This window comes from Triturus cristatus, chromosome 2_1 (assembly GCF_964204655.1).
Source record: "Triturus cristatus chromosome 2_1, aTriCri1.1, whole genome shotgun sequence".
NCBI lineage: Eukaryota > Metazoa > Chordata > Amphibia > Caudata > Salamandridae > Triturus > Triturus cristatus.
The window spans coordinates 535442094-535514182 of NC_140581.1; positions in this window are offsets into that span (position 1 = coordinate 535442094).

The following is a 72089-nucleotide window of genomic DNA, read 5'->3' on the forward strand; positions in this document are numbered from 1 at the left end:
AGCTGGGTGTGTGCTAAGAGTCTGCTTCTGCAGAAAAAATAGCTCCCCCTTTCCTACTAATGCAAATGTAAAATTACCAGAGTAATACGCAATAAATCTCTGTCTATAATTCCTCTTTGCACACAGAGTCATGGTTTGATATTAGTCAGAAAACGAAATTTCTTTGCCAATTTGAAAGCACACTTACTACTCTTTTTTTGGCAAGTGATAAGTACTTTTACAGTCTGACACATTTTGAATTCACTTTTCAGATTCTGAAAACAGCACATGTCCAAACAGCTTTTTGAGACCAGCAACATGTGTAACCTGGGTGACTGACTACACTCCAGCAAGGGCAACCAGCCTTAGTGATGCTGAATGTATTTGCATTACTGACTGCAACCTCAAACCCCACTCGGTTGTGAATACTATGCATGATTCTACAGGATAAGCAGCTGGGTGTGTGCTAAGAGTCTGCTTCTGCAGAACAAATAGCTCCCCCTTTCCTACTAATGCAAATGTAAAATTACCAGAGTAATACGCAATAAATCTCTGTCTATAATTCCTCTTTGCACACAGAGTCATGGTTTGATATTAGTCAGACAATGAAATTTCTTTGCCAATTGGAAAGCACACTTACTACTCTTTTTTTGGCAAGTGATAAGTACTTTTACAGTCTGACACATTTTCAATCCACTTTTCAGATTCTGAAAACAGCACATGTCCAAACAGCTTTTTGAGACCAGCAACATGTGTAACCTGGGTGACTGACTACACTCCAGCAAGGGCAACCAGCCTTAGTGATGCTGAATGTATTTGCATTACTGACTGCAACCTCAAACCCCACTCGGTTGTGTATACTATGCATGATTCTACAGGATAAGCAGCTGGGTGTGTGCTAAGAGTCTGTTTCTGCAGAAAAAATAGCTCCCCCTTTCCTACTAATGCAAATGTAAAATTACCAGAGTAATACGCAATAAATCTCTGTCTATAATTCCTCTTTGCACACAGAGTCATGGTTTGATATTAGTCAGAAAATGAAATTTCTTTGCCAATTTGAAAGCACACTTACTACTCTTTTTTTGGCAAGTGATAAGTACTTTTACAGTCTGACACATTTTGAATCCACTTTTCAGTTTCTGAAAACAGCACATGTCCAAACAGCTTTTTGAGACCAGCAACATGTGTAACCTGGGTGACTGACTACACTCCAGCAAGGGCAACCAGCCTTAGTGATGCTGAATGTATTTGCATTACTGACTGCAACCTCAAACCCCACTCGGTTGTGAATACTATGCATGATTCTACAGGATAAGCAGCTGGGTGTGTGCTAAGAGTCTGCTTCTGCAGAAAAAATAGCTCCCCCTTTCCTACTAATGCAAATGTAAAATTACCAGAGTAATACGCAATAAATCTCTGGCTATAATTCCTCTTTGCACACAGAGTCATGGTTTGATATTAGTCAGAAAACGAAATTTCTTTGCCAATTTGAAAGCACACTTACTACTCTTTTTTTGGCAAGTGATAAGTACTTTTACAGTCTGACACATTTTGAATCCACTTTTCAGATTCTGAAAACAGCACATGTCCAAACAGCTTTTTGAGACCAGCAACATGTGTAACCTGGGTGACTGACTACACTCCAGCAAGGGCAACCAGCCTTAGTGATGCTGAATGTATTTGCATTACTGACTGCAACCTCAAACCCCACTCGGTTGTGAATACTATGCATGATTCTACAGGATAAGCAGCTGGGTGTGTGCTAAGAGTCTGCTTCTGCAGAACAAATAGCTCCCCCTTTCCTACTAATGCAAATGTAAAATTACCAGAGTAATACGCAATAAATCTCTGTCTATAATTCCTCTTTGCACACAGAGTCATGGTTTGATATTAGTCAGACAATGAAATTTCTTTGCCAATTGGAAAGCACACTTACTACTCTTTTTTTGGCAAGTGATAAGTACTTTTACAGTCTGACACATTTTCAATCCACTTTTCAGATTCTGAAAACAGCACATGTCCAAACAGCTTTTTGAGACCAGCAACATGTGTAACCTGGGTGACTGACTACACTCCAGCAAGGGCAACCAGCCTTAGTGATGCTGAATGTAATTGCATTACTGACTGCAACCTCAAACCCCACTCGGTTGTGTATACTATGCATGATTCTACAGGATAAGCAGCTGGGTGTGTGCTAAGAGTCTGTTTCTGCAGAAAAAATAGCTCCCCCTTTCCTACTAATGCAAATGTAAAATTACCAGAGTAATACGCAATAAATCTCTGTCTATAATTCCTCTTTGCACACAGAGTCATGGTTCGATATTAGTCAGAAAATGAAATTTCTTTGCCAATTTGAAAGCACACTTACTACTCTTTTTTTGGCAAGTGATAAGTACTTTTACAGTCTGACACATTTTGAATCCACTTTTCAGTTTCTGAAAACAGCACATGTCCAAACAGCTTTTTGAGACCAGCAACATGTGTAACCTGGGTGACTGACTACACTCCAGCAAGGGCAACCAGCCTTAGTGATGCTGAATGTATTTGCATTACTGACTGCAACCTCAAACCCCACTCGGTTGTGAATACTATGCATGATTCTACAGGATAAGCAGCTGGGTGTGTGCTAAGAGTCTGCTTCTGCAGAAAAAATAGCTCCCCCTTTCCTACTAATGCAAATGTAAAATTACCAGAGTAATACGCAATAAATCTCTGTCTATAATTCCTCTTTGCACACAGAGTCATGGTTTGATATTGGTCAGAAAACGAAATTTCTTTGCCAATTTGAAAGCACACTTACTACTCTTTTTTTGGCAAGTGATAAGTACTTTTACAGTCTGACACATTTTGAATCCACTTTTCAGATTCTGAAAACAGCACATGTCCAAACAGCTTTTTGAGACCAGCAACATGTGTAACCTGGGTGACTGACTACACTCCAGCAAGGGCAACCAGCCTTAGTGATGCTGAATGTATTTGCATTACTGACTGCAACCTCAAACCCCACTCGGTTGTGAATACTATGCATGATTCTACAGGATAAGCAGCTGGGTGTGTGCTAAGAGTCTGCTTCTGCAGAAAAAATAGCTCCCCCTTTCCTACTAATGCAAATGTAAAATTACCAGAGTAATACGCAATAAATCTCTGTCTATAATTCCTCTTTGCACACAGAGTCATGGTTTGAAATTAGGCAGAAAACGAAATTTCTTTGCCAATTTGAAAGCACACTTACTACTCTTTTTTGGCAAGTGATAAGTACTTTTACAGTCTGACACATTTTGAATCCACTTTTCAGATTCTGAAAACAGCACATGTCCAAACAGCTTTTTGAGACCAGCAACATGTGTAACCTGGGTGACTGACTACACTCCAGCAAGGGCAACCAGCCTTAGTGATGCTGAATGTATTTGCATTACTGACTGCAACCTCAAACCCCACTCGGTTGTGAATACTATGCATGATTCTACAGGATAAGCAGCTGGGTGTGTGCTAAGAGTCTGCTTCTGCAGAAAAAATAGCTCCCCCTTTCCTACTAATGCAAATGTAAAATTACCAGAGTAATACGCAATAAATCTCTGTCTATAATTCCTCTTTGCACACAGAGTCATGGTTTGAAATTAGGCAGAAAACGAAATTTCGTTACCAATTGGAAAGCACACTTACTACTCTTTTTTTGGCAAGTGATAAGTACTTTTACAGTCTGACACATTTTGAATCCACTTTTCAGATTCTGAAAACAGCACATGTCCAAACAGCTTTTTGAGACCAGCAACATGTGTAACCTGGGTGACTGACTACACTCCAGCAAGGGCAACCAGCCTTAGTGATGCTGAATGTATTTGCATTACTGACTGCAACCTCAAACCCCACTCGGTTGTGAATACTATGCATGATTCTACAGGATAAGCAGCTGGGTGTGTGCTAAGAGTCTGCTTCTGCAGAGCAAATAGCTCCCCCTTTCCTACTAATGCAAATGTAAAATTACCAGAGTAATACGCAATAAATCTCTGTCTATAATTCCTCTTTGCACACAGAGTCATGGTTTGATATTAGTCAGAAAACGAAATTTCTTTGCCAATTTGAAAGCACACTTACTACTCTTTTTTTGGCAAGTGATAAGTACTTTTACAGTCTGACACATTTTGAATCCACTTTTCAGATTCTGAAAACAGCACATGTCCAAACAGCTTTTTGAGACCAGCAACATGTGTAACCTGGGTGACTGACTACACTCCAGCAAGGGCAACCAGCCTTAGTGATGCTGAATGTATTTGCATTACTGACTGCAACCTCAAACCCCACTCGGTTGTGAATACTATGCATGATTCTACAGGATAAGCAGCTGGGTGTGTGCTAAGAGTCTGCTTCTGCAGAAAAAATAGCTCCCCCTTTCCTACTAATGCAAATGTAAAATTACCAGAGTAATACGCAATAAATCTCTGTCTATAATTCCTCTTTGCACACAGAGTCATGGTTTGATATTAGTCAGAAAATGAAATTTCTTTGCCAATTTGAAAGCACACTTACTACTCTTTTTTTGGCAAGTGATAAGTACTTTTACAGTCTGACACATTTTGAATCCACTTTTCAGATTCTGAAAACAGCACATGTCCAAACAGCTTTTTGAGACCAGCAACATGTGTAACCTGGGTGACTGACTACACTCCAGCAAGGGCAACCAGCCTTAGTGATGCTGAATGTATTTGCATTACTGACTGCAACCTCAAACCCCACTCGGTTGTGAATACTATGCATGATTCTACAGGATAAGCAGCTGGGTGTGTGCTAAGAGTCTGCTTCTGCAGAAAAAATCGCTCCCCCTTTCCTACTAATGCAAATGTAAAATTACCAGAGTAATACGCAATAAATCTCTGTCTATAATTCCTCTTTGCACACAGAGTCATGGTTTGATATTAGTCAGAAAACGAAATTTCTTTGCCAATTTGAAAGCACACTTACTACTCTTTTTTTGGCAAGTGATAAGTACTTTTACAGTCTGACACATTTTGAATCCACTTTTCAGATTCTGAAAACAGCACATGTCCAAACAGCTTTTTGAGACCAGCAACATGTGTAACCTGGGTGACTGACTACACTCCAGCAAGGGCAACCAGCCTTAGTGATGCTGAATGTATTTGCATTACTGACTGCAACCTCAAACCCCACTCGGTTGTGAATACTATGCATGATTCTACAGGATAAGCAGCTGGGTGTGTGCTAAGAGTCTGCTTCTGCAGAAAAAATAGCTCCCCCTTTCCTACTAATGCAAATGTAAAATTACCAGAGTAATACGCAATAAATCTCTGTCTATAATTCCTCTTTGCACACAGAGTCATGGTTTGAAATTAGGCAGAAAACGAAATTTCTTTGCCAATTTGAAAGCACACTTACTACTCTTTTTTGGCAAGTGATAAGTACTTTTACAGTCTGACACATTTTGAATCCACTTTTCAGATTCTGAAAACAGCACATGTCCAAACAGCTTTTTGAGACCAGCAACATGTGTAACCTGGGTGACTGACTACACTCCAGCAAGGGCAACCAGCCTTAGTGATGCTGAATGTATTTGCATTACTGACTGCAACCTCAAACCCCACTCGGTTGTGAATACTATGCATTATTCTACAGGATAAGCAGCTGGGTGTGTGCTAAGTGTCTGCTTCTGCAGAAAAAATAGCTCCCCCTTTCCTACTAATGCAAATGTAAAATTACCAGAGTAATACGCAATAAATCTCTGTCTATAATTCCTCTTTGCACACAGAGTCATGGTTTGAAATTAGGCAGAAAACGAAATTTCTTTGCCAATTGGAAAGCACACTTACTACTCTTTTTTTGGCAAGTGATAAGTACTTTTACAGTCTGACACATTTTGAATCCACTTTTCAGATTCTGAAAACAGCACATGTCCAAACAGCTTTTTGAGACCAGCAACATGTTTAACCTGGGTGACTGACTACACTCCAGCAAGGGCAACCAGCCTTAGTGATGCTGAATGTATTTGCATTACTGACTGCAACCTCAAACCCCACTCGGTTGTGAATACTATGCATGATTCTACAGGATAAGCAGCTGGGTGTGTGCTAAGAGTCTGCTTCTGCAAAGCAAATAGCTCCCCCTTTCCTACTAATGCAAATGTAAAATTACCAGAGTAATACGCAATAAATCTCTGTCTATAATTCCTCTTTGCACACAGAGTCATGGTTTGATATTAGTCAGAAAACGAAATTTCTTTGCCAATTTGAAAGCACACTTACTACTCTTTTTTTGGCAAGTGATAAGTACTTTTACAGTCTGACACAGTTTGAATCCACTTTTCAGATTCTGAAAACAGCACATGTCCAAACAGCTTTTTGAGACCAGCAACATGTGTAACCTGGGTGACTGACTACACTCCAGCAAGGGCAACCAGCCTTAGTGATGCTGAATGTATTTGCATTACTGACTGCAACCTCAAACCCCACTCGGTTGTGAATACTATGCATGATTCTACAGGATAAGCAGCTGGGTGTGTGCTAAGAGTCTGCTTCTGCAGAAAAAATAGCTCCCCCTTTCCTACTAATGCAAATGTAAAATTACCAGAGTAATACGCAATAAATCTCTGTCTATAATTCCTCTTTGCACACAGAGTCATGGTTTGATATTAGTCAGAAAACGAAATTTCTTTGCCAATTTGAAAGCACACTTACTACTCTTTTTTTGGCAAGTGATAAGTACTTTTACAGTCTGACACATTTTGAATCCACTTTTCAGATTCTGAAAACAGCACATGTCCAAACAGCTTTTTGAGACCAGCAACATGTGTAACCTGGGTGACTGACTATACTCCAGCAAGGGCAACCAGCCTTAGTGATGCTGAATGTATTTGCATTACTGACTGCAACCTCAAACCCCACTCGGTTGTGAATACTATGCATGATTCTACAGGATAAGCAGCTGGGTGTGTGCTAAGAGTCTGCTTCTGCAGAAAAAATAGCTCCCCCTTTCCTACTAATGCAAATGTAAAATTACCAGAGTAATACGCAATAAATCTCTGTCTATAATTCCTCTTTGCACACAGAGTCATGGTTTGAAATTAGGCAGAAAACGAAATTTCTTTGCCAATTTGAAAGCACACTTACTACCCTTTTTTTGGCAAGTGATAAGTACTTTTACAGTCTGACACATTTTGAATCCACTTTTCAGATTCTGAAAACAGCACATATCCAAACAGCTTTTTGAGACCAGCAACATGTGTAACCTGGGTGACTGACTACACTCCAGCAAGGGCAACCAGCCTTAGTGATGCTGAATGTATTTGCATTACTGACTGCAACCTCAAACCCCACTCAGTTGTGAATACTATGCATGATTCTACAGGATAAGCAGCTGGGTGTGTGCTAAGAGTCTGCTTCTGCAGAAAAAATAGCTCCCCCTTTCCTACTAATGCAAATGTAAAATTACCAGAGTAATACGCAATAAATCTCTGTCTATAATTCCTCTTTGCACACAGAGTCATGGTTTGATATTAGTCAGAAAACGAAATTTCTTTGCCAATTTGAAAGCACACTTACTACTCTTTTTTTGGCAAGTGATAAGTACTTTTACAGTCTGACACATTTTGAATTCACTTTTCAGATTCAGAAAACAGCACATGTCCAAACAGCTTTTTGAGACCAGCAACATGTGTAACCTGGGTGACTGACTACACTCCAGCAAGGGCAACCAGCCTTAGTGATGCTGAATGTATTTGCATTACTGACTGCAACCTCAAACCCCACTCGGTTGTGAATACTATGCATGATTCTACAGGATAAGCAGCTGGGTGTGTGCTAAGAGTCTGCTTCTGCAGAAAAAATAGCTCCCCCTTTCCTACTAATGCAAATGTAAAATTACCTGAGTAATACGCAATAAATCTCTGTCTATAATTCCTCTTTGCACACAGAGTCATGGTTTGATATTAGTCAGACAATGAAATTTCTTTGCCAATTGGAACGCACACTTACTACTCTTTTTTTGGCAAGTGATAAGTACTTTTACAGTCTGACACATTTTCAATCCACTTTTCAGATTCTGAAAACAGCACATGTCCAAACAGCTTTTTGAGACCAGCAACATGTGTAACCTGGGTGACTGACTACACTCCAGCAAGGGCAACCAGCCTTAGTGATGCTGAATGTATTTGCATTACTGACTGCAACCTCAAACCCCACTCGGTTGTGTATACTATGCATGATTCTACAGGATAAGCAGCTGGGTGTGTGCTAAGAGTCTGTTTCTGCAGAAAAAATAGCTCCCCCTTTCCTACTAATGCAAATGTAAAATTATCAGAGTAATACGCAATAAATCTCTGTCTATAATTCCTCTTTGCACACAGAGTCATGGTTTGATATTAGTCAGAAAATGAAATTTCTTTGCCAATTTGAAAGCACACTTACTACTCTTTTTTTGGCAAGTGATAAGTACTTTTACAGTCTGACACATTTTGAATCCACTTTTCAGTTTCTGAAAACAGCACATGTCCAAACAGCTTTTTGAGACCAGCAACATGTGTAACCTGGGTGACTGACTACACTCCAGCAAGGGCAACCAGCCTTAGTGATGCTGAATGTATTTGCATTACTGACTGCAACCTCAAACCCCACTCGGTTGTGAATACTATGCATGATTCTACAGGATAAGCAGCTGGGTGTGTGCTAAGAGTCTGCTTCTGCAGAAAAAATAGCTCCCCCTTTCCTACTAATGCAAATATAAAATTACCAGAGTAATACGCAATAAATCTCTGTCTATAATTCCTCTTTGCACACACAGTCATGGTTTGATATTAGTCAGAAAACGAAATTTCTTTGAAAATTGGAAAGCACACTTACTACTCTTTTTTTGGCAAGTGATAAGTACTTTTACAGTCTGACACATTTTGAATCCACTTTTCAGATTCTGAAAACAGCACATGTCCAAACAGCTTTTTGAGACCAGCAACATGTGTAACCTGGGTGACTGACTACACTCCAGCAAGGGCAACCAGCCTTAGTGATGCTGAATGTATTTGCATTACTGACTGCAACCTCAAACCCCACTCGGTTGTGAATACTATGCATGATTCTACAGGATAAGCAGCCGGGTGTGTGCTAAGAGTCTGCTTCTGCAGAAAAAATAGCTCCCCCTTTCCTACTAATGCAAATGTAAAATTACCAGAGTAATACGCAATAAATCTCTGTCTATAATTCCTCTTTGCACACAGAGTCATGGTTTGAAATTAGGCAGAAAACGAAATTTCTTTGCCAATTTGAAAGCACACTTACTACTCTTTTTTGGCAAGTGATAAGTACTTTTACAGTCTGACACATTTTGAATCCACTTTTCAGATTCTGAAAACAGCACATGTCCAAACAGCTTTTTGAGACCAGCAACATGTGTAACCTGGGTGACTGACTACACTCCAGCAAGGGCAACCAGCCTTAGTGATGCTGAATGTATTTGCATTACTGACTGCAACCTCAAACCCCACTCGGTTGTGAATACTATGCATGATTCTACAGGATAAGCAGCTGGGTGTGTGCTAAGAGTCTGTTTCTGCAGAAAAAATAGCTCCCCCTTTCCTACTAATGCAAATGTAAAATTATCAGAGTAATACGCAATAAATCTCTGTCTATAATTCCTCTTTGCACACAGAGTCATGGTTTGATATTAGTCAGAAAATGAAATTTCTTTGCCAATTTGAAAGCACACTTACTACTCTTTTTTTGGCAAGTGATAAGTACTTTTACAGTCTGACACATTTTGAATCCACTTTTCAGTTTCTGAAAACAGCACATGTCCAAACAGCTTTTTGAGACCAGCAACATGTGTAACCTGGGTGACTGACTACACTCCAGCAAGGGCAACCAGCCTTAGTGATGCTGAATGTATTTGCATTACTGACTGCAACCTCAAACCCCACTCGGTTGTGAATACTATGCATGATTCTACAGGATAAGCAGCTGGGTGTGTGCTAAGAGTCTGCTTCTGCAGAAAAAATAGCTCCCCCTTTCCTACTAATGCAAATGTAAAATTACCAGAGTAATACGCAATAAATCTCTGTCTATAATTCCTCTTTGCACACAGAGTCATGGTTTGAAATTAGGCAGAAAACGAAATTTCTTTGCCAATTTGAAAGCACACTTACTACTCTTTTTTTGGCAAGTGATAAGTACTTTTACAGTCTGACACATTTTGAATCCACTTTTCAGATTCTGAAAACAGCACATGTCCAAACAGCTTTTTGAGACCAGCAACATGTGTAACCTGGGTGACTGACTACACTCCAGCAAGGGCAACCAGCCTTAGTGATGCTGAATGTATTTGCATTACTGACTGCAACCTCAAACCCCACTCGGTTGTGAATACTATGCATGATTCTACAGGATAAGCAGCTGGGTGTGTGCTGAGAGTCTGCTTCTGCAGAGCAAATAGCTCCCCCATTCCTACTAATGCAAATGTAAAATTACCAGAGTAATACGCAATAAATCTCTGTCTATAATTCCTCTTTGCACACAGAGTCATGGTTTGATATTAGTCAGAAAACTAAATTTCTTTGCCGATTTGAAAGCACACTTACTACTCTTTTTTTGGCAAGTGATAAGTACTTTTACAGTCTGACACATTTTGAATCCACTTTTCAGATTCTGAAAACAGCACATGTCCAAACAGCTTTTTGAGACCAGCAACATGTGTAACCTGGGTGACTGACTACACTCCAGCAAGGGCAATCAGCCTTAGTGATGCTGAATGTATTTGCATTACTGACTGCAACCTCAAACCCCACTCGGTTGTGAATACTATGCATGATTCTACAGGATAAGCAGCTGGGTGTGTGCTAAGAGTCTGCTTCTGCAGAAAAAATAGCTCCCCCTTTCCTACTAATGCAAATGTAAAATTACCAGAGTAATACGCAATAAATCTCTGTCTATAATTCCTCTTTGCACACAGAGTCATGGTTTGATATTAGTCAGAAAACGAAATTTCTTTGCCAATTTGAAAGCACACTTACTACTCTTTTTTTGGCAAGTGATAAGTACTTTTACAGTCTGACACATTTTGAATCCACTTTTCAGATTCTGAAAACAGCACATGTCCAAACAGCTTTTTGAGACCAGCAACATGTGTAACCTGGGTGACTGACTACACTCCAGCAAGGGCAACCAGCCTTAGTGATGCTGAATGTATTTGCATTACTGACTGCAACCTCAAACCCCACTCGGTTGTGAATACTATGCATGATTCTACAGGATAAGCAGCTGGGTGTGTGCTAAGAGTCTGTTTCTGCAGAAAAAATAGCTCCCCCTTTCCTACTAATGCAAATGTAAAATTATCAGAGTAATACGCAATAAATCTCTGTCTATAATTCCTCTTTGCACACAGAGTCATGGTTTGATATTAGTCAGACAATGAAATTTCTTTGCCAATTGGAACGCACACTTACTACTCTTTTTTTGGCAAGTGATAAGTACTTTTACAGTCTGACACATTTTCAATCCACTTTTCAGATTCTGAAAACAGCACATGTCCAAACAGCTTTTTGAGACCAGCAACATGTGTAACCTGGGTGACTGACTACACTCCAGCAAGGGCAACCAGCCTTAGTGATGCTGAATGTATTTGCATTACTGACTGCAACCTCAAACCCCACTCGGTTGTGTATACTATGCATGATTCTACAGGATAAGCAGCTGGGTGTGTGCTAAGAGTCTGTTTCTGCAGAAAAAATAGCTCCCCCTTTCCTACTAATGCAAATGTAAAATTATCAGAGTAATACGCAATAAATCTCTGTCTATAATTCCTCTTTGCACACAGAGTCATGGTTTGATATTAGTCAGAAAATGAAATTTCTTTGCCAATTTGAAAGCACACTTACTACTCTTTTTTTGGCAAGTGATAAGTACTTTTACAGTCTGACACATTTTGAATCCACTTTTCAGTTTCTGAAAACAGCACATGTCCAAACAGCTTTTTGAGACCAGCAACATGTGTAACCTGGGTGACTGACTACACTCCAGCAAGGGCAACCAGCCTTAGTGATGCTGAATGTATTTGCATTACTGACTGCAACCTCAAACCCCACTCGGTTGTGAATACTATGCATGATTCTACAGGATAAGCAGCTGGGTGTGTGCTAAGAGTCTGCTTCTGCAGAAAAAATAGCTCCCCCTTTCCTACTAATGCAAATATAAAATTACCAGAGTAATACGCAATAAATCTCTGTCTATAATTCCTCTTTGCACACACAGTCATGGTTTGATATTAGTCAGAAAACGAAATTTCTTTGAAAATTGGAAAGCACACTTACTACTCTTTTTTTGGCAAGTGATAAGTACTTTTACAGTCTGACACATTTTGAATCCACTTTTCAGATTCTGAAAACAGCACATGTCCAAACAGCTTTTTGAGACCAGCAACATGTGTAACCTGGGTGACTGACTACACTCCAGCAAGGGCAACCAGCCTTAGTGATGCTGAATGTATTTGCATTACTGACTGCAACCTCAAACCCCACTCGGTTGTGAATACTATGCATGATTCTACAGGATAAGCAGCCGGGTGTGTGCTAAGAGTCTGCTTCTGCAGAAAAAATAGCTCCCCCTTTCCTACTAATGCAAATGTAAAATTACCAGAGTAATACGCAATAAATCTCTGTCTATAATTCCTCTTTGCACACAGAGTCATGGTTTGAAATTAGGCAGAAAACGAAATTTCTTTGCCAATTTGAAAGCACACTTACTACTCTTTTTTGGCAAGTGATAAGTACTTTTACAGTCTGACACATTTTGAATCCACTTTTCAGATTCTGAAAACAGCACATGTCCAAACAGCTTTTTGAGACCAGCAACATGTGTAACCTGGGTGACTGACTACACTCCAGCAAGGGCAACCAGCCTTAGTGATGCTGAATGTATTTGCATTACTGACTGCAACCTCAAACCCCACTCGGTTGTGAATACTATGCATGATTCTACAGGATAAGCAGCTGGGTGTGTGCTAAGAGTCTGTTTCTGCAGAAAAAATAGCTCCCCCTTTCCTACTAATGCAAATGTAAAATTATCAGAGTAATACGCAATAAATCTCTGTCTATAATTCCTCTTTGCACACAGAGTCATGGTTTGATATTAGTCAGAAAATGAAATTTCTTTGCCAATTTGAAAGCACACTTACTACTCTTTTTTTGGCAAGTGATAAGTACTTTTACAGTCTGACACATTTTGAATCCACTTTTCAGATTCTGAAAACAGCACATGTCCAAACAGCTTTTTGAGACCAGCAACATGTGTAACCTGGGTGACTGACTACACTCCAGCAAGGGCAACCAGCCTTAGTGATGCTGAATGTATTTGCATTACTGACTGCAACCTCAAACCCCACTCGGTTGTGAATACTATGCATGATTCTACAGGATAAGCAGCTGGGTGTGTGCTGAGAGTCTGCTTCTGCAGAGCAAATAGCTCCCCCATTCCTACTAATGCAAATGTAAAATTACCAGAGTAATACGCAATAAATCTCTGTCTATAATTCCTCTTTGCACACAGAGTCATGGTTTGATATTAGTCAGAAAACTAAATTTCTTTGCCGATTTGAAAGCACACTTACTACTCTTTTTTTGGCAAGTGATAAGTACTTTTACAGTCTGACACATTTTGAATCCACTTTTCAGATTCTGAAAACAGCACATGTCCAAACAGCTTTTTGAGACCAGCAACATGTGTAACCTGGGTGACTGACTACACTCCAGCAAGGGCAATCAGCCTTAGTGATGCTGAATGTATTTGCATTACTGACTGCAACCTCAAACCCCACTCGGTTGTGAATACTATGCATGATTCTACAGGATAAGCAGCTGGGTGTGTGCTAAGAGTCTGCTTCTGCAGAAAAAATAGCTCCCCCTTTCCTACTAATGCAAATGTAAAATTACCAGAGTAATACGCAATAAATCTCTGTCTATAATTCCTCTTTGCACACAGAGTCATGGTTTGATATTAGTCAGAAAACGAAATTTCTTTGCCAATTTGAAAGCACACTTACTACTCTTTTTTTGGCAAGTGATAAGTACTTTTACAGTCTGACACATTTTGAATCCACTTTTCAGATTCTGAAAACAGCACATGTCCAAACAGCTTTTTGAGACCAGCAACATGTGTAACCTGGGTGACTGACTACACTCCAGCAAGGGCAACCAGCCTTAGTGATGCTGAATGTATTTGCATTACTGACTGCAACCTCAAACCCCACTCGGTTGTGAATACTATGCATGATTCTACAGGATAAGCAGCTGGGTGTGTGCTAAGAGTCTGTTTCTGCAGAAAAAATAGCTCCCCCTTTCCTACTAATGCAAATGTAAAATTATCAGAGTAATACGCAATAAATCTCTGTCTATAATTCCTCTTTGCACACAGAGTCATGGTTTGATATTAGTCAGAAAATGAAATTTCTTTGCCAATTTGAAAGCACACTTACTACTCTTTTTTTGGCAAGTGATAAGTACTTTTACAGTCTGACACATTTTGAATCCACTTTTCAGTTTCTGAAAACAGCACATGTCCAAACAGCTTTTTGAGACCAGCAACATGTGTAACCTGGGTGACTGACTACACTCCAGCAAGGGCAACCAGCCTTAGTGATGCTGAATGTATTTGCATTACTGACTGCAACCTCAAACCCCACTCGGTTGTGAATACTATGCATGATTCTACAGGATAAGCAGCTGGGTGTGTGCTAAGAGTCTGCTTCTGCAGAAAAAATAGCTCCCCCTTTCCTACTAATGCAAATATAAAATTACCAGAGTAATACGCAATAAATCTCTGTCTATAATTCCTCTTTGCACACACAGTCATGGTTTGATATTAGTCAGAAAACGAAATTTCTTTGAAAATTGGAAAGCACACTTACTACTCTTTTTTTGGCAAGTGATAAGTACTTTTACAGTCTGACACATTTTGAATCCACTTTTCAGATTCTGAAAACAGCACATGTCCAAACAGCTTTTTGAGACCAGCAACATGTGTAACCTGGGTGACTGACTACACTCCAGCAAGGGCAACCAGCCTTAGTGATGCTGAATGTATTTGCATTACTGACTGCAACCTCAAACCCCACTCGGTTGTGAATACTATGCATGATTCTACAGGATAAGCAGCCGGGTGTGTGCTAAGAGTCTGCTTCTGCAGAAAAAATAGCTCCCCCTTTCCTACTAATGCAAATGTAAAATTACCAGAGTAATACGCAATAAATCTCTGTCTATAATTCCTCTTTGCACACAGAGTCATGGTTTGAAATTAGGCAGAAAACGAAATTTCTTTGCCAATTTGAAAGCACACTTACTACTCTTTTTTGGCAAGTGATAAGTACTTTTACAGTCTGACACATTTTGAATCCACTTTTCAGATTCTGAAAACAGCACATGTCCAAACAGCTTTTTGAGACCAGCAACATGTGTAACCTGGGTGACTGACTACACTCCAGCAAGGGCAACCAGCCTTAGTGATGCTGAATGTATTTGCATTACTGACTGCAACCTCAAACCCCACTCGGTTGTGAATACTATGCATGATTCTACAGGATAAGCAGCTGGGTGTGTGCTAAGAGTCTGTTTCTGCAGAAAAAATAGCTCCCCCTTTCCTACTAATGCAAATGTAAAATTATCAGAGTAATACGCAATAAATCTCTGTCTATAATTCCTCTTTGCACACAGAGTCATGGTTTGATATTAGTCAGAAAATGAAATTTCTTTGCCAATTTGAAAGCACACTTACTACTCTTTTTTTGGCAAGTGATAAGTACTTTTACAGTCTGACACATTTTGAATCCACTTTTCAGTTTCTGAAAACAGCACATGTCCAAACAGCTTTTTGAGACCAGCAACATGTGTAACCTGGGTGACTGACTACACTCCAGCAAGGGCAACCAGCCTTAGTGATGCTGAATGTATTTGCATTACTGACTGCAACCTCAAACCCCACTCGGTTGTGAATACTATGCATGATTCTACAGGATAAGCAGCTGGGTGTGTGCTAAGAGTCTGCTTCTGCAGAAAAAATAGCTCCCCCTTTCCTACTAATGCAAATGTAAAATTACCAGAGTAATACGCAATAAATCTCTGTCTATAATTCCTCTTTGCACACAGAGTCATGGTTTGAAATTAGGCAGAAAACGAAATTTCTTTGCCAATTTGAAAGCACACTTACTACTCTTTTTTTGGCAAGTGATAAGTACTTTTACAGTCTGACACATTTTGAATCCACTTTTCAGATTCTGAAAACAGCACATGTCCAAACAGCTTTTTGAGACCAGCAACATGTGTAACCTGGGTGACTGACTACACTCCAGCAAGGGCAACCAGCCTTAGTGATGCTGAATGTATTTGCATTACTGACTGCAACCTCAAACCCCACTCGGTTGTGAATACTATGCATGATTCTACAGGATAAGCAGCTGGGTGTGTGCTGAGAGTCTGCTTCTGCAGAGCAAATAGCTCCCCCATTCCTACTAATGCAAATGTAAAATTACCAGAGTAATACGCAATAAATCTCTGTCTATAATTCCTCTTTGCACACAGAGTCATGGTTTGATATTAGTCAGAAAACTAAATTTCTTTGCCGATTTGAAAGCACACTTACTACTCTTTTTTTGGCAAGTGATAAGTACTTTTACAGTCTGACACATTTTGAATCCACTTTTCAGATTCTGAAAACAGCACATGTCCAAACAGCTTTTTGAGACCAGCAACATGTGTAACCTGGGTGACTGACTACACTCCAGCAAGGGCAATCAGCCTTAGTGATGCTGAATGTATTTGCATTACTGACTGCAACCTCAAACCCCACTCGGTTGTGAATACTATGCATGATTCTACAGGATAAGCAGCTGGGTGTGTGCTAAGAGTCTGCTTCTGCAGAAAAAATAGCTCCCCCTTTCCTACTAATGCAAATGTAAAATTACCAGAGTAATACGCAATAAATCTCTGTCTATAATTCCTCTTTGCACACAGAGTCATGGTTTGATATTAGTCAGAAAACGAAATTTCTTTGCCAATTTGAAAGCACACTTACTACTCTTTTTTTGGCAAGTGATAAGTACTTTTACAGTCTGACACATTTTGAATCCACTTTTCAGATTCTGAAAACAGCACATGTCCAAACAGCTTTTTGAGACCAGCAACATGTGTAACCTGGGTGACTGACTACACTCCAGCAAGGGCAACCAGCCTTAGTGATGCTGAATGTATTTGCATTACTGACTGCAACCTCAAACCCCACTCGGTTGTGAATACTATGCATGATTCTACAGGATAAGCAGCTGGGTGTGTGCTAAGAGTCTGTTTCTGCAGAAAAAATAGCTCCCCCTTTCCTACTAATGCAAATGTAAAATTATCAGAGTAATACGCAATAAATCTCTGTCTATAATTCCTCTTTGCACACAGAGTCATGGTTTGATATTAGTCAGAAAATGAAATTTCTTTGCCAATTTGAAAGCACACTTACTACTCTTTTTTTGGCAAGTGATAAGTACTTTTACAGTCTGACACATTTTGAATCCACTTTTCAGTTTCTGAAAACAGCACATGTCCAAACAGCTTTTTGAGACCAGCAACATGTGTAACCTGGGTGACTGACTACACTCCAGCAAGGGCAACCAGCCTTAGTGATGCTGAATGTATTTGCATTACTGACTGCAACCTCAAACCCCACTTGGTTGTGAATACTATGCATGATTCTACAGGATAAGCAGCTGGGTGTGTGCTAAGTGTCTGCTTCTGCAGAAAAAATAGCTCCCCCTTTCCTACTAATGCAAATGTAAAATTACCAGAGTAATACGCAATAAATCTCTGTCTATAATTCCTCTTTGCACACAGAGTCATGGTTTGAAATTAGGCAGAAAACGAAATTTCTTTGCCAATTTGAAAGCACACTTACTACCCTTTTTTTGGCAAGTGATAAGTACTTTTACAGTCTGACACATTTTGAATCCACTTTTCAGATTCTGAAAACAGCACATGTCCAAACAGCTTTTTGAGACCAGCAACATGTGTAACCTGGGTGACTGACTACACTCCAGCAAGGGCAACCAGCCTTAGTGATGCTGAATGTATTTGCATTACTGACTGCAACCTCAAACCCCACTCGGTTGTGAATACTATGCATGATTCTACAGGATAAGCAACTGGGTGTGTTCTAAGAGTCCACTTCTGCAGAAAAAATAGCTCCCCCTTTCCTACTAATGCAAATGTAAAATTACCTGAGTAATACGCAATAAATCTCTGTCTATAATTCCTCTTTGCACACAGAGTCATGGTTTGATATTAGTCAGACAATGAAATTTCTTTGCCAATTGGAAAGCACACTTACTACTCTTTTTTTGGCAAGTGATAAGTACTTTTACAGTCTGACACATTTTCAATCCACTTTTCAGATTCTGAAAACAGCACATGTCCAAACAGCTTTTTGAGACCAGCAACATGTGTAACCTGGGTGACTGACTACACTCCAGCAAGGGCAACCAGCCTTAGTGATGCTGAATGTATTTGCATTACTGACTGCAACCTCAAACCCCACTCGGTTGTGAATACTATGCATGATTCTACAGGATAAGCAGCTGGGTGTGTGCTAAGAGTCTGCTTCTGCAGAAAAAATCGCTCCCCCTTTCCTACTAATGCAAATGTAAAATTACCAGAGTAATACGCAATAAATCTCTGTCTATAATTCCTCTTTGCACACAGAGTCATGGTTTGATATTAGTCAGAAAACGAAATTTCTTTGCCAATTTGAAAGCACACTTACTACTCTTTTTTTGGCAAGTGATAAGTACTTTTACAGTCTGACACATTTTGAATCCACTTTTCAGATTCTGAAAACAGCACATGTCCAAACAGCTTTTTGAGACCAGCAACATGTGTAACCTGGGTGACTGACTACACTCCAGCAAGGGCAACCAGCCTTAGTGATGCTGAATGTATTTGCATTACTGACTGCAACCTCAAACCCCACTCGGTTGTGAATACTATGCATGATTCTACAGGATAAGCAGCTGGGTGTGTGCTAAGAGTCTGCTTCTGCAGAAAAAATAGCTCCCCCTTTCCTACTAATGCAAATGTAAAATTACCAGAGTAATACGCAATAAATCTCTGTCTATAATTCCTCTTTGCACACAGAGTCATGGTTTGAAATTAGGCAGAAAACGAAATTTCTTTGCCAATTTGAAAGCACACTTACTACTCTTTTTTGGCAAGTGATAAGTACTTTTACAGTCTGACACATTTTGAATCCACTTTTCAGATTCTGAAAACAGCACATGTCCAAACAGCTTTTTGAGACCAGCAACATGTGTAACCTGGGTGACTGACTACACTCCAGCAAGGGCAACCAGCCTTAGTGATGCTGAATGTATTTGCATTACTGACTGCAACCTCAAACCCCACTCGGTTGTGAATACTATGCATTATTCTACAGGATAAGCAGCTGGGTGTGTGCTAAGTGTCTGCTTCTGCAGAAAAAATAGCTCCCCCTTTCCTACTAATGCAAATGTAAAATTACCAGAGTAATACGCAATAAATCTCTGTCTATAATTCCTCTTTGCACACAGAGTCATGGTTTGATATTAGTCAGAAAACGAAATTTCTTTGCCAATTTGAAAGCACACTTACTACTCTTTTTTTGGCAAGTGATAAGTACTTTTACAGTCTGACACAGTTTGAATCCACTTTTCAGATTCTGAAAACAGCACATGTCCAAACAGCTTTTTGAGACCAGCAACATGTGTAACCTGGGTGACTGACTACACTCCAGCAAGGGCAACCAGCCTTAGTGATGCTGAATGTATTTGCATTACTGACTGCAACCTCAAACCCCACTCGGTTGTGAATACTATGCATGATTCTACAGGATAAGCAGCTGGGTGTGTGCTAAGAGTCTGCTTCTGCAGAAAAAATAGCTCCCCCTTTCCTACTAATGCAAATGTAAAATTACCAGAGTAATACGCAATAAATCTCTGTCTATAATTCCTCTTTGCACACAGAGTCATGGTTTGATATTAGTCAGAAAACGACATTTCTTTGCCAATTTGAAAGCACACTTACTACTCTTTTTTTGGCAAGTGATAAGTACTTTTACAGTCTGACACATTTTGAATCCACTTTTCAGATTCTGAAAACAGCACATGTCCAAACAGCTTTTTGAGACCAGCAACATGTGTAACCTGGGTGACTGACTACACTCCAGCAAGGGCAACCAGCCTTAGTGATGCTGAATGTATTTGCATTACTGACTGCAACCTCAAACCCCACTCGGTTGTGAATACTATGCATGATTCTACAGGATAAGCAGCTGGGTGTGTGCTGAGAGTCTGCTTCTGCAGAGCAAATAGCTCCCCCATTCCTACTAATGCAAATGTAAAATTACCAGAGTAATACGCAATAAATCTCTGTCTATAATTCCTCTTTGCACACAGAGTCATGGTTTGATATTAGTCAGAAAACTAAATTTCTTTGCCGATTTGAAAGCACACTTACTACTCTTTTTTTGGCAAGTGATAAGTACTTTTACAGTCTGACACATTTTGAATCCACTTTTCAGATTCTGAAAACAGCACATGTCCAAACAGCTTTTTGAGACCAGCAACATGTGTAACCTGGGTGACTGACTACACTCCAGCAAGGGCAATCAGCCTTAGTGATGCTGAATGTATTTGCATTACTGACTGCAACCTCAAACCCCACTCGGTTGTGAATACTATGCATGATTCTACAGGATAAGCAGCTGGGTGTGTGCTAAGAGTCTGCTTCTGCAGAAAAAATAGCTCCCCCTTTCCTACTAATGCAAATGTAAAATTACCAGAGTAATACGCAATAAATCTCTGTCTATAATTCCTCTTTGCACACAGAGTCATGGTTTGATATTAGTCAGAAAACGAAATTTCTTTGCCAATTTGAAAGCACACTTACTACTCTTTTTTTGGCAAGTGATAAGTACTTTTACAGTCTGACACATTTTGAATCCACTTTTCAGATTCTGAAAACAGCACATGTCCAAACAGCTTTTTGAGACCAGCAACATGTGTAACCTGGGTGACTGACTACACTCCAGCAAGGGCAACCAGCCTTAGTGATGCTGAATGTATTTGCATTACTGACTGCAACCTCAAACCCCACTCGGTTGTGAATACTATGCATGATTCTACAGGATAAGCAGCTGGGTGTGTGCTAAGAGTCTGTTTCTGCAGAAAAAATAGCTCCCCCTTTCCTACTAATGCAAATGTAAAATTATCAGAGTAATACGCAATAAATCTCTGTCTATAATTCCTCTTTGCACACAGAGTCATGGTTTGATATTAGTCAGAAAATGAAATTTCTTTGCCAATTTGAAAGCACACTTACTACTCTTTTTTTGGCAAGTGATAAGTACTTTTACAGTCTGACACATTTTGAATCCACTTTTCAGTTTCTGAAAACAGCACATGTCCAAACAGCTTTTTGAGACCAGCAACATGTGTAACCTGGGTGACTGACTACACTCCAGCAAGGGCAACCAGCCTTAGTGATGCTGAATGTATTTGCATTACTGACTGCAACCTCAAACCCCACTTGGTTGTGAATACTATGCATGATTCTACAGGATAAGCAGCTGGGTGTGTGCTAAGAGTCTGCTTCTGCAGAAAAAATAGCTCCCCCTTTCCTACTAATGCAAATGTAAAATTACCAGAGTAATACGCAATAAATCTCTGTCTATAATTCCTCTTTGCACACAGAGTCATGGTTTGAAATTAGGCAGAAAACGAAATTTCTTTGCCAATTTGAAAGCACACTTACTACCCTTTTTTTGGCAAGTGATAAGTACTTTTACAGTCTGACACATTTTGAATCCACTTTTCAGATTCTGAAAACAGCACATGTCCAAACAGCTTTTTGAGACCAGCAACATGTGTAACCTGGGTGACTGACTACACTCCAGCAAGGGCAACCAGCCTTAGTGATGCTGAATGTATTTGCATTACTGACTGCAACCTCAAACCCCACTCGGTTGTGAATACTATGCATGATTCTACAGGATAAGCAACTGGGTGTGTTCTAAGAGTCCACTTCTGCAGAAAAAATAGCTCCCCCTTTCCTACTAATGCAAATGTAAAATTACCTGAGTAATACGCAATAAATCTCTGTCTATAATTCCTCTTTGCACACAGAGTCATGGTTTGATATTAGTCAGACAATGAAATTTCTTTGCCAATTGGAAAGCACACTTACTACTCTTTTTTTGGCAAGTGATAAGTACTTTTACAGTCTGACACATTTTCAATCCACTTTTCAGATTCTGAAAACAGCACATGTCCAAACAGCTTTTTGAGACCAGCAACATGTGTAACCTGGGTGACTGACTACACTCCAGCAAGGGCAACCAGCCTTAGTGATGCTGAATGTATTTGCATTACTGACTGCAACCTCAAACCCCACTCGGTTGTGAATACTATGCATTATTCTACAGGATAAGCAGCTGGGTGTGTGCTAAGTGTCTGCTTCTGCAGAAAAAATAGCTCCCCCTTTCCTACTAATGCAAATGTAAAATTACCAGAGTAATACGCAATAAATCTCTGTCTATAATTCCTCTTTGCACACAGAGTCATGGTTTGATATTAGTCAGAAAACGAAATTTCTTTGCCAATTTGAAAGCACACTTACTACTCTTTTTTTGGCAAGTGATAAGTACTTTTACAGTCTGACACAGTTTGAATCCACTTTTCAGATTCTGAAAACAGCACATGTCCAAACAGCTTTTTGAGACCAGCAACATGTGTAACCTGGGTGACTGACTACACTCCAGCAAGGGCAACCAGCCTTAGTGATGCTGAATGTATTTGCATTACTGACTGCAACCTCAAACCCCACTCGGTTGTGAATACTATGCATGATTCTACAGGATAAGCAGCTGGGTGTGTGCTAAGAGTCTGCTTCTGCAGAAAAAATAGCTCCCCCTTTCCTACTAATGCAAATGTAAAATTACCAGAGTAATACGCAATAAATCTCTGTCTATAATTCCTCTTTGCACACAGAGTCATGGTTTGATATTAGTCAGAAAACGACATTTCTTTGCCAATTTGAAAGCACACTTACTACTCTTTTTTTGGCAAGTGATAAGTACTTTTACAGTCTGACACATTTTGAATCCACTTTTCAGATTCTGAAAACAGCACATGTCCAAACAGCTTTTTGAGACCAGCAACATGTGTAACCTGGGTGACTGACTATACTCCAGCAAGGGCAACCAGCCTTAGTGATGCTGAATGTATTTGCATTACTGACTGCAACCTCAAACCCCACTCGGTTGTGAATACTATGCATGATTCTACAGGATAAGCAGCTGGGTGTGTGCTAAGAGTCTGCTTCTGCAGAAAAAATAGCTCCCCCTTTCCTACTAATGCAAATGTAAAATTACCAGAGTAATACGCAATAAATCTCTGTCTATAATTCCTCTTTGCACACAGAGTCATGGTTTGAAATTAGGCAGAAAACGAAATTTCTTTGCCAATTTGAAAGCACACTTACTACCCTTTTTTTGGCAAGTGATAAGTACTTTTACAGTCTGACACATTTTGAATCCACTTTTCAGATTCTGAAAACAGCACATATCCAAACAGCTTTTTGAGACCAGCAACATGTGTAACCTGGGTGACTGACTACACTCCAGCAAGGGCAACCAGCCTTAGTGATGCTGAATGTATTTGCATTACTGACTGCAACCTCAAACCCCACTCAGTTGTGAATACTATGCATGATTCTACAGGATAAGCAGCTGGGTGTGTGCTAAGAGTCTGCTTCTGCAGAAAAAATAGCTCCCCCTTTCCTACTAATGCAAATGTAAAATTACCAGAGTAATACGCAATAAATCTCTGTCTATAATTCCTCTTTGCACACAGAGTCATGGTTTGATATTAGTCAGAAAACGAAATTTCTTTGCCAATTTGAAAGCACACTTACTACTCTTTTTTTGGCAAGTGATAAGTACTTTTACAGTCTGACACATTTTGAATTCACTTTTCAGATTCTGAAAACAGCACATGTCCAAACAGCTTTTTGAGACCAGCAACATGTGTAACCTGGGTGACTGACTACACTCCAGCAAGGGCAACCAGCCTTAGTGATGCTGAATGTATTTGCATTACTGACTGCAACCTCAAACCCCACTCGGTTGTGAATACTATGCATGATTCTACAGGATAAGCAGCTGGGTGTGTGCTAAGAGTCTGCTTCTGCAGAAAAAATAGCTCCCCCTTTCCTACTAATGCAAATGTAAAATTACCTGAGTAATACGCAATAAATCTCTGTCTATAATTCCTCTTTGCACACAGAGTCATGGTTTGATATTAGTCAGACAATGAAATTTCTTTGCCAATTGGAACGCACACTTACTACTCTTTTTTTGGCAAGTGATAAGTACTTTTACAGTCTGACACATTTTCAATCCACTTTTCAGATTCTGAAAACAGCACATGTCCAAACAGCTTTTTGAGACCAGCAACATGTGTAACCTGGGTGACTGACTACACTCCAGCAAGGGCAACCAGCCTTAGTGATGCTGAATGTATTTGCATTACTGACTGCAACCTCAAACCCCACTCGGTTGTGTATACTATGCATGATTCTACAGGATAAGCAGCTGGGTGTGTGCTAAGAGTCTGTTTCTGCAGAAAAAATAGCTCCCCCTTTCCTACTAATGCAAATGTAAAATTATCAGAGTAATACGCAATAAATCTCTGTCTATAATTCCTCTTTGCACACAGAGTCATGGTTTGATATTAGTCAGAAAATGAAATTTCTTTGCCAATTTGAAAGCACACTTACTACTCTTTTTTTGGCAAGTGATAAGTACTTTTACAGTCTGACACATTTTGAATCCACTTTTCAGTTTCTGAAAACAGCACATGTCCAAACAGCTTTTTGAGACCAGCAACATGTGTAACCTGGGTGACTGACTACACTCCAGCAAGGGCAACCAGCCTTAGTGATGCTGAATGTATTTGCATTACTGACTGCAACCTCAAACCCCACTCGGTTGTGAATACTATGCATGATTCTACAGGATAAGCAGCTGGGTGTGTGCTAAGAGTCTGCTTCTGCAGAAAAAATAGCTCCCCCTTTCCTACTAATGCAAATGTAAAATTACCAGAGTAATACGCAATAAATCTCTGTCTATAATTCCTCTTTGCACACACAGTCATGGTTTGATATTAGTCAGAAAACGAAATTTCTTTGAAAATTGGAAAGCACACTTACTACTCTTTTTTTGGCAAGTGATAAGTACTTTTACAGTCTGACACATTTTGAATCCACTTTTCAGATTCTGAAAACAGCACATGTCCAAACAGCTTTTTGAGACCAGCAACATGTGTAACCTGGGTGACTGACTACACTCCAGCAAGGGCAACCAGCCTTAGTGATGCTGAATGTATTTGCATTACTGACTGCAACCTCAAACCCCACTCGGTTGTGAATACTATGCATGATTCTACAGGATAAGCAGCCGGGTGTGTGCTAAGAGTCTGCTTCTGCAGAAAAAATAGCTCCCCCTTTTCTACTAATGCAAATGTAAAATTACCAGAGTAATACGCAATAAATCTCTGTCTATAATTCCTCTTTGCACACAGAGTCATGGTTTGAAATTAGGCAGAAAACGAAATTTCTTTGCCAATTTGAAAGCACACTTACTACTCTTTTTTGGCAAGTGATAAGTACTTTTACAGTCTGACACATTTTGAATCCACTTTTTAGATTCTGAAAACAGCACATGTCCAAACAGCTTTTTGAGACCAGCAACATGTGTAACCTGGGTGACTGACTACACTCCAGCAAGGGCAACCAGCCTTAGTGATGCTGAATGTATTTGCATTACTGACTGCAACCTCAAACCCCACTCGGTTGTGAATACTATGCATGATTCTACAGGATAAGCAGCTGGGTGTGTGCTAAGAGTCTGCTTCTGCAGAAAAAATAGCTCCCCCTTTCCTACTAATGCAAATGTAAAATTACCAGAGGAATACGCAATAAATCTCTGTCTATAATTCCTCTTTGCACACAGAGTCATGGTTTGAAATTAGGCAGAAAACGAAATTTCTTTGCCAATTTGAAAGCACACTTACTACTCTTTTTTTGGCAAGTGATAAGTACTTTTACAGTCTGACACATTTTGAATCCACTTTTCAGATTCTGAAAACAGCACATGTCCAAACAGCTTTTTGAGACCAGCAACATGTGTAACCTGGGTGACTGACTACACTCCAGCAAGGGCAACCAGCCTTAGTGATGCTGAATGTATTTGCATTACTGACTGCAACCTCAAACCCCACTCGGTTGTGAATACTATGCATGATTCTACAGGATAAGCAGCTGGGTGTGTGCTGAGAGTCTGCTTCTGCAGAGCAAATAGCTCCCCCATTCCTACTAATGCAAATGTAAAATTACCAGAGTAATACGCAATAAATCTCTGTCTATAATTCCTCTTTGCACACAGAGTCATGGTTTGATATTAGTCAGAAAACTAAATTTCTTTGCCGATTTGAAAGCACACTTACTACTCTTTTTTTGGCAAGTGATAAGTACTTTTACAGTCTGACACATTTTGAATCCACTTTTCAGATTCTGAAAACAGCACATGTCCAAACAGCTTTTTGAGACCAGCAACATGTGTAACCTGGGTGACTGACTACACTCCAGCAAGGGCAACCAGCCTTAGTGATGCTGAATGTATTTGCATTACTGACTGCAACCTCAAACCCCACTCGGTTGTGAATACTATGCATGATTCTACAGGATAAGCAGCTGGGTGTGTGCTAAGAGTCTGCTTCTGCAGAAAAAATAGCTCCCCCTTTCCTACTAATGCAAATGTAAAATTACCAGAGTAATACGCAATAAATCTCTGTCTATAATTCCTCTTTGCACACAGAGTCATGGTTTGATATTAGTCAGAAAACGAAATGTCTTTGCCAATTTGAAAGCACACTTACTACTCTTTTTTTGGCAAGTGATAAGTACTTTTACAGTCTGACACATTTTGAATCCACTTTTCAGATTCTGAAAACAGCACATGTCCAAACAGCTTTTTGAGACCAGCAACATGTGTAACCTGGGTGACTGACTACACTCCAGCAAGGGCAACCAGCCTTAGTGATGCTGAATGTATTTGCATTACTGACTGCAACCTCAAACCCCACTCGGTTGTGAATACTATGCATGATTCTACAGGATAAGCAGCTGGGTGTGTGCTAAGAGTCTGTTTCTGCAGAAAAAATAGCTCCCCCTTTCCTACTAATGCAAATGTAAAATTATCAGAGTAATACGCAATAAATCTCTGTCTATAATTCCTCTTTGCACACAGAGTCATGGTTTGATATTAGTCAGAAAATGAAATTTCTTTGCCAATTTGAAAGCACACTTACTACTCTTTTTTTGGCAAGTGATAAGTACTTTTACAGTCTGACACATTTTGAATCCACTTTTCAGTTTCTGAAAACAGCACATGTCCAAACAGCTTTTTGAGACCAGCAACATGTGTAACCTGGGTGACTGACTACACTCCAGCAAGGGCAACCAGCCTTAGTGATGCTGAATGTATTTGCATTACTGACTGCAACCTCAAACCCCACTTGGTTGTGAATACTATGCATGATTCTACAGGATAAGCAGCTGGGTGTGTGCTAAGAGTCTGCTTCTGCAGAAAAAATAGCTCCCCCTTTCCTACTAATGCAAATGTAAAATTACCAGAGTAATACGCAATAAATCTCTGTCTATAATTCCTCTTTGCACACAGAGTCATGGTTTGAAATTAGGCAGAAAACGAAATTTCTTTGCCAATTTGAAAGCACACTTACTACCCTTTTTTTGGCAAGTGATAAGTACTTTTACAGTCTGACACATTTTGAATCCACTTTTCAGATTCTGAAAACAGCACATGTCCAAACAGCTTTTTGAGACCAGCAACATGTGTAACCTGGGTGACTGACTACACTCCAGCAAGGGCAACCAGCCTTAGTGATGCTGAATGTATTTGCATTACTGACTGCAACCTCAAACCCCACTCGGTTGTGAATACTATGCATGATTCTACAGGATAAGCAACTGGGTGTGTGCTAAGAGTCCACTTCTGCAGAAAAAATAGCTCCCCCTTTCCTACTAATGCAAATGTAAAATTACCTGAGTAATACGCAATAAATCTCTGTCTATAATTCCTCTTTGCACACAGAGTCATGGTTTGATATTAGTCAGACAATGAAATTTCTTTGCCAATTGGAAAGCACACTTACTACTCTTTTTTTGGCAAGTGATAAGTACTTTTACAGTCTGACACATTTTCAATCCACTTTTCAGATTCTGAAAACAGCACATGTCCAAACAGCTTTTTGAGACCAGCAACATGTGTAACCTGGGTGACTGACTACACTCCAGCAAGGGCAACCAGCCTTAGTGATGCTGAATGTATTTGCATTACTGACTGCAACCTCAAACCCCACTCGGTTGTGAATACTATGCATGATTCTACAGGATAAGCAGCTGGGTGTGTGCTAAGAGTCTGCTTCTGCAGAAAAAATCGCTCCCCCTTTCCTACTAATGCAAATGTAAAATTACCAGAGTAATACGCAATAAATCTCTGTCTATAATTCCTCTTTGCACACAGAGTCATGGTTTGATATTAGTCAGAAAACGAAATTTCTTTGCCAATTTGAAAGCACACTTACTACTCTTTTTTTGGCAAGTGATAAGTACTTTTACAGTCTGACACATTTTGAATCCACTTTTCAGATTCTGAAAACAGCACATGTCCAAACAGCTTTTTGAGACCAGCAACATGTGTAACCTGGGTGACTGACTACACTCCAGCAAGGGCAACCAGCCTTAGTGATGCTGAATGTATTTGCATTACTGACTGCAACCTCAAACCCCACTCGGTTGTGAATACTATGCATGATTCTACAGGATAAGCAGCTGGGTGTGTGCTAAGAGTCTGCTTCTGCAGAAAAAATAGCTCCCCCTTTCCTACTAATGCAAATGTAAAATTACCAGAGTAATACGCAATAAATCTCTGTCTATAATTCCTCTTTGCACACAGAGTCATGGTTTGAAATTAGGCAGAAAACGAAATTTCTTTGCCAATTTGAAAGCACACTTACTACTCTTTTTTGGCAAGTGATAAGTACTTTTACAGTCTGACACATTTTGAATCCACTTTTCAGATTCTGAAAACAGCACATGTCCAAACAGCTTTTTGAGACCAGCAACATGTGTAACCTGGGTGACTGACTACACTCCAGCAAGGGCAACCAGCCTTAGTGATGCTGAATGTATTTGCATTACTGACTGCAACCTCAAACCCCACTTGGTTGTGAATACTATGCATTATTCTACAGGATAAGCAGCTGGGTGTGTGCTAAGTGTCTGCTTCTGCAGAAAAAATAGCTCCCCCTTTCCTACTAATGCAAATGTAAAATTACCAGAGTAATACGCAATAAATCTCTGTCTATAATTCCTCTTTGCACACAGAGTCATGGTTTGAAATTAGGCAGAAAACGAAATTTCTTTGCCAATTGGAAAGCACACTTACTACTCTTTTTTTGGCAAGTGATAAGTACTTTTACAGTCTGACACATTTTGAATCCACTTTTCAGATTCTGAAAACAGCACATGTCCAAACAGCTTTTTGAGACCAGCAACATGTTTAACCTGGGTGACTGACTACACTCCAGCAAGGGCAACCAGCCTTAGTGATGCTGAATGTATTTGCATTACTGACTGCAACCTCAAACCCCACTCGGTTGTGAATACTATGCATGATTCTACAGGATAAGCAGCTGGGTGTGTGCTAAGAGTCTGCTTCTGCAAAGCAAATAGCTCCCCCTTTCCTACTAATGCAAATGTAAAATTACCAGAGTAATACGCAATAAATCTCTGTCTATAATTCCTCTTTGCACACAGAGTCATGGTTTGATATTAGTCAGAAAACGAAATTTCTTTTCCAATTTGAAAGCACACTTACTACTCTTTTTTTGGCAAGTGATAAGTACTTTTACAGTCTGACACAGTTTGAATCCACTTTTCAGATTCTGAAAACAGCACATGTCCAAACAGCTTTTTGAGACCAGCAACATGTGTAACCTGGGTGACTGACTACACTCCAGCAAGGGCAACCAGCCTTAGTGATGCTGAATGTATTTGCATTACTGACTGCAACCTCAAACCCCACTCGGTTGTGAATACTATGCATGATTCTACAGGATAAGCAGCTGGGTGTGTGCTGAGAGTCTGCTTCTGCAGAGCAAATAGCTCCCCCATTCCTACTAATGCAAATGTAAAATTACCAGAGTAATACGCAATAAATCTCTGTCTATAATTCCTCTTTGCACACAGAGTCATGGTTTGATATTAGTCAGAAAACTAAATTTCTTTGCCGATTTGAAAGCACACTTACTACTCTTTTTTTGGCAAGTGATAAGTACTTTTACAGTCTGACACATTTTGAATCCACTTTTCAGATTCTGAAAACAGCACATGTCCAAACAGCTTTTTGAGACCAGCAACATGTGTAACCTGGGTGACTGACTACACTCCAGCAAGGGCAACCAGCCTTAGTGATGCTGAATGTATTTGCATTACTGACTGCAACCTCAAACCCCACTCGGTTGTGAATACTATGCATGATTCTACAGGATAAGCAGCTGGGTGTGTGCTAAGAGTCTGCTTCTGCAGAAAAAATAGCTCCCCCTTTCCTACTAATGCAAATGTAAAATTACCAGAGTAATACGCAATAAATCTCTGTCTATAATTCCTCTTTGCACACAGAGTCATGGTTTGATATTAGTCAGAAAACGAAATGTCTTTGCCAATTTGAAAGCACACTTACTACTCTTTTTTTGACAAGTGATAAGTACTTTTACAGTCTGACACATTTTGAATCCACTTTTCAGATTCTGAAAACAGCACATGTCCAAACAGCTTTTTGAGACCAGCAACATGTGTAACCTGGGTGACTGACTACACTCCAGCAAGGGCAACCAGCCTTAGTGATGCTGAATGTATTTGCATTACTGACTGCAACCTCAAACCCCACTCGGTTGTGAATACTATGCATGATTCTACAGGATAAGCAGCTGGGTGTGTGCTAAGAGTCTGTTTCTGCAGAAAAAATAGCTCCCCCTTTCCTACTAATGCAAATGTAAAATTATCAGAGTAATACGCAATAAATCTCTGTCTATAATTCCTCTTTGCACACAGAGTCATGGTTTGATATTAGTCAGAAAATGAAATTTCTTTGCCAATTTGAAAGCACACTTACTACTCTTTTTTTGGCAAGTGATAAGTACTTTTACAGTCTGACACATTTTGAATCCACTTTTCAGTTTCTGAAAACAGCACATGTCCAAACAGCTTTTTGAGACCAGCAACATGTGTAACCTGGGTGACTGACTACACTCCAGCAAGGGCAACCAGCCTTAGTGATGCTGAATGTATTTGCATTACTGACTGCAACCTCAAACCCCACTTGGTTGTGAATACTATGCATGATTCTACAGGATAAGCAGCTGGGTGTGTGCTAAGAGTCTGCTTCTGCAGAAAAAATAGCTCCCCCTTTCCTACTAATGCAAATGTAAAATTACCAGAGTAATACGCAATAAATCTCTGTCTATAATTCCTCTTTGCACACAGAGTCATGGTTTGAAATTAGGCAGAAAACGAAATTTCTTTGCCAATTTGAAAGCACACTTACTACCCTTTTTTTGGCAAGTGATAAGTACTTTTACAGTCTGACACATTTTGAATCCACTTTTCAGATTCTGAAAACAGCACATGTCCAAACAGCTTTTTGAGACCAGCAACATGTGTAACCTGGGTGACTGACTACACTCCAGCAAGGGCAACCAGCCTTAGTGATGCTGAATGTATTTGCATTACTGACTGCAACCTCAAACCCCACTCGGTTGTGAATACTATGCATGATTCTACAGGATAAGCAACTGGGTGTGTGCTAAGAGTCCACTTCTGCAGAAAAAATAGCTCCCCCTTTCCTACTAATGCAAATGTAAAATTACCTGAGTAATACGCAATAAATCTCTGTCTATAATTCCTCTTTGCACACAGAGTCATGGTTTGATATTAGTCAGACAATGAAATTTCTTTGCCAATTGGAAAGCACACTTACTACTCTTTTTTTGGCAAGTGATAAGTACTTTTACAGTCTGACACATTTTCAATCCACTTTTCAGATTCTGAAAACAGCACATGTCCAAACAGCTTTTTGAGACCAGCAACATGTGTAACCTGGGTGACTGACTACACTCCAGCAAGGGCAACCAGCCTTAGTGATGCTGAATGTATTTGCATTACTGACTGCAACCTCAAACCCCACTCGGTTGTGAATACTATGCATGATTCTACAGGATAAGCAGCTGGGTGTGTGCTAAGAGTCTGCTTCTGCAGAAAAAATCGCTCCCCCTTTCCTACTAATGCAAATGTAAAATTACCAGAGTAATACGCAATAAATCTCTGTCTATAATTCCTCTTTGCACACAGAGTCATGGTTTGATATTAGTCAGAAAACGAAATTTCTTTGCCAATTTGAAAGCACACTTACTACTCTTTTTTTGGCAAGTGATAAGTACTTTTACAGTCTGACACATTTTGAATCCACTTTTCAGATTCTGAAAACAGCACATGTCCAAACAGCTTTTTGAGACCAGCAACATGTGTAACCTGGGTGACTGACTACACTCCAGCAAGGGCAACCAGCCTTAGTGATGCTGAATGTATTTGCATTACTGACTGCAACCTCAAACCCCACTCGGTTGTGAATACTATGCATGATTCTACAGGATAAGCAGCTGGGTGTGTGCTAAGAGTCTGCTTCTGCAGAAAAAATAGCTCCCCCTTTCCTACTAATGCAAATGTAAAATTACCAGAGTAATACGCAATAAATCTCTGTCTATAATTCCTCTTTGCACACAGAGTCATGGTTTGAAATTAGGCAGAAAACGAAATTTCTTTGCCAATTTGAAAGCACACTTACTACTCTTTTTTGGCAAGTGATAAGTACTTTTACAGTCTGACACATTTTGAATCCACTTTTCAGATTCTGAAAACAGCACATGTCCAAACAGCTTTTTGAGACCAGCAACATGTGTAACCTGGGTGACTGACTACACTCCAGCAAGGGCAACCAGCCTTAGTGATGCTGAATGTATTTGCATTACTGACTGCAACCTCAAACCCCACTTGGTTGTGAATACTATGCATTATTCTACAGGATAAGCAGCTGGGTGTGTGCTAAGTGTCTGCTTCTGCAGAAAAAATAGCTCCCCCTTTCCTACTAATGCAAATGTAAAATTACCAGAGTAATACGCAATAAATCTCTGTCTATAATTCCTCTTTGCACACAGAGTCATGGTTTGAAATTAGGCAGAAAACGAAATTTCTTTGCCAATTGGAAAGCACACTTACTACTCTTTTTTTGGCAAGTGATAAGTACTTTTACAGTCTGACACATTTTGAATCCACTTTTCAGATTCTGAAAACAGCACATGTCCAAACAGCTTTTTGAGACCAGCAACATGTTTAACCTGGGTGACTGACTACACTCCAGCAAGGGCAACCAGCCTTAGTGATGCTGAATGTATTTGCATTACTGACTGCAACCTCAAACCCCACTCGGTTGTGAATACTATGCATGATTCTACAGGATAAGCAGCTGGGTGTGTGCTAAGAGTCTGCTTCTGCAAAGCAAATAGCTCCCCCTTTCCTACTAATGCAAATGTAAAATTACCAGAGTAATACGCAATAAATCTCTGTCTATAATTCCTCTTTGCACACAGAGTCATGGTTTGATATTAGTCAGAAAACGAAATTTCTTTGCCAATTTGAAAGCACACTTACTACTCTTTTTTTGGCAAGTGATAAGTACTTTTACAGTCTGACACAGTTTGAATCCACTTTTCAGATTCTGAAAACAGCACATGTCCAAACAGCTTTTTGAGACCAGCAACATGTGTAACCTGGGTGACTGACTACACTCCAGCAAGGGCAACCAGCCTTAGTGATGCTGAATGTATTTGCATTACTGACTGCAACCTCAAACCCCACTTGGTTGTGAATACTATGCATTATTCTACAGGATAAGCAGCTGGGTGTGTGCTAAGTGTCTGCTTCTGCAGAAAAAATAGCTCCCCCTTTCCTACTAATGCAAATGTAAAATTACCAGAGTAATACGCAATAAATCTCTGTCTATAATTCCTCTTTGCACACAGAGTCATGGTTTGAAATTAGGCAGAAAACGAAATTTCTTTGCCAATTGGAAAGCACACTTACTACTCTTTTTTTGGCAAGTGATAAGTACTTTTACAGTCTGACACATTTTGAATCCACTTTTCAGATTCTGAAAACAGCACATGTCCAAACAGCTTTTTGAGACCAGCAACATGTTTAACCTGGGTGACTGACTACACTCCAGCAAGGGCAACCAGCCTTAGTGATGCTGAATGTATTTGCATTACTGACTGCAACCTCAAACCCCACTCGGTTGTGAATACTATGCATGATTCTACAGGATAAGCAGCTGGGTGTGTGCTAAGAGTCTGCTTCTGCAAAGCAAATAGCTCCCCCTTTCCTACTAATGCAAATGTAAAATTACCAGAGTAATACGCAATAAATCTCTGTCTATAATTCCTCTTTGCACACAGAGTCATGGTTTGATATTAGTCAGAAAACGAAATTTCTTTTCCAATTTGAAAGCACACTTACTACTCTTTTTTTGGCAAGTGATAAGTACTTTTACAGTCTGACACAGTTTGAATCCACTTTTCAGATTCTGAAAACAGCACATGTCCAAACAGCTTTTTGAGACCAGCAACATGTGTAACCTGGGTGACTGACTACACTCCAGCAAGGGCAACCAGCCTTAGTGATGCTGAATGTATTTGCATTACTGACTGCAACCTCAAACCCCACTCGGTTGTGAATACTATGCATGATTCTACAGGATAAGCAGCTGGGTGTGTGCTGAGAGTCTGCTTCTGCAGAGCAAATAGCTCCCCCATTCCTACTAATGCAAATGTAAAATTACCAGAGTAATACGCAATAAATCTCTGTCTATAATTCCTCTTTGCACACAGAGTCATGGTTTGATATTAGTCAGAAAACTAAATTTCTTTGCCGATTTGAAAGCACACTTACTACTCTTTTTTTGGCAAGTGATAAGTACTTTTACAGTCTGACACATTTTGAATCCACTTTTCAGATTCTGAAAACAGCACATGTCCAAACAGCTTTTTGAGACCAGCAACATGTGTAACCTGGGTGACTGACTACACTCCAGCAAGGGCAACCAGCCTTAGTGATGCTGAATGTATTTGCATTACTGACTGCAACCTCAAACCCCACTCGGTTGTGAATACTATGCATGATTCTACAGGATAAGCAGCTGGGTGTGTGCTAAGAGTCTGCTTCTGCAGAAAAAATAGCTCCCCCTTTCCTACTAATGCAAATGTAAAATTACCAGAGTAATACGCAATAAATCTCTGTCTATAATTCCTCTTTGCACACAGAGTCATGGTTTGATATTAGTCAGAAAACGAAATGTCTTTGCCAATTTGAAAGCACACTTACTACTCTTTTTTTGGCAAGTGATAAGTACTTTTACAGTCTGACACATTTTGAATCCACTTTTCAGATTCTGAAAACAGCACATGTCCAAACAGCTTTTTGAGACCAGCAACATGTGTAACCTGGGTGACTGACTACACTCCAGCAAGGGCAACCAGCCTTAGTGATGCTGAATGTATTTGCATTACTGACTGCAACCTCAAACCCCACTCGGTTGTGAATACTATGCATGATTCTACAGGATAAGCAGCTGGGTGTGTGCTAAGAGTCTGTTTCTGCAGAAAAAATAGCTCCCCCTTTCCTACTAATGCAAATGTAAAATTATCAGAGTAATACGCAATAAATCTCTGTCTATAATTCCTCTTTGCACACAGAGTCATGGTTTGATATTAGTCAGAAAATGAAATTTCTTTGCCAATTTGAAAGCACACTTACTACTCTTTTTTTGGCAAGTGATAAGTACTTTTACAGTCTGACACATTTTGAATCCACTTTTCAGTTTCTGAAAACAGCACATGTCCAAACAGCTTTTTGAGACCAGCAACATGTGTAACCTGGGTGACTGACTACACTCCAGCAAGGGCAACCAGCCTTAGTGATGCTGAATGTATTTGCATTACTGACTGCAACCTCAAACCCCACTTGGTTGTGAATACTATGCATGATTCTACAGGATAAGCAGCTGGGTGTGTGCTAAGAGTCTGCTTCTGCAGAAAAAATAGCTCCCCCTTTCCTACTAATGCAAATGTAAAATTACCAGAGTAATACGCAATAAATCTCTGTCTATAATTCCTCTTTGCACACAGAGTCATGGTTTGAAATTAGGCAGAAAACGAAATTTCTTTGCCAATTTGAAAGCACACTTACTACCCTTTTTTTGGCAAGTGATAAGTACTTTTACAGTCTGACACATTTTGAATCCACTTTTCAGATTCTGAAAACAGCACATGTCCAAACAGCTTTTTGAGACCAGCAACATGTGTAACCTGGGTGACTGACTACACTCCAGCAAGGGCAACCAGCCTTAGTGATGCTGAATGTATTTGCATTACTGACTGCAACCTCAAACCCCACTCGGTTGTGAATACTATGCATGATTCTACAGGATAAGCAACTGGGTGTGTGCTAAGAGTCCACTTCTGCAGAAAAAATAGCTCCCCCTTTCCTACTAATGCAAATGTAAAATTACCTGAGTAATACGCAATAAATCTCTGTCTATAATTCCTCTTTGCACACAGAGTCATGGTTTGATATTAGTCAGACAATGAAATTTCTTTGCCAATTGGAAAGCACACTTACTACTCTTTTTTTGGCAAGTGATAAGTACTTTTACAGTCTGACACATTTTCAATCCACTTTTCAGATTCTGAAAACAGCACATGTCCAAACAGCTTTTTGAGACCAGCAACATGTGTAACCTGGGTGACTGACTACACTCCAGCAAGGGCAACCAGCCTTAGTGATGCTGAATGTATTTGCATTACTGACTGCAACCTCAAACCCCACTCGGTTGTGAATACTATGCATGATTCTACAGGATAAGCAGCTGGGTGTGTGCTAAGAGTCTGCTTCTGCAGAAAAAATCGCTCCCCCTTTCCTACTAATGCAAATGTAAAATTACCAGAGTAATACGCAATAAATCTCTGTCTATAATTCCTCTTTGCACACAGAGTCATGGTTTGATATCAGTCAGAAAACGAAATTTCTTTGCCAATTTGAAAGCACACTTACTACTCTTTTTTTGGCAAGTGATAAGTACTTTTACAGTCTGACACATTTTGAATCCACTTTTCAGATTCTGAAAACAGCACATGTCCAAACAGCTTTTTGAGACCAGCAACATGTGTAACCTGGGTGACTGACTACACTCCAGCAAGGGCAACCAGCCTTAGTGATGCTGAATGTATTTGCATTACTGACTGCAACCTCAAACCCCACTCGGTTGTGAATACTATGCATGATTCTACAGGATAAGCAGCTGGGTGTGTGCTAAGAGTCTGCTTCTGCAGAAAAAATAGCTCCCCCTTTCCTACTAATGCAAATGTAAAATTACCAGAGTAATACGCAATAAATCTCTGTCTATAATTCCTCTTTGCACACAGAGTCATGGTTTGAAATTAGGCAGAAAACGAAATTTCTTTGCCAATTTGAAAGCACACTTACTACTCTTTTTTGGCAAGTGATAAGTACTTTTACAGTCTGACACATTTTGAATCCACTTTTCAGATTCTGAAAACAGCACATGTCCAAACAGCTTTTTGAGACCAGCAACATGTGTAACCTGGGTGACTGACTACACTCCAGCAAGGGCAACCAGCCTTAGTGATGCTGAATGTATTTGCATTACTGACTGCAACCTCAAACCCCACTTGGTTGTGAATACTATGCATTATTCTACAGGATAAGCAGCTGGGTGTGTGCTAAGTGTCTGCTTCTGCAGAAAAAATAGCTCCCCCTTTCCTACTAATGCAAATGTAAAATTACCAGAGTAATACGCAATAAATCTCTGTCTATAATTCCTCTTTGCACACAGAGTCATGGTTTGAAATTAGGCAGAAAACGAAATTTCTTTGCCAATTGGAAAGCACACTTACTACTCTTTTTTTGGCAAGTGATAAGTACTTTTACAGTCTGACACATTTTGAATCCACTTTTCAGATTCTGAAAACAGCACATGTCCAAACAGCTTTTTGAGACCAGCAACATGTTTAACCTGGGTGACTGACTACACTCCAGCAAGGGCAACCAGCCTTAGTGATGCTGAATGTATTTGCATTACTGACTGCAACCTCAAACCCCACTCGGTTGTGAATACTATGCATGATTCTACAGGATAAGCAGCTGGGTGTGTGCTAAGAGTCTGCTTCTGCAAAGCAAATAGCTCCCCCTTTCCTACTAATGCAAATGTAAAATTACCAGAGTAATACGCAATAAATCTCTGTCTATAATTCCTCTTTGCACACAGAGTCATGGTTTGATATTAGTCAGAAAACGAAATTTCTTTGCCAATTTGAAAGCACACTTACTACTCTTTTTTTGGCAAGTGATAAGTACTTTTACAGTCTGACACAGTTTGAATCCACTTTTCAGATTCTGAAAACAGCACATGTCCAAACAGCTTTTTGAGACCAGCAACATGTGTAACCTGGGTGACTGACTACACTCCAGCAAGGGCAACCAGCCTTAGTGATGCTGAATGTATTTGCATTACTGACTGCAACCTCAAACCCCACTCGGTTGTGAATACTATGCATGATTCTACAGGATAAGCAGCTGGGTGTGTGCTAAGAGTCTGCTTCTGCAGAAAAAATAGCTCCCCCTTTCCTACTAATGCAAATGTAAAATTACCAGAGTAATACGCAATAAATCTCTGTCTATAATTCCTCTTTGCACACAGAGTCATGGTTTGATATTAGTCAGAAAACGAAATTTCTTTGCCAATTTGAAAGCACACTTACTACTCTTTTTTTGGCAAGTGATAAGTACTTTTACAGTCTGACACATTTTGAATCCACTTTTCAGATTCTGAAAACAGCACATGTCCAAACAGCTTTTTGAGACCAGCAACATGTGTAACCTGGGTGACTGACTATACTCCAGCAAGGGCAACCAGCCTTAGTGATGCTGAATGTATTTGCATTACTGACTGCAACCTCAAACCCCACTCGGTTGTGAATACTATGCATGATTCTACAGGATAAGCAGCTGGGTGTGTGCTAAGAGTCTGCTTCTGCAGAAAAAATAGCTCCCCCTTTCCTACTAATGCAAATGTAAAATTACCAGAGTAATACGCAATAAATCTCTGTCTATAATTCCTCTTTGCACACAGAGTCATGGTTTGAAATTAGGCAGAAAACGAAATTTCTTTGCCAATTTGAAAGCACACTTACTACCCTTTTTTTGGCAAGTGATAAGTACTTTTACAGTCTGACACATTTTGAATCCACTTTTCAGATTCTGAAAACAGCACATATCCAAACAGCTTTTTGAGACCAGCAACATGTGTAACCTGGGTGACTGACTACACTCCAGCAAGGGCAACCAGCCTTAGTGATGCTGAATGTATTTGCATTACTGACTGCAACCTCAAACCCCACTCAGTTGTGAATACTATGCATGATTCTACAGGATAAGCAGCTGGGTGTGTGCTAAGAGTCTGCTTCTGCAGAAAAAATAGCTCCCCCTTTCCTACTAATGCAAATGTAAAATTACCAGAGTAATACGCAATAAATCTCTGTCTATAATTCCTCTTTGCACACAGAGTCATGGTTTGATATTAGTCAGAAAACGAAATTTCTTTGCCAATTTGAAAGCACACTTACTACTCTTTTTTTGGCAAGTGATAAGTACTTTTACAGTCTGACACATTTTGAATTCACTTTTCAGATTCTGAAAACAGCACATGTCCAAACAGCTTTTTGAGACCAGCAACATGTGTAACCTGGGTGACTGACTACACTCCAGCAAGGGCAACCAGCCTTAGTGATGCTGAATGTATTTGCATTACTGACTGCAACCTCAAACCCCACTCGGTTGTGAATACTATGCATGATTCTACAGGATAAGCAGCTGGGTGTGTGCTAAGAGTCTGCTTCTGCAGAAAAAATAGCTCCCCCTTTCCTACTAATGCAAATGTAAAATTACCTGAGTAATACGCAATAAATCTCTGTCTATAATTCCTCTTTGCACACAGAGTCATGGTTTGATATTAGTCAGACAATGAAATTTCTTTGCCAATTGGAACGCACACTTACTACTCTTTTTTTGGCAAGTGATAAGTACTTTTACAGTCTGACACATTTTCAATCCACTTTTCAGATTCTGAAAACAGCACATGTCCAAACAGCTTTTTGAGACCAGCAACATGTGTAACCTGGGTGACTGACTACACTCCAGCAAGGGCAACCAGCCTTAGTGATGCTGAATGTATTTGCATTACTGACTGCAACCTCAAACCCCACTCGGTTGTGTATACTATGCATGATTCTACAGGATAAGCAGCTGGGCGTGTGCTAAGAGTCTGTTTCTGCAGAAAAAATAGCTCCCCCTTTCCTACTAATGCAAATGTAAAATTATCAGAGTAATACGCAATAAATCTCTGTCTATAATTCCTCTTTGCACACAGAGTCATGGTTTGATATTAGTCAGAAAATGAAATTTCTTTGCCAATTTGAAAGCACACTTACTACTCTTTTTTTGGCAAGTGATCAGTACTTTTACAGTCTGACACATTTTGAATCCACTTTTCAGTTTCTGAAAACAGCACATGTCCAAACAGCTTTTTGAGACCAGCAACATGTGTAACCTGGGTGACTGACTACACTCCAGCAAGGGCAACCAGCCTTAGTGATGCTGAATGTATTTGCATTACTGACTGCAACCTCAAACCCCACTCGGTTGTGAATACTATGCATGATTCTACAGGATAAGCAGCTGGGTGTGTGCTAAGAGTCTGCTTCTGCAGAAAAAATAGCTCCCCCTTTCCTACTAATGCAAATGTAAAATTACCAGAGTAATACGCAATAAATCTCTGTCTATAATTCCTCTTTGCACACACAGTCATGGTTTGATATTAGTCAGAAAACGAAATTTCTTTGAAAATTGGAAAGCACACTTACTACTCTTTTTTTGGCAAGTGATAAGTACTTTTACAGTCTGACACATTTTGAATCCACTTTTCAGATTCTGAAAACAGCACATGTCCAAACAGCTTTTTGAGACCAGCAACATGTGTAACCTGGGTGACTGACTACACTCCAGCAAGGGCAACCAGCCTTAGTGATGCTGAATGTATTTGCATTACTGACTGCAACCTCAAACCCCACTCGGTTGTGAATACTATGCATGATTCTACAGGATAAGCAGCCGGGTGTGTGCTAAGAGTCTGCTTCTGCAGAAAAAATAGCTCCCCCTTTCCTACTAATGCAAATGTAAAATTACCAGAGTAATACGCAATAAATCTCTGTCTATAATTCCTCTTTGCACACAGAGTCATGGTTTGAAATTAGGCAGAAAACGAAATTTCTTTGCCAATTTGAAAGCACACTTACTACTCTTTTTTGGCAAGTGATAAGTACTTTTACAGTCTGACACATTTTGAATCCACTTTTTAGATTCTGAAAACAGCACATGTCCAAACAGCTTTTTGAGACCAGCAACATGTGTAACCTGGGTGACTGACTACACTCCAGCAAGGGCAACCAGCCTTAGTGATGCTGAATGTATTTGCATTACTGACTGCAACCTCAAACCCCACTCGGTTGTGAATACTATGCATGATTCTACAGGATAAGCAGCTGGGTGTGTGCTAAGAGTCTGCTTCTGCAGAAAAAATAGCTCCCCCTTTCCTACTAATGCAAATGTAAAATTACCAGAGTAATACGCAATAAATCTCTGTCTATAATTCCTCTTTGCACACAGAGTCATGGTTTGAAATTAGGCAGAAAACGAAATTTCTTTGCCAATTTGAAAGCACACTTACTACTCTTTTTTTGGCAAGAGATAAGTACTTTTACAGTCTGACACATTTTGAATCCACTTTTCAGATTCTGAAAACAGCACATGTCCAAACAGCTTTTTGAAACCAGCAACATGTGTAACCTGGGTGACTGACTACACTCCAGCAAGGGCAACCAGCCTTAGTGATGCTGAATGTATTTGCATTACTGACTGCAACCTCAAACCCCACTCGGTTGTGAATACTATGCATGATTCTACAGGATAAGCAGCTGGGTGTGTGCTAAGAGTCTGCTTCTGCAGAAAAAATAGCTCCCCCTTTCCTACTAATGCAAATGTAAAATTACCAGAGTAATACGCAATAAATCTCTGTCTATAATTCCTCTTTGCACACAGAGTCATGGTTTGATATTAGTCAGAAAACGAAATTTCTTTGCCAATTTGAAAGCACACTTACTACTCTTTTTTTGGCAAGTGATAAGTACTTTTACAGTCTGACACATTTTGAATCCACTTTTCAGATTCTGAAAACAGCACATGTCCAAACAGCTTTTTGAGACCAGCAACATGTGTAACCTGGGTGACTGACTACACTCCAGCAAGGGCAACCAGCCTTAGTGATGCTGAATGTATTTGCATTACTGACTGCAACCTCAAACCCCACTCGGTTGTGAATACTATGCATGATTCTACAGGATAAGCAGCTGGGTGTGTGCTAAGAGTCTGTTTCTGCAGAAAAAATAGCTCCCCCTTTCCTACTAATGCAAATGTAAAATTATCAGAGTAATACGCAATAAATCTCTGTCTATAATTCCTCTTTGCACACAGAGTCATGGTTTGATATTAGTCAGAAAATGAAATTTCTTTGCCAATTTGAAAGCACACTTACTACTCTTTTTTTGGCAAGTGATAAGTACTTTTACAGTCTGACACATTTTGAATCCACTTTTCAGTTTCTGAAAACAGCACATGTCCAAACAGCTTTTTGAGACCAGCAACATGTGTAACCTGGGTGACTGACTACACTCCAGCAAGGGCAACCAGCCTTAGTGATGCTGAATGTATTTGCATTACTGACTGCAACCTCAAACCCCACTTGGTTGTGAATACTATGCATGATTCTACAGGATAAGCAGCTGGGTGTGTGCTAAGAGTCTGCTTCTGCAGAAAAAATAGCTCCCCCTTTCCTACTAATGCAAATGTAAAATTACCAGAGTAATACGCAATAAATCTCTGTCTATAATTCCTCTTTGCACACAGAGTCATGGTTTGAAATTAGGCAGAAAACGAAATTTCTTTGCCAATTTGAAAGCACACTTACTACCCTTTTTTTGGCAAGTGATAAGTACTTTTACAGTCTGACACATTTTGAATCCACTTTTCAGATTCTGAAAACAGCACATGTCCAAACAGCTTTTTGAGACCAGCAACATGTGTAACCTGGGTGACTGACTACACTCCAGCAAGGGCAACCAGCCTTAGTGATGCTGAATGTATTTGCATTACTGACTGCAACCTCAAACCCCACTCGGTTGTGAATACTATGCATGATTCTACAGGATAAGCAACTGGGTGTGTGCTAAGAGTCCACTTCTGCAGAAAAAATAGCTCCCCCTTTCCTACTAATGCAAATGTAAAATTACCTGAGTAATACGCAATAAATCTCTGTCTATAATTCCTCTTTGCACACAGAGTCATGGTTTGATATTAGTCAGACAATGAAATTTCTTTGCCAATTGGAAAGCACACTTACTACTCTTTTTTTGGCAAGTGATAAGTACTTTTACAGTCTGACACATTTTCAATCCACTTTTCAGATTCTGAAAACAGCACATGTCCAAACAGCTTTTTGAGACCAGCAACATGTGTAACCTGGGTGACTGACTACACTCCAGCAAGGGCAACCAGCCTTAGTGATGCTGAATGTATTTGCATTACTGACTGCAACCTCAAACCCCACTCGGTTGTGTATACTATGCATGATTCTACAGGATAAGCAGCTGGGTGTGTGCTAAGAGTCTGTTTCTGCAGAAAAAATAGCTCCCCCTTTCCTACTAATGCAAATGTAAAATTATCAGAGTAATACACAATAAATCTCTGTCTATAATTCCTCTTTGCACACAGAGTCATGGTTTGATATTAGTCAGAAAATGAAATTTCTTTGCCAATTTGAAAGCACACTTACTACTCTTTTTTTGGCAAGTGATAAGTACTTTTACAGTCTGACACATTTTGAATCCACTTTTCAGTTTCTGAAAACAGCACATGTCCAAACAGCTTTTTGAGACCAGCAACATGTGTAACCTGGGTGACTGACTACACTCCAGCAAGGGCAACCAGCCTTAGTGATGCTGAATGTATTTGCATTACTGACTGCAACCTCAAACCCCACTCGGTTGTGAATACTATGCATGATTCTACAGGATAAGCAGCTGGGTGTGTGCTAAGAGTCTGCTTCTGCAGAAAAAATAGCTCCCCCTTTCCTACTAATGCAAATGTAAAATTACCAGAGTAATACGCAATAAATCTCTGTCTGTAATTCCTCTTTGCACACAGAGTCATGGTTTGATATTAGTCAGAAAACGAAATTTCTTTGCCAATTTGAAAGCACACTTACTACTCTTTTTTTGGCAAGTGATAAGTACTTTTACAGTCTGACACATTTTGAATCCACTTTTCAGATTCTGAAAACAGCACATGTCCAAACAGCTTTTTGAGACCAGCAACATGTGTAACCTGGGTGACTGACTACACTCCAGCAAGGGCAACCAGCCTTAGTGATGCTGAATGTATTTGCATTACTGACTGCAACCTCAAACCCCACTCGGTTGTGAATACTATGCATGATTCTACAGGATAAGCAGCTGGGTGTGTGCTAAGAGTCTGCTTCTGCAGAAAAAGTAGCTCCCCCTTTCCTACTAATGCAAATGTAAAATTACCAGAGTAATACGCAATAAATCTCTGTCTATAATTCCTCTTTGCACACAGAGTCATGGTTTGATATTAGTCAGAAAACGAAATTTCTTTGCCAATTTGAAAGCACACTTACTACTCTTTTTTTGGCAAGTGATAAGTACTTTTACAGTCTGACACATTTTGAATCCACTTTTCAGATTCTGAAAACAGCACATGTCCAAACAGCTTTTTGAGACCAGCAACATGTGTAACCTGGGTGACTGACTACACTCCAGCAAGGGCAACCAGCCTTAGTGATGCTGAATGTATTTGCATTACTGACTGCAACCTCAAACCCCACTCGGTTGTGAATACTATGCATGATTCTACAGGATAAGCAGCTGGGTGTGTGCTAAGAGTCTGCTTCTGCAGAAAAAATAGCTCCCCCTTTCCTACTAATGCAAATGTACAATTACCAGAGTAATACGCAATAAATCTCTGTCTATAATTCCTCTTTGCACACAGAGTCATGGTTTGAAATTAGGCAGAAAACGAAATTTCTTTGCCAATTTGAAAGCACACTTACTACCCTTTTTTTGGCAAGTGATAAGTACTTTTACAGTCTGACACATTTTGAATCCACTTTTCAGATTCTGAAAACAGCACATGTCCAAACAGCTTTTTGAGACCAGCAACATGTGTAACCTGGGTGACTGACTACACTCCAGCAAGGGCAACCAGCCTTAGTGATGCTGAATGTATTTGCATTACTGACTGCAACCTCAAACCCCACTCGGTTGTGAATACTATGCATGATTCTACAGGATAAGCAGCTGGGTGTGTGCTAAGAGTCTGCTTCTGCAGAAAAAATAGCTCCCCCTTTCCTACTAATGCAAATGTAAAATTACCAGAGTAATACGCAATAAATCTCTGTCTATAATTCCTCTTTGCACACAGAGTCATGGTTTGATATTAGTCAGAAAACGAAATTTCTTTGCCAATTTGAAAGCACACTTACTACTCTTTTTTTGGCAAGTGATAAGTACTTTTACAGTCTGACACATTTTGAATTCACTTTTCAGATTCTGAAAACAGCACATGTCCAAACAGCTTTTTGAGACCAGCAACATGTGTAACCTGGGTGACTGACTACACTCCAGCAAGGGCAACCAGCCTTAGTGATGCTGAATGTATTTGCATTACTGACTGCAACCTCAAACCCCACTCGGTTGTGAATACTATGCATGATTCTACAGGATAAGCAGCTGGGTGTGTGCTAAGAGTCCACTTCTGCAGAAAAAATAGCTCCCCCTATCCTACTAATGCAAATGTAAAATTACCTGAGTAATACGCAATAAATCTCTGTCTATAATTCCTCTTTGCACACAGAGTCATGGTTTGATATTAGTCAGACAATGAAATTTCTTTGCCAATTGGAAAGCACACTTACTACTCTTTTTTTGGCAAGTGATAAGTACTTTTACAGTCTGACACATTTTCAATCCACTTTTCAGATTCTGAAAACAGCACATGTCCAAACAGCTTTTTGAGACCAGCAACATGTGTAACCTGGGTGACTGACTACACTCCAGCAAGGGCAACCAGCCTTAGTGATGCTGAATGTATTTGCATTACTGACTGCAACCTCAAACCCCACTCGGTTGTGTATACTATGCATGATTCTACAGGATAAGCAGCTGGGTGTGTGCTAAGAGTCTGTTTCTGCAGAAAAAATAGCTCCCCCTTTCCTACTAATGCAAATGTAAAATTATCAGAGTAATACGCAATACATTTCTGTCTATAATTCCTCTTTGCACACAGAGTCATGGTTTGATATTAGTCAGAAAATGAAATTTCTTTGCCAATTTGAAAGCACACTTACTACTCTTTTTTTGGCAAGTGATAAGTACTTTTACAGTCTGACACATTTTGAATTCACTTTTCAGATTCTGAAAACAGCACATGTCCAAACAGCTTTTTGAGACCAGCAACATGCGTAACCTGGGTGACTGACTACACTCCAGCAAGGGCAACCAGCCTTAGTGATGCTGAATGTATTTGCATTACTGACTGCAACCTCAACCCCCACTTGGTTGTGAATACTATGCATGATTCTACAGGATAAGCAGCTGGGTGTGTGCTAAGAGTCTACTTCTGCAGAAAAAATAGCTCCCCCTTTCCTACTAATGCAAATGTAAAATTACCAGAGTAATACGCAATAAATCTCTGTCTATAATTCCTCTTTGCACACAGAGTCATGGTTTGATATTAGTCAGACAATGACATTTCTTTGCCAATTGGAAAGCACACTTACTACTCTATTTTTGGCAAGTGATAAGTACTTTTACAGTCTGACACATTTTCAATCCACTTTTCAGATTCTGAAAACAGCACATGTCCAAACAGCTTTTTGAGACCAGCAACATGTGTAACCTGGGTGACTGACTACAGTCCAGCAAGGGCAACCAGCCTTAGTGATGCTGAATGTATTTGCATTACTGATTGCAACCTCAAACCCCACTCGGTTGTGTATACTATGCATGATTCTACAGGATAAGCAGCTGGGTGTGTGCTAAGAGTCTGCTTCTGCAGAAAAAATAGCTCCCCCTTTCCTACTAATGCAAATGTAAAATTACCAGAGTAATACGCAATAAATCTCTGTCTGTAATTCCTCTTTGCACACAGAGTCATGGTTTGAAATTAGGCAGAAAACGAAATTTCTTTGCCAATTGGAAAGCACACTTACTACTCTTTTTTTGGCAAGTGATAAGTACTTTTACAGTCTGACACATTTTGAATCCACTTTTCAGATTTTGAAAACAGCACATGTCCAAACAGCTTTTTGAGACCAGTAACATGTGTAACCTGGGTGACTGACTACACTCCAGCAAGGGCAACCAGCCTTAGTGATGCTGAATGTATTTGCATTATTGACTGCAACCTCAAACCCCACTCGGTTGTGAATACTATGCATGATTCTACAGGATAAGCAGCTGGGTGTGTGCTAAGAGTCTGCTTCTGCAGAAAAAATAGCTACCCCTTTCCTACTAATGCAAATGTAAAATTACCAGAGTAATACGCAATAAATCTCTGTCTATAATTCCTCTTTGCACACACAGTCATGGTTTGATATTAGTCAGAAAACGAAATTTCTTTGCCAATTGGAAAGCACACTTACTACTCTTTTTTTGGCAAGTGATAAGTACTTTTACAGTCTGACACATTTTGAATCCACTTTTCAGATTCTGAAAACAGCACATGTCCAAACAGCTTTTTGAGACCAGCAACATGTGTAACCTGGGTGACTGACTACACTCCAGCAAGGGCAACCAGCCTTAGTGATGCTGAATGTATTTGCATTACTGACTGCAACCTCAAACCCCACTCGGTTGTGAATACTATGCATTATTCTACAGGATAAGCAGCTGGGTGTGTGCTAAGAGTCTGCTTCTGCAGAAAAAATAGCTCCCCCTTTCCTACTAATGCAAATGTAAAATTACCAGAGTAATACGCAATAAATCTCTGTCTATAATTCCTCTTTGTACACAGAGTCATGGTTTGATATTAGTCAGAAAACGAAATTTCTTTGCCAATTTGAAAGCACACTTACTACTCTTTTTTTGGCAAGTGATAAGTACTTTTACAGTCTGACACATTTTGAATCCACTTTTCAGATTCTGAAAACAGCACATGTCCAAACAGCTTTTTGAGACCAGCAACATGTGTAACCTGGGTGACTGACTACACTCCAGCAAGGGCAACCAGCCTTAGTGATGCTGAATGTATTTGCATTACTGACTGCAACCTCAAACCCTAAAAGTATTCCTCATTTATACCAGTACACCTTAATTTATGGTGAAAACATAGTCCATATTATTTTACATGTTCCTTACATTTAAATTTCTCCCAAAACACAAAATGATAAACACAACTTCAACAAAAGGAATTCCAATTCTATTATTCATTTCTTAATTTACCATATACATCCCCTCTCAAACTCATAACTCACCTTTAAAATTAGTTAGTTGTGAAAGAAATGTGGCACTCAAACAGCAGATTATCAGAGCCAGGATCTCTGTTCTGTACACCTCTCTCCTCTCAGCAGAACCAGATAATGGCAATGTTTCCCTCTCTTTTTCCACACATATACATGTTAATTTCAAATCTCAGTGCTTCCCCCTTTTTTTCAAATATAATCACACATTTCTATTGGTTGAAAACCAACCCTTTTCCAAAAGTACCCTTCCCCCAACTTGACTTCTGCCTAGTACCCTTCCCCCAACTTGACTTCTGCCTGCTACCATAGCAACAGCTCATGGAACACTGCTGTGTGGAGTTAGGTCAGAAGTTCACCACACAATGTTTCATTTCCAAAGAGCAAGAGTGCTTGACTTTTCAAACCTAACAGCAAATCCATAGTACTGTTCTTTGGTAACACATTTTTCTGTACCAATACAAAACATGCTTCTATAAATTGACACATACAGCCTAGTTTTTAGTGTAGAATGGTATGAAACAGCCAATGAGTTATTTTTATTTTTAAAAAAAATGTATGCCTCCATTTCCATTTCCATTTCTTTTTCCCATTCTACTGAAATACACCTCCTGAGTGCATCCAGATCTCCTTTGAAGATGTTCACAGTGTGGATTGTAGGGCACAGCTATGTCTTCTGGAGTGAAAGGTATGCAGAGAAAACAGGTATGGTGAGAGACCTTGCTTTGCCAAATGTAGACATTAAATGGATTGGTCAGAGAGGGTTAAAGTGGCACCAATCGATGCCATTGGTGAAATCCTTCTTGCAAATCCAACACCCTGACCTCATAATAGTGCACAGTGGTGGCAATGACCTAGGCACTTTGACTGGGGTAGGTCTGGAAATGCTTATGAAGGAGACCTTTGCACAACTGTTTTCACTTTCCCTAAAACTGCCTTTGCATATTCTAACATATGCCAAAGGCAAAAATGGAACTGGTCCAATCATTTTTGTCCGCAGATTGACAAAGCAAGAAAGCACGTCAACAAATCTGTTTCTGCTTTCCTCCGAGACTATGGTATGGGTTCCATTTACCACAACAACTTGCGTTACGACATGCAAGACATTTTTAGAGGAGATGGTGTACACTTCACTGATGAAGGGAACAGAGTCTTCCTCTTAAACCTTAGACTCTGCATCGGTACTTACTTGTAGGTACCACTAAAAAATCACTTCATAAACACAACGGCTCTTTTTAGAGTCCCCTAATATCTAAACACTTAAATCTGAATTTTATTTCTTTTTTTATTTTTTTTTTCTACCGTACGCGTACGGTAAGCTTACCGTAAGCTTACCGTACGCGTACCCCGCGATTTTTTTTTAAAATTAATACATGTTTTTTTTGTACTTTTCTGTCCTTCTTTGACCCCCTTTCAAATGTTAGGGGGTCTGTAACTCTCTTCCTTGCCCCCTTTTCAAGTTATCTCCCTTTTTTTTCTGTGTGAAACACACGAAATGGCGGCCGACACTTCCTGATTTCGTCCGATTCGAATGTTTACAGTCATGTGACAACCAATCAGATTTGAGCTCGCGCACGGCACCGTACGCGTACGGTAAGCTTACCGTAAGCGCACGGTAAGCGCACGGTAAGCTGCCACAGATATATATATTGATTTAAATGCTATTTTCCCAGGAACTACTGAACAGATTTACACCAGACCTACAAAAGGCACTTCCTTGACCTGTAGACTACCTCTCTGCCAAATTTCAAGTAACTCTGTTCAGCCGTTCGGGCTGTAGCTGTGTCTAAAGGTCCTATGGAAAAATGCATAGGGAAAACGAGTTTTGGGACCCCCCTTTTTTCTCAGCCCCCGCTTGACGAATCCCTCCGAGACTTTCAGGGTAGGAGCGGAGCGTAGCGCCCCATTAGTTTTGAAAATTTCGCGAGGATTCGTCGACCGGCGCCAAAGTTATTCAAAATAGAATGTTGCGGTTTTCCTATGGAAACAGGGTCCAAACTATAACTACCTACTGGCGACCGCCAGTAGGTAATATATACATACACATATATATATTTGTATATATATGTATATATAACGTGTTAGACTCTAGAGTGGCAACATTTAATATTCCCATTTCAGTCTGTAAATCAGTAGGGAGAGCGCTGGACTCCAGTGAAGTTTAATTTATTATTCCCACTCCGGTTTGTGCAACAGTAGGAAAAGCATTGGACTTCAGAGGGGTTATACTTACTATTTCCACTTCAGTCTATACAACAGTATGGAAAGTGTTGGACTCTAGAGGCTTAACATTTACTATTCCCCCTCCAGTCTGTTTAACAGTAAGGAATGCGTAGGACTCCAGAGGGGCAACATTTGCTATTCCCATTCCAATATTTGTAACAGTACGGAAAGTGTTGAACTTCAGAGAGGTGAAATTTACTCTTTCCACTCTAGGCTTTGGAACAGTAGGAAAAGCATTGGAATACAGAGGGGTAACAATTACTATTCCCAGTCAGTCTGTGTAACAGTAGAGAAAGTGTTTCACTTCAAGCACATAACATATGGAACAGAAACCTATTAATTCATAACAAATATAAAACTCTTAATATAAACTTCATTATTTAATCCAAGAACTATATTACTATAAAAAAACTATTTAACAATTAACCGTATTAGTAAAAAAAATAATTATCAATTTTAACAATGGTCATTTATTTACGGCTTAATTATCTTACCACAGTATACCCTCACAAACATCCCAGCCCACACTTGAAATATAACTATAATAAATAAATGTAACACAATTAACACAATTAGTAATAAAATAAATATTAATAAATACATCATTATTTAATTAGTAATTACCTTCCCACCTTATGCCCCTTCAAACCCAGCAGTCCACACTTCATATATAACTTTAAAAATTATTAATTTCTTATTATTATTACTCAACAAACTCACACCCTATTCTGCTACAAACCCAACAGTCCACACCTAATATATACATTTGAAAATATGCTTATTACACATTTTGCATATTTATGAATCAATTAAATAATTAATAATACATTAATAATGAATTGTTAATTATTACTTAACTTCCCTTACTATACCCCTAAAAACCCAACAGCCCGCCCCAATATATAACTATTCAAAAATATAATGATTACATAATTTGCATATTTATCTATCAATGTATTAATAAATATAACATGGATAACTAATTAATCATTAATTAGAATGAATTAACTTCCCACCCTATACCCTACAAACCTAGCAGCCCACTATGACAATGTACATTTCTATTAGCAATTAAATTAAAAATGTATAAATATCTTAAAATTACAAACTATATTTCAAAATGGTAATAACAATTATTCAAATAATAATACGCAGACAACATTACCCTTTATATAAAAAAGGAAGGCCCCTGCATTAAGATCTGAGAGGCTGATCCCTCCTTACCATTATTAAATTAAGATCAGGTTTATGAGTAGTTGTAACTGATTAGGAGACAAAATGCAAGCACCGTTATGAAAGGATCCAGCCCAGCCCCATGCCATTCATCTTCTGTAAAGAAGTGTGAATTATGGCTGTCTGTTATCCGTAATTGCACAGAGAATAGCACCTCATTGTTCAGTTTTTTTTTTACCTGCATGAATGATGAGTGTTTACGCTGTACAGCCAAGATGTCATCAGGAAAAAGAATCACTCATGGCATTTTCTAGCCTTATACACTCATTTTGCTGGCTGCTTTCGGGACAGCACCACAATCCCGATAATGTAGGATTTTGGCCACAGTGGAACTTGGCAGTGAACCAGGAGGTGGGTGTCTTATTGGGACTGGGTGAGCACATCCTACCACGAAGGGTTAAGTAGAGATTCCGAAGTTATATCTCTAACACATTTTTGCTGGAACTAGTGACAATGCTGCCTTCAAGGCCATAGGACTTGTTAGACCTGGCACAATTGGCGTGGGTCTCCCGTGCAATTTGTGCCTTTGCCTCCTGTGTTTTTGCTGTGTGTTGGACTCTGTTTTGCTGCTCTAGGTCCTTTGGGCACTCTGTCACTGCTGTTCAGTACCAAAGTGCAAGTGCTCCCTTTGTAAATTATTGTTATGGATTGGTGTTTCTACAATTGGCTAATTTAATTTACTGTAGTCAGTCCCTAGTACAGTGCACTGTGTGTGCCTAGGGCCTGTAAATCAAATGCTGCTAGTGGGCTGCAGCAATGATTGTGCCACCCACCTAAGCAGTCTGTAAATGTAACTCTGGCCTGCCATTGCGGAGCCAGTGTGCAGTCTAGAACTGACATGTCCACTTGGTAAGTGTACCCACTTGCCAGGCCCTAACCTTCCCTTTCCTTACATGTTAGTCACCCCTAAGGTAGGCCCAAGGTACACCTGTGGTTAGGGCGCAGTGAATGTGAAAGGTAGGACATGCCTTGGTGTGTGTGGCATGTCCTTATAGTGAAATACTGCCAATTTAGTTTTTCACTATTGCATGACTACCTGTTCCCATAGGATAGAATGGGAAGTTTGTTTATAACATCTCATAAACATAGGGAAATAAAGTTTAGTATGCATTAACTAATAAAGTTCAAATGCATCTTCTAGTGAGGGTGATTTTTACATTCTGTGTTTGAAAATGGGGAGAGGGGTTGGCCTAACAGCTAGGGTGGTCGACCTTGAATCTGGGGAACCGGGTTTGAGTCTTGGAATTGACGCTGAACATCCTTTGACTCTGGGCCAATCACTTAATCTCCCCGTGCCTAACAAAAATGAATGTGCCCTCATTTAAAGCAACTGGTGCTCTGTAAAGCGCTCTGATACCCAATACCTTCAGGTTAAGTTTGTGCTATATAAAACTCTGTAAAATAAAAAGAAAAGAAAATACCACTTTTAGAAAGTGGGTATTTTCTTCCTTAGACACCCAGTGCGCCTCTGCTACGTTTGTGTGTTGCATGTCTGGCTTTTGGATGACATGGGCTGGGGAGAAGCAGTGGCTCCAGAGAGCCTGATGAGTCAGGGCTAGGCTGAATAGACCTGGGCTGCATTTAGAGTAGGTGGAGGAGATTGTCTTTCACCTGAATGTGCCAGGTCTGCCTTTCACAATGCTGTCTTCACCTCCTGCCAGGAAGCTGCACCAGAGAGGACAGGACCGGTTTTGACCAACCACAGGGCTTCTCTGTCAACGGAGAACAAAGGATTTTGTAGTATAAGTATTGGGACCCAGACCCTAAAACTTTAGATCACTTCTGGGTATCAAGAGGAATCATTGTCAAGGAGAAGAGTGGGTGAAGCCGAGGAGGAATACTGCCCCTGTGCTGTTTGCTGTCTGGGGTTGGCCTGCAGTGGCAACTTTCTGCCACGGAAAGGAGTGAAGGACTTTGCTGTTTGCTGTGTCCCATGCTTGAAGAAGATCTCCAAGGGCTTGAAACTGAGCTTACCTCTTGTTCTGAAGTCTCGGAACACAAAGCCTTCCCCACCAGCTCCCCTGCACTTCCTTGCTGGGAGTTCTGACCTGCAAAGAGGTGCCTGCTGTTGTTTTGAACCTCAAGAGACTGTCTCACACCGGGAGCTGGAAAATCAACGCAAAACCGAGAAGCGTGATGCATCCGTACCTGTTTCCGATACATCACCAAAGACACAGCTCCTACAGTGACCTGAGAAATCGCTGCACCAAGTGCAATGATCTCCGAAGTCCGAGATCACCTCACCGAATCCAACGCAAGCTGTGCGGCTGCAAGAATCCACGCATCGTCCCGGATAATCACATTGCATCAAGGCGCCAAGTCTGTTGCATCATTGGGGGATGTGGTAAGGAACCGACGCATCACCCCCCACCCAGTTAGAAACTGATGCATCACTTCCCCTCTGGTAAGGAATCATCACATCCCCTCCCCTGCGCAGCAGTAAGGAACCGACTCATCACTTCCGCTCTGGTAAGAAACCGAGGCATCACATACCCTGCGCAGCAGTAAGGAAACGACACATCACCTCCCCCGGACAAAGGAACTGACGCATTACCTTTCCTGAGTATGAGGATAAGGAACCAACGCATCACCTTCCCTGTGGCCCATTTTGTTTGTTTGTGTGACGAATCCAAGGTATTTTGTGTGAAAAGTGTTGCATCTGCAATTTGCTTCAAACTGAACTATTTCTACCATCTGAAAGTCATATTTGTTTTACTGTATTGTGGATTTTTGTTGTTTAGTGTTATTTTGGTTTACATTAAGATTACTTATTTTTCTAAACTGGTGTAGTGTTTTCACTGTATTACTGCATGTATTCACAAATGCTTTACACACTGCCTCTGAGATAAGCCTGTCTGCTCGTGCCAAGCTACCAAGGGGGTGAACAGGGGTTATTTTAGAAGTGTATCCCTCTTACCCTGACTAGAAGCAAGGGTCAGTATTTGGACAAGTGTACCTGCCTCATCAAACCAGAGACCCCCTTTTCTCTCAGGACTAGGTCAGAGTGCCAGGGATAAGCCCCTTGATGGATTACAAACCCCACATTTCCGTAATGCCCCTTTCAACTGGGCTGGCAGATGTTAGGCAGCTAGTGTTGTTGCTTGATCAAAAAGATAAACGTCCCCTGTGACAGCATACAGCAGTTTGAAAGTGGACAGTGCACTTCATACAGCGGTTATTCATGTAACCCTTTAAAACAGTGCTGCAAGGTAATATCCAGGTCCCCGGATGCTGGGGACCAAAATCCGTACTCCTCAATTGGAGCCCAGTGGCACACACCAAGTGTCATATGAAGGCTCAAGGGAACACCAGGAGGGGAAATGGCCATCTGGCACAGCTGATCCTAATCCTCACACACCCATTAATAAAGAAGATGTTCGAATCAGAGCTGCAGCATGATATCAAGGACACAGCAAACCCAGATTCAGACTTCTCATTTAGTAGCCAATGGCACTCATCAAAATTAAGGCGCAGGCTTGAGGGAGCATCATCAGGAGAAATGACCATTGGGTGCGGCTGCACTAGTACTTGGTCTGGAAGTCCTCAGTATAATGTTGCCAGTAGAAACTTTGATTTTTAAGGGATAAAGACCCTTCTCAAGCAACGACCACAGTCCCTGTCAGGGTGAACCACAATAGTCATTAAATCAACCTGTCCTGAATGCTCTGATAGCTTGGCACAAAAGCAGTCAGGTTTAACTGACGGGCAAAGTTATTTATGCAACACACCAACAATAGTAAATTGGAAACACAACACAAGAAATTTCTTTTTTTTTGTGTCCTCATTGTGCAATAAACTGGTTGAGATAAAATAATAGGATTTTTTGAAGATTGGGGGCTGAAGGTCTCTACCTTTGCTTTCAGGCCCTGTCCCCGGACATACACCTGCGTTTGGAGGATTGGAGGATTTAGTGTATGTGAGGTATCCTTTCGGCTTCACGGCCCCCCTTCTGCACCTCTTCACACTTACAAAGCCTTTCTGATCCTCATGAATCAAACTACCTGCCACTTTACCCAATCTATTTGCCAAAATTTGGGTGTCAATCTTGTAGTCACTGTTTAGCACAGAAATTAGCCTATAAGATTCACACCATTTTGGATCCTTCCCTGGTTTTGATAAAATACAAATTGTTGCCTCTTCTGAAGACCTTCGTAAGTTCTGTACTTTTATAAATAACTCCTTAAATAGTTCAGTTAGTGAAGGAACAAGCTCTTCTTTCAAAGATCTATATAGCTTGTTTGGTGAGCATCTGGACCTGCGGCTTTTGCTGTTTTCAGTTCTTTTTTAGCACTCCCATTACTTCTTCCTCGGCTATTTTGGAGTTCATATCCCCTCTATACTTTCCTGTTAGGGTCTGTTTTATCCAAGTCTCCTATTTGTTGTTCACTAGCCTAAGTATCTTCTGTAAATAAATTCTTAAAGAAACTACTGTAAGTCCTCCCAATCCCGGTTTCATCTAGAATTGCTTCTGGTTGGTTTTCCTCTTGGATACATAAAATCTTATTGCGGCTTTGCTCAGTCTTTGCCTTCCACACTAATAGATTACCGCAGCCCTCTCCATATTGATAGTGCGCTAGTTTAGTTGCCTCCCATTTATCCTTGATTACAACTTCTAATATATTAGAGAGCTCCTCCTGCATCGCATTCATTTCCTGTTTTAACTTATCCTGTCCTTGTATCGTATTCTCCTCTTCCAATCTCCTCTCTAGAGCTAGGATTCCCTTTTCCAAGTTGCTAATCTTATTCTTGAAAGTCTTGACCCTAAAAGCAGCTGCACTGCTTAGAATCCCTCTCAGTACGGCCTTATAAGCATCCCACCGAATCTGCCATGAAGTCTCATTTGTGTTCACTAAGAAAAAGGAATTTGTTTCAGTTTTTAGGCTTTCAACTATTTTGGGGTCAAAAAGTAGGGTTCTATCCAAGGTCCACCTGTTCTCACACTGTGGTTTCTGGAAGCATATTTCCATCTGGACCACTGAGTGGTCAGAGAGGTGCGCTGGGAGGTGTTCCACCCTTTTTACCTTGTTACATAGTGCCCTGTCTACTAAAAAGTAATTGATTTCATTACAAGACCGGAGGCTACATTATGCATTAATCCTTTAATGCAGTCACAAGCAGCCGCACTACATCATAAAGACAAAACAGTTCTAGAATGCAGTGAGTAGAAGTAATAAAAGGCATGAGAGACAAGCAGACTGCCTCTTTTAAATGCGGCTCACAAGCAGATAAGTACTCTCCTCTTGCTTATCGTAACTATTTATAGTACCTTTTCGATTTTATAATTGACTTATTAACTGTAACCCTATTTCAGGTGCTCTTTGCACTCCTGTTTTCCTTGCCTCTCCGGGTGAAGCCGGGTCCTCCCTCCTCACCCCCTCCCACGACCTCCTATTCAGGTTGTCGCCCTTCCTCCCCGATCCCCCCTACCCCCTTGGTACTACCTTAATTGCTTCCTCTCACAATACGTTGTGAGCTCGCTTCCCTCACTTCCTTCGCCCGTACCTCATTTTCTTTAATATGCGGGCTCTTCTCATGCCGCATCTCTACCAAACTCCTACTGGACATTTCCCCTTAATTTTGTTTGTTTTTTGGTGATTTTATCGATCTCCCCAACGCGTTCGCAGCGTTCTCGCGAGCACGTCTTACTTAATGGAAGACGCAGATGTAAGCACCTTAGCAACGGTGACGTAGCGTGAGCCCTTTGCCTAGGGTCATTCCTCTAATCTTCTCCACGGCAGCAGCTGATCTCGAGCGAAGGTTTCAGTTACTTCGCTCACCAGCTGCTGCCGGAGAAGTCTTAGCGCTACAACAACAAAAAAAAAACAGAGAGAGATAAAACTCTAGATCCCTAGATTGACTTGCTTAGCTCATTTCAGCTAAAATTTGATATCTTGCCACCTTATCTAATTCTTAAACCATTAAAAAAAGGGGAGAACATAATTTCTTGACCTGATAAAAAAAAAAGTGGGAGAACTTTACTACTTACCTTAATCATTTCTGATCCCTACTTCATTATGTCAGATGCAGATTCTGACAAAGCTACTGCCAGCTCTCCCATCCATGATGATAATTCTTTCAAACTTTTCCTAAAAAAAGAAATGAGATCTTGCATGCTCTCCACCTTTAAAGAAGTAATGTCCTCTAAGAGATCCCTTTCCATTCCCCATGGTGATCTCCCTGATGAACTTAGTGACCAGCGTAAAAAAAGCAAAAAATCTAAAAACTGCGATTACCCTCATGACTGCAACCTGGGAGGTCGTTGCACCTCATTTGTTATGGGAGGTCCTAGCACCTCACTTATGATGGGATGCCTCTGCGCCTCAAATGACAATGGTGTCCCTCGTGGCACAAATTTGATGGGTGTCTCCAGCGGCACAAATATGATGGGTGTCCCTCGCGGCACAAATTCAAATTCAACTCAGATTGATGCAGTCTCCGACTCCGAAACAGAGGAAGAAAATTTTACTAACCCTTACGATGAATTTGTACTGGACCTAGATGACCAAGACCTCGACTTCAATAATCCCGTTGACCCCCTGTCACCGTCTTCCTCTAAAAATACTATCCTCAACCCACTAGGTGAGGAAATGTTCTCTCCCTTAATCTTTCACATCCAAATAGCTCAAAATGGTTTCCTCGAGATCATGTCTCTAAATTTATTACTAGGTGGATAAGAAACTATCTCGAGAGAGAGAGACCAGAAACAACCTGAGATCAGAGTGTCCAAGACCCTCTATTCCAGATAAGGTTTCGCAAACCCCCAACCTTGACCCTGACCTTTTCAAATTCCTATTCAAATTGGGTAAAGACCCTAGAAAAGGGCTAGAAAGAGCTCTCAAAGGTTGTCAAGACCACCTGCTCGACATCCTTGGTCCACTTACAAGGATTCTAGACCTAGCTGAAGAATCCCCCTTTTCCAACACCCCCCTTGATGTTAACCTGATTCGAGGATGGAGCCAAAGGGCAATTGTTCTCCTCGTTAATGCCAATTCGAGCCTCAACATCGAGAGAAGGAGAACTATTCTCACTAAGATCAACCCTAAAGGCCTCCTCTTCGGTGAAGAAGAGGCCGTTCTTCCGGCCGTGGCAACCAACGGCCATTTTCAACCTTCCGAGGTAGCGGTAGAGGATTCTTCCCATCCAACCAACAATATTATCCTCAACGAGGCAGAGGTTCACGAAACAGAGGCTTCAGATCCAGAGGAAATCCCAACTCCTCCAGCCCTCAAAGTAAGTCTTCCTCTTCCTTCCTCTTCTTCCCAAATTGGGGGCAGACTAAAACACTTTTACCATGTCTGGGAATCTCTAACTCAAGACCCATGGGTTCTAGAAACCGCCCAGGGTTTCAAAATAGAGTTTTTAGACATTCCTTTTCAATCACGAACCCCAGAACCACTAACTCTTTCGGAAGAACATCAGAAAATTGTCGAAGAGGAAATCTCTTCAATGCTTCAAAAATGAGCTATCGTTCAAGTTCCATGGTCAGTAAAAACGTTTGTCAGCACCCTTTTCCTAGTTCAGAAAAAGGATGGAGACCAGTTATAAACCTTCGGGAGGTAAACAAATGCCTAGTTTACAGACACTTCAAAATGGAAGGGATTCACCTTCTCAGAAAGGAGATTGGCTGGTGAAACTAGATTTAAAAGACGCTTACTTTACCATCCCTATGGCACAAGAACACCAACCCTTTCTCCAGTTTACTTGGAAGAATTGTCTTTTCCAATTCAAAGCTCTCCCCTTCGGTCTATCCTCTGCCCCTTGGTGCTTTACCAAGATCATGAGAACTATTGTCTCTCTTCTAAGAGAGAGGGGCATTTGTCTCATTATTTATCTAGGCGACATTCTTATCATGTCTCAACTCTACTCTCAAAATTTGGAAGACCTCAATTCTACGATGGAGCTTATCGAGAGTCTTGGCTTCATTATAAACAGGGAAAAATCAATCTTAACCCCCTCCAAATCTCTAGAGTTTCTGGGCTTTACTGTAGATACCTCGAACTGCCTTCTCCTTCTTCCTTCCGACAAAATTGCAAAAATTCGAAAAGAGATCAGGTATGTTTTAAGGAAAGAATCCCTAACCCTTCGAGAATTAGCCAGACTACTAGGCCTACTTTCCTCCTCCATCCAAGCTATCTTCCCCGGTCCTCTGAATTACCGTGCACTTCAAAGAATAAAAGGGAAGGCTCTCAGGTCTGGCCTCTGGTATGGAGATTTGGTGACCTTAGATCAGGAAGCCAGGTCAGAACTTTCATGGTGGTTGGAGAACTTGGATGCATGGAACGGGAAAGCTATCTTCGGATCTGCCCCGGAATTTATTCTGGAATCAGATGCCAGCCTCCACGGTTGGGGTGCTCGCCTTCTCGAGCAGAACACTGGTGGAGCATGGTCTCTCGCGGAGTCTTCCAATCATATAAATTTCTTAGAACTGACAGCAGGTCTGTATGCACTTATGAGCTTCAAGCACTCACTCCAGGGGAGATCTGTTCTTCTGAAGATTGACAACATCTCCGCAGTCTCTTATATCAACCGCCTTGGCGGTACCAAATCTGCAGACCTTTCCCGTTTAGCCAAGAAACTATGGATGTTTTGCTTAGAACACAAGATCTCTCTGAAGGCAAAGTACCTTCCCGGGAAGTCAAACCTTTCTGCAGATTGGAACTCAAGATTCCTTTCAGACCTCACCGATTGGAAACTCAATTTGAACGTTTTCAATCTTCTATTTCATTTTTGGGGTCCATTGCCAGCAGATTAACATTCCAACTACCCTAATATTTCAGCTGGATGACGGACCCCGGCACTCTGGCTGTGAACGCTTTCCTCCAATGCTGGACGAATCTTCAGGGCTATGCCTTCCCTCCCTTTGCTATGATCCAAAGGGTCCTACAGAAGGTCAGAAAAGACCAATGCTCTTTGGTGCTCATAGTCATAACCCCCTTTTGGCCGTCTCAGGCATGGTTCCCGACGGCTCTGGAACTGTTTTGCGACATCCCCTTTATCATTCCAGCGAGCAAGGGACTGGTTTCCAACGCAGACGGAGAAGATCACCACTTAGTCACCTCAGGGATTTTGAACCTTCTTGCTTGGAAAGTGTCAGGCAATCCAACGAATTGTCTGGCCTTTCGTCATCAGCTCTCACTAGTTAATTTTCTTGTCGAACAATTCGACAGAGGGTTATCTTATAGATCTATCAATTGCTACAGATCAGCAATCTCCGCTGGACATTCCCTTGTCAACAATAAGACGGTAGGTAAAAATGTTATTATTTGTAGAGTTATAAAAAGCATTAGACTAAAGAGACCACCTAGACCTAAATACCAGACCATTTGGGATGTTAAAGCTATCTTTGACCTTTTCAATGCTTGGCCTGACAATGCTTATCTTAACAGAAAATGCATCTCGCTCAAACTTGCTACTCTTTTATGTTGGATTTCTTGTCGTAGAGTTTCAGATGTCAAATGCCTAGATATTTCTTATAGACAATATGATATGTTTGGAGTTAAATTTGATATATTTAGAAGGACTAAAACCATGTCAGACTCCATTTTCTACCCTCGTTTCGATCTCTGCAAAAGGCTGTGTGTTGTTGACTGTATGAAAGAGTATGATTTGAGATTTAAAGACCTTCGCCCTTTAGATGCTAATCAAATCCTTATCTCTTTTGTTAAGCCTTTTAAACCAGTTACTTCCTCGTCTATTGCTAGATGGGTCAAGTCAGTTATGAAGCTGGCTGGTATTGACCTTTCTAAATTCCAAGCTCACTCTCTCAGAGGTGCTATGGCAAGTAAACCATTCTGGTCTGGCGGTAAGTTGAATGATATCCTTAAAGCGGCTGATTGGTCAAATGCTTCTACCTTCGCTAACCACTACTGTAAACCTATCGAGCATATGTCTGATGTTGTCCTTCAGGGCTACCAACATGCATAATGTAGCCTCCACTCTTGTAATGAAATTGCGATTCTCATATTAACATGACTAGAGAATCTAGATTTCATTAAGGACACGGAGGCTATCATTATCCCACCCGTCCCTCCCTCGGACGGAGTAGGTTTTGAACTGTCTTATTAGTATTTGCCTTTTTACTATATACATATGCTTGTATTTTTTTATTTTTTATTTTTACAGCTACCTCTTAACGTATTATTACATTCTCATATTTTCAGACAGCTCCACTGATGTCCTGTACATTCCTTATCCAGCTTCAGACTTCTCTCCATCTTCCGTCTCAAGTTCAAGCTGGATTTATTCTTTGGACTCCTGTTGTTTCACTTCATTTAAAAGAGGCAGTCTGCTTGTCTCTCATGCCTTTTATTACTTCTACTCACTGCATTCTAGAACTGTTTTGTCTTTATGATGTAGTGCGGCTGCTTGTGACTGCATTAAAGGATTAATGCATAATGATAGCCTCCGTGTCTTTAATGAAATCTAGATTCTCTAGTCATGTTAATATGAGAATCGCAATTCTTGAAGCTTGGCCTAATTTTTTATTCTTGAAGGTACATTTTGGTTGTTTTGATCCCTTTTGCACCAGATATCAACCAGGCCTACATCCTCTAGATAAAGGTTTAGCCAACTCCTCATGCTGGGCACCTTAGAGTTATTCCTGATTGGTAATTAATCTTTTCTAGGGTCTATCACCAAGTTAAAATCTCCACCGTTTATAACTTGGGCTGAAATATCTAAGAGATGTGTATACAAGACCTGCATTGCGGCAGGATAATCCATATTGGGGCCATAGTACCAGGCTAATGCATACATTCTCCCAGATATGCATACTTTTGCTATGGCCCATCTCCCTTTCGAATTATTGCTTGATTACTCTATTATTGCATTTGCTGATCTCTTAAACAGAATGTTCACTCCCTTGACACAACAAGCCTGATCTGTGCATATATAGGTGTGTACCCACCCTTGCTTCTTCAATATTTCTTCCCATTCTTCTTTTAAGAGATGCGTTTTTGGGGGAATTAATATATCACTGTTGGTGCTTTTTAGATATTCTAATATTTTTGTCTTCTGCTTCCGACTCTCAAACCGTTCACATTCCATGTTATTATATTAACTCCCATGTCCTTTAGTGGCATCTTTATTGTTTCTCCTATTATTGCACAAGTTAGACCAATTTTTTTTCCCCATATGCTCCCACACCCCTAGTGAGCTTACTCTTACACACCACTTTTCCCAACCTCCCGTGCTCCTAACCCACCAATGGAGAACCCTCCTTCTTACTCTTTGGTGAGACTGTCTCACCCGTTTGAGCTCCTTGCTCCATCGGCAATACTTACGCTTAATGCGCCTTAATTTTATTTATTAGGGGTTCTACTTCTTTAACCTCCCTCAGGTTGTGCATCTGGTTTGCCCACATTATTCTCAGGAAGGCGGGGAAGCGCATCTGTACTGACGCCGCCATAGATTTTAACTCCTGCATGTACTGCCCTAGTTCCCACTGTCTATTCTGTGTTGCTTTTGAGATGTCCGATCTTATTCTAAAAGTCCAGTCACTTTTCATGTGGGATCTGGCTCTTATTACATTGCTTCCCCTAGAATTTTCTCCTTTAGGGTATATGTTTTAAAATTGATTAGTATCTTCCTTGGGTTCTCCTTGGTTTGCCTTTTCCGAATGGGTCCCTGTGTACCCTCTATATATCTTTGGTCAATACCTTCGTTTCTATCCTTTGGGAAGAACTCTTTGACGAGAGTTATCATGAATCTTTTAATGCTCTCGCCCTCTTGCCCCTGTAGTACATTTAGATTCTCAGGTTATTTCGCCTAGCCTGATTTTGCAAAGACTTGATATTTCCCCGGAGGTCCTTCTCATTCCCCTTCAAAATCAGGATTTCCTCTTTGTTGATTTCCATGCATTTCTCCAGCTCCTCCACGGTCGCCTCCACTACGTTAATACGATCCACTATGGAGTTAATTTTTATCTCTAAAGCTTCACAGGTTCCCTGAATTTGAAGCAGATTTTTCGCCAAAGTTGCAAAATTCGTTCTTATTTCTGGGATCAAAGTCTCTATTAAGCTCTCCGTTCCTCTTGCTCCTTCCTGGCTTTTCCTATGCATCTCGTGAGCTTGTCTATCTGTCTCTATGGATCTCTGTGGGGGGGCTTCTTCGCTTGTGGCATCGACCAATTCTAGCCCCTGAAACCTATTTGTACAGAGCGGAATATCTGCCACCGAGCTGTCTTCTGTCATCTTTGGTTTGCCTTCCTCCTTGTTTTGTCCTTCCAAATGTGTTGTTTCACTTGGGAGAGCCTGTTTAATTTTGAAATATGAGCGGAGTGAGGGTGTGGCTTTCACCTGTGGAACTACTGCTCTGGCCCGGGTAGATGCTGGGACAAACTCTGCAAGCTGCGGGTGTGTAGCCAGTTTTTTTCCCCTCTACCTTGCGCTGTATAGGTATTATGGTTTTGGCTTGGTTCTGTGCTCACCGCTAGACTAGCAGTTAAGCTTCTACTCCTGAGGCAGTATCTTGTTCCCCTACTCAGAGTAAGGTCTTGGGACTGCTCTGTTAGAGACCCTCTGGCTCTACTTGCCTTTCTCGCCCTGCTTCTTTGCACCATGTTCACGTCCTGCCTGTGGATTCCCCCTTCAGCCTAAACACTTACCCTGCCTGTTTGCCCTCTTCCTCTGTAGTCCGGTCTGGTTGTACGCCCTCCTCTCAGGATCTTCGCCCCTCTGAACGCCACTGCTGAGCTTGTTATCTCCACTGATCTGCTGCCTGTTTTGTAGCTGCCAGTACCGCTGTTACTGGGGCTGACCAGTGCTTTGCCCCAGAAGGAAACCCGGTCGGCTGCTTTCCTGTCCAGGAGACCGCCTGTGCCCACACCGAGTTCACCGCTCTTCCGAGACCTGGCTTCCCCGAGTCAATATCGCAACTTGCTTCCTCTCCTATCCGCCTGCTGGGAATTCGCTTATGTTTTTTGTGGACCCGAGGGACATATCCAGACCCATCGCAGGTAATCCGCTGCTGCAATGTTCTGTATTGTGCTCCTCTCGCTTCAAAAATCCATAATTGCCCACGGAGCTCGGGAGCTCACGACTGGTCCACTAGCCAAACGCCATGTTCTCCCTCCTCCAACACAGGAAAGGTCTTACACTAATTTTGAAAAAATAGAGTAAAATTCAAGAAATTAAATGCCACCAAAACAAATTAAATCTAATAAATAGAAACGGAGGTATGAATTTAAAATTTGTTTGGTGAAAAACAGCACCTAAAAGATCAAAGCCCCAACCCTGGGTATCTGGTTGTTTGAGATGGAGGCAAAGTCAAAAGCTAAGGATGGCTATGATGGAGCACCATTCATCGGCACTAGGTGGATTGGGCCCGGTCTCGGCTTACCATCAGACCTAAAAGTAATTTTGGGAAAAAGTTCCTAAGAAGGTAACGTTCAGTGGGTCAACACAGCTGGTGGTGTTTGAGGTGGAGGTGTCATCATCAGAGAGATGGTGGATAGAGTTAAAGTGAAGATTTCTACAGTCGAAGTTAGTCTCTTTTTTTGGAAGTCGAAAATCTCCACAGGGACAAAGCTGAATGTTGGAGCCAATGAGGGCTCCACAAGGTCGAAGACCAGTGCTTGGAGGTCCCGCTGAACAGAATTTTCTACTGTGGAGAACAATATAGCGGGAGCTACCGGGAAGCTAAGCCGACCAGTGATGTACCTTGGGCAAATTGGTGATCAGGTAGGTCCCGTTCTACTGTCAGTTCCAATGCCACCTTTTGCCGAAAATGTTTCTAAGTTCCAATTTTCATGCTTCGGATGGAGGAGCATCTGTAGCACCCCTCCCAGGGATCCAGGACTAGATGGACACCACTTGGGGTTTAGGACGTACTCCAGGCAAAGGCCAGGAGAAGGCTTTAAGGACTCTGGAGCTTGTTATGTACCTGTAGCTCACACAGGAGGCCTGCAAACTAGTCCTTGGAGTCACTCTGGAAGACCTGGCATCCAACAGCAAGGCAGGCCTCAAACAACAGGGCAGTCGTTTGAGAGTACAAGGCAGGTGTCAAGCAGCAGGACAGTTCTTCAGTAAAAGCATCACAGTCCACTGAGGTGCAAAGTGCTATTATAAACAATGGGGTATTCCCAAATGGTCCCTGGACTTGGGTATCGATTTTTATAAAGAAACTATGGTCCTGGACCAATTATTCAAGGAAGAGTTAGATTAACAGAATTATCAACTTATTTGAGCTTACATTAATCAGCTCACAAACGTCTATAAATCGTGAAAATAAATAATTAGAACAAACAGATGTGCAGAAAAACCACTAAGCATTATTACATTATATTTATTTAGTCATTTAAAGGAACAATCATTAGAGGGTCAAGAAGGTAGGAGAATGTTCTAGGGAACATGTAAGAAAGAGTGCTCAAGAGTATATATAGGAGTCAAGAGAGCTCAAAGTGTGTAGAAAAGTAAAGGGCATATATTTGCAAGACTGTACAAAACTGATAACCAATAAACAGTTCGATGCAACCTGGCCATATGCAAATTATTAATTTGAATGATATTTTCTAAAGTTGTAAAGGGAGTTTCCTTAAGGCTGTAAACAGGGGTAATGGGGAAGGGGAAATTGGTCCAGGTGCGGTAGGGGGTAGCGTCGACGTTTCGATCCAGATTATTGGCAAAGGAGGGACTTTAATACCTCAGCCATGCAGATCTTCCTCAGGACAAGGGAACAGGTGAAGTGACCTTACAGAATAAAATCAACAAGGAACTCAGAACCGGGACCTAATAGGTTACCCAGGCGTGGTGTCTGCACATCAAATGGCGGGAGTAATGTATTAAACCCACCTCATCAATCTTGCAATGATCAATTGGAGTCCAAAACCTGGAAACACCAATGTCTGCAATTCAATAATAATAACAACAGTTGTTGTCAAGGGTCCATAAGGATTCTACACTAAAAGTACACAAGGACTGGCTGCAGCAACTTACCCGTAAAGTGGCAAGGGCCATCTAAGGATAATTCCCTTTATTTAGTAGACCAGACCATCCATGGAACAGAATATTCAGGCCCGTATTTGTGGCAAGAGATTGCTGAATGAATCAGGCAATCCGGGGCATAGCATAATTTGTACGACTATAATGAAGGAGGAAGGGAATTCTAATTAAAATCTAAGGAGCGCAAGGCATTCCTAGGTGATGGTCGGTTGTGAAAGAGAGTTACCTGGAGACGATCTGATCGACGTCCTTACTCCATATATACACTTGAGCACTCTTTCTTACACGTTGCCTGGAACATTCTCCTACCTTCTTGACCCTCTAATGATTGTTCCTTTAAATGACTAAATAAATATATTGTAATAATACTTAGTGGTTTTTCTGCACATCTATTTGTTCTAATTAATTATTTTCATGATTTATAGAAGTTTGTGAGCTGATTAATGTAAGCTCAAATAAGTTGATAATTCTGTTAATCTAACTCTTCCTTGAATAATTGGTCCATGACCATTGTTTCTTTATAATGAAGTGCAAGGTGTTGGCATCAAACAGCAAGGCAGGCCTCAAGCAGCAGGACAGTCCTCTGAAATACAAGACAGTCCTTTTGGGGGTCCTCCTCTGGACCAGGAGTGCACTGAAGAGTTTACCTGAGGGTCCAATATTTGTATCTGGTGCCAGCCTTCGAAGTGGGGTAAACTTATAGGCTACCCCCATTTCTGGTTCTGGAATGTTCCTTCCTTCCCTGCCCAGGTTCCAGGTAGTCTAGGTGACAAAAGGCTGGTGGCAAGTTCCTTTGTGAGTGTGCTGTAGGCATCCTATTGAAATGTAAGCATGGCAGAGAACAGATCTACCTTTCTACCCTGGCAGTCCTCTTTTGTCTCACTGTCTTCAAGCAATATGCAAAGGTCAGTTGCCAGCTATCCACAATCATGTAACCCAGGACACAGGCTGCAGGCACCAAATGGTTGAAGAGGATTTTAAATTAAAATTATTTTAAGACCAATCAAAAATGTGCACTTATTTCAATATCATAAAGCCGCCCAATGATATCTAACGGGTGAGGTAGACCTCACAGTAGTGAACAAATGTATTTTTGAGTTTTCCACTTCCGGGACATGTAAAACTTAAAAACAGTGTCCTAACTTTTGAATACAATGCACCCTGTCCTATGGGCTGTTTAGAGCCTCCCTAATATGAATTCAAAAGGGAGGTTTAGGCCTGCGTAAGGGTTATTTTGCCAGATCAAATTGGCATTTTATAACTACACCCAGGCGGCAATGGCAGGCCTGAAGTAGATTTGGGGGCTAATTAAGTGGATGACACAATAACTGCTGCAGGCCCACTAGCAGTATTCATTTTACAGTTCCTGAGTACATGTAGTCCCAGTTTCCAATTTTCAGTAAATTAAATGTGCCAATGAGGTATAGACCAATTTTACCATGTTTTAAGAAGTGTTCTTAAGCACTTTAGCAGGTGCTAGCAGTGGCAAAGTGCAAAGAGTCCTAAAGCCAACAAAAATGAAATTCAGAAAACAGGAGGAGAGAAGACACACATCAAAGGCTGTCCTGGCTACCACTGCCACTCCTATCAGACCCCCTTGAGTGTCCCAGTGAATCCTAACATGGAAAATGCTTGCTGGGGGCTCACCTCCAGCTCCAATATCTTGTGAGAATTTTTCTCCCATTATTTATAGAAAAACAAACAGCAAAAAAAATCCTAAGATCGCGTGATATCAGTCTGTGGCTTGGACATCAAATTTCGAAAATTCAAAAGTGTGGAAGCTATGAAGGTTCAGATGCATGTTGGGAAACAATCTAAAAAAAAACAACCGACCATTTGAAGTTTTGAAAATTAATTCAAATCCCAGCTCTTTCAGTTTTGAGCTCCTGTAATAGTACCTAAAATGTGCTCTTTCACATGCTTTGTGAAGTGATTTAGGGCCCGATTTATACTTTGGCAGGCGGAGTAATCCCTCTTGGCCCGGTGGAGGACTTAGCATCCACCACGCTGAGTGGGCTACGCCCACCAAATTTATAATTGACCGCCAAGCCTGCGGTCATTTCTTAACCATTGACAGGAACAGCTGTCACACCAGTTCCTATCAATGCTGTTGAAAGTTTGGTGCAGAGCTCCATCAACACGACAGAGCATTGCACCAAACTGTTTTATTTTTTATTTTCAAACAGAAAATCACAGAGTGGAATTTTTTTTTTTAAATATAAAAATAATAAAATGCTCTACCCACCACGGGAGTCCTCTGCCTGGTGAGGGGAGCATTTGACAGTTTTCACGGCCCCTTAATACCAGGATTTTCCTGTAGGAGTTTGGCAGTAAAAATGAATTCTATCCTTCTAAATTAGGTTGGTGGAATAAGAGGTCTAAAAGGGGGTGGTGATGGATGGAGCATCAGAACCAATCAAACATTCACACCCAGTCAACAGATCCGGGTTTGATCCATCACTGTTTTTTAGCCCACTCTGCCACCCCAGTTCAGACATGGCCATATGCAAATCAGTCTGACCCTGTGCCTCATGGGAACAGTCCAGCCCAAACTGCCAAGCCATGCCTTCCCTGGACCAGAAACAAGCTTCCTAGGACCGGTTTCTGGCATTTCAGCCGTCTTCAGCCAGACTTGCTTGAATCCAGTGGCAAAGTGAGCAAGGGACTCACCTCTGAGCATACCCTGCCAACTTATGGCGAACAAAGCCGTACAAAAGGGGGTGGTGATGGACAGAGCATCAGAACCAATCAAACACTCACACCCAGTCAACAGATCCGGGTTTCTGCCACCCCAGTTCAGACATGGCCATATGCAAATCAGTCTGACCCTGTGCCTCATGGGAACAGCCCAGCCCGAACTGCCAAGCCATGCCTTCCCTGGACCGGAAACAAGCTTCCTAGGACCGGTTTCTGGCATTTCAGCCGTCTTCAGCCAGGCTTGCTTGAATCCAGTGGCAAAGTGAGCAAGGGAATTAGAGGTCTGCCTTGGACGGCTAGGAGGCAGTTTAATCACGGTGTAGATGGAGCTGTCTCATAAATAAACCTAAGAGCCTCTCCCGTCGAAATTTTGTGGGCAGGCCATTATCTTGGAAGTATAGATATTCCATTGATGTTGTGATGGCGCATCTGTACAGCTAAAATATAAACCAGACCTTTGATCTGGAAAGTACTCCTGAAGTCCCAGAGTATGCCATGAGTAATCCAGGAGTGCCACAAGAGTATGCCACACTTACTGATGTACCAACATTTGTGAATGGGATCCAAACATTGTCAGAAAGCAGTACAAATGTACCTTCAGTCTATACCTTCACAAGACATGTTAGCGGTGAGCTAATACGATCACTCATATATGCAGCAGCCTAGAACCGAGTGATAATAATGCAAGAAAATTGTGCAAAAATATATTTAAGTTCTTTCAGTAGGGGAATAACGTTAATTCCAACTGTCTGTAAGGTGGCGAAATGTAATATGATACTGAATACGCATTTCCCAATTTGCCCTTTAATTACTTTTCACACGTATATATAATTCAGTGATAGTACCTTGAATTAAATTGCTTAAAAAACTAAATCTGCAAAAAAAAATCACCCTGAAGATAAAATAGCAGACACATTTGCATTCGGAATAGTTCACATTACGTTTTGTACGAACTCGTTCTGAAGGTCATCAGTCAACCTGCAAATTAAAAATCACAGATAAGCTGTATTCTCACATATCTTCGTCTGTGACCATAAATAGCTCAGATTAAAATGTTCTACTCCTGTTGATAGGCGAATCTGTTAAACGCGCTTGTCTTCAAACCACTTCGGCATGCAAATGTTGAAATTATGATGCATTTCATTAACATTACCTCATTTCAAATGCCTAAAAGATTCAGTATGATGCACAAAGCAGGGATGCTATATGGGAGATGTGTATTAGGCCCAGAAGATTAACATTTTGGAATTAGAGACAATTTTAGCATGGTTGGTTCTTTATCTCCGCTCAATTAACCCAAGAGGGCTTTCGAGCAAAAGTCAGAATGAGTGTGTCATTTGAATTGAACAAATGACACCGATATGTCAGGGCGCCAGTGAATGAATCTGGATTTCTGTAAAGTCAAGCCCAAGGATAGAGGCTTGGTGAACTAGGGGCAAACCTCCCGGAGGTAATTCGCTGCCTTTTCAGAATCCTTACATGACCGAGTTTATGATGTTCAGAATTTCATGAGCTCATTTACCTCATCTATGAAGGCAATACCATTACTTCTATTGAACAGCATGTTTTTTTAAAAGATCCTTTTTATATTCCACTATGCTTCTCTTTAGACTGCTAGAAATGTCTTTAGCGATAACTGTCTCCGGCAAGCGGCAGAATGATTACCATCAGGTTAAATTCGAGGCACTAACTTGTCCAGATGCAACATCATACTGTACTAACATTTTTTATACTCATGAAATGTCCTCCATGTTTTATATAAATATTGCCATGGACTGAAGTTACATTTTGGGCTGTCTGTTTGAAAAAAAAACCACTTCACTGTATATTGATATAACAGAAAATGTATCTCTAAATCGTATGTTCACTCGGCTAGTTCTACACACTATATTCATATTTTTGTTGGTCTTACATACATTAAATTAAAATGGACACAAGTGAGTATCTATCTTGTGACATACTGGATAATGTGCAGTATTATTCAGTTGTGTTTTGATTTAAATGCCCGTACATAGGTTTCCCTTAATCATGTCCTTATATAGGCACAATTCGC